Genomic DNA, 72,089 nt, shown 5'->3' on the forward strand with positions numbered 1-72,089 from the left:
GAAAGACTTAGGGAGCTGGGGATGTTTAGCCTGGAGAAGAGATGGTTAACAGGTGATATGATAAGTATTGGTTTAAGTATTTGAAAGGGTGTCACACTGAGGACAGAAGGAGCTTGTTTTCTGCTGCTCCAGAGAACAGGACATGGAGCAGTGGATGTGTAAGCAGGCGGGAGAGCTGAGATATCAGCTCCCACCATGACATGGACTATGGGTCGATCCTGAATCTCTGTGGAAAGATTGTCATCCTTGATCAAGGGGTTCCCTTCCCCTCCATAACAGAGCAGCCTGCCAGTCTGTACAGGAGCAAAGATAAAAGAACTTCATTGATAAGATTCCAACGTTTATAAGCTTGCAAGGTGACATTACAGGTGACTAAAATTTCATGTGTACATTACTGAGATTCCCATGACTACATTCAGTGTACATGTCTACTTAGTGTCAGGTTTTAACAATCAACAATAGAGCATCCCATTTGTTTTCCCTTAGTCAGCCCATGTAACCGTAAATGATACAACGAGCGAGGGAGCCATAGTTCTTCCTAGCAGCTTCCCGGCAGCTGCAACAACGGTATCTGTACCATGCCAGGCTGGCCATGGTCAGTTCCCGCTCTTACTATCCTGACCCCTTCCATCAATATGGGCGAACTCTAGTTTGCTAGGGACCATTGACTTTGGGCGTCGAAATGTGAAAATGTCTTAATTATAGAAAAACCACACTTTGAGAGCATCTGGTCTCTGGCCTCAACTAAAAGGAACTTGGGGATCTTGGTTTGAACTCTTAGATAAGTCACTGAATGACTGATAGGGCCTCAGGCCTCAGCTGACAGATGCCAGGAACAGGAAAGAGCCTCCTCCTCAACATGAGGAGGGAGTGTTGGCCAGTGGGATGTGCTGCTGCCCAGGAGAGTGGAGGAGCCTCCTAAGGCCTGGCTTCCAGAGCCTCGGCTTAAGCAGAGTCTGGGCCACCCTGGGGGCCATGCTTTGGCTGTGAGTCCCTGGCTGCAGCGTGGCAGAAGGAGGCCCCTTCTTCCATGGAGAGGCAGGAAAGGGAGGCCTTGGGAGAGAGAGGCTCCGCCTGCCTGCCTGCCTGCCTGAGGCCGCTCCCCCTCGGAAGAGGCCACAGAGGCAGCAGGCGCCACGTCGTCGTATTAGGGCCGCCTGGGCTTCTCGGGAGGCGGAGGCGGAGGAGAAGGAGGCGTTGGGCGGAGAGTCGGACGCAAAATGGCGGCCGGCATCCGGGAGAAACAGACCGGTGAGCGCCTTCTCTTTCCTGCCTTTCTCCGGCCTTCCCTCCTGGTTCCCTTGAGGGAGAGGGACGGGGAGGGAGGCCCTGGGCCTTGCCCTCCCAGGCCAGGCTGGCCACACACTCCCTCAGATGGAGGACGCTGGGGGCAGAGGTTGGGATGATGGAGGAGGCGCCCTGGAAAAGGAGGACCTGCCTCCCTCGTTCGTGAGGCTGCTCTCAAAGGAGGCGCCATCATAATGCTTTGGGTGTTTGCTTTGGTTCCTAGCGGCGTCCATCCTCCTTCAGCCTCAATCGTTGGGCATTTCTGCCTATCCTTCCTGTTTGTATTACTGTTTTTGTCAATGGGTGGGTTCCCAAAACGACCCAGGCGTTTTCTGCCTGCCAGCAGGGCTCAGTACTCTGGGATTCTGGGATTTGCAGCCACCAGAGCTCCCAAAACGACAGTTCCCAGGATCCCACAGCACTCAGCCATGCGTCGTGGAGGCAGCCCAGGCCTTTGCAGCCTGTTGAGGCTGGGCTCTTGTCTTCATACTGTGTGGCTTGGAAGGTTTCAAAGCAGTGAGTCCCAAACTTTGGTCCTTCAAATGTTTTTTGGGACCTCGTCTCCCAGAATTCCTGACAGTTGGCCAAGATCGCTGGGGCTTCTGGGAGTTGAAGTCCAAAAAAACCAATAACAAACAGCTACCTTGATCCCTATTATTGGGAGAAAGGTGGGATATAAATAACAACAACAAGTAGTAGTACTGTAATAGTAGTAGTATTACGACCACCCTCTGAAAAACAGATTGCTGTGTTGAGAGCTTCACCATTTCAGATCAGAAGGGACTCAGCGTATAGGTTTATTATGCCACGAAGAAAAGAGCAGTTAAATGTATGGTTACGTCATTACGGTTTAATTGTCAAAGCTGGCTGGCCTCATTCATCATCAATGGTACGTCAGGCTTTTCTTTTTGAGTTTTAAAATGCAAGAATAAATGCTTTGTAAGAAGTCTTTGGCTTGGGCCTTGTAAACTTCATCATCATCATCATCATCATTATAAATAGAAAGTGAAAGGCTTTTAAAAGCAGCATTCTCCATTCTGCGTACAAGGTTGGAACCAAATTTACACATACCTGGAGCAGACCCACTGAAATTAGTGGTTTGTTGTTTTCGTGTCACAACTTCCGGCGACACAAAGGCCTATCGTGGGGTTTTCTTTGGCGACTTTCTTCGGAGGGGGTTCGCCAGTGCCATCCTCCAAGGCTGAAGGAGTGTGACTTGCCCAAAAACACCCAATGGGTTTACATAGCCAAGCCGGAACTTGAACCCTGGTCCCTAGAGTCCTGATCCAGTGCTCAAATCACTGCACCAAGTGGGGCTTGAGATGGATCAGACAGTGGTGCCATCCCAAGGCATCAATTATTTGCCACTGAGGCTATTCTAGTTTCAATACTTTCCCCTAAAATTTTAAAGACTATGTTATAAACCCAGTCTTCTTGTTGAAGCATAATCTTTCATGGAAACTGTTGCCAAAAGATGTGCTCTTTTTGTGTACCGTATGTCCTAGGGATGCATACAAAATACATACAGTACCTGTACATACAAAACATGCATAGGAACAGGCAACTTCCAAAATGTTTTGCACCAAAAGTGTCTTCTAGCAAGAATTTAGTTAAGCAGACCGAACTGGCAATGTACATTGTAGCGCTCCATGCAGTCTTCTTGCACATCCATCATGAGAAATATGCTATCATTTAGGTAGCCCTTTCACACTACACTATTATAGTACTGTGATGCTATTTTGACTGCCATGGCAACATTGGGATTTGCAGTTTAGGGATAGGCACTGGGAATTCTCAGCCACAGAGCTCTAGTGTCTTACCAAACTGCAAACTCCAGGAGTCCATAGGAAGCAGCCCATGGCAATTGAAATGCTGCATGGTGCACTGCAAAAGGACCCATAATCTAGGAGTAGAATTCATCTGCTGAGTCCCTCACCTGTGCTTCCTGCATTTTGTGCCAATTATGTCCCACAGAAAAAGTGAAGTCACACTAATTGAAACCCATCGGTGTATATGTGAAGTTAATAGGAGCTACCCCAATTGAGGAGACCCTTTTGCACTTTTTTGTGGTCTGCTTCCATGATCCAAATAGTTTGGTATTGTCTGCAAAACTAGTTAACATCAACATCATTGATCATCCCTTATTGTACATTATTTATGCATAAGACTGAATATTGGTGCTCCCAATGTATCTGTGGGAAACCCTATTTCTTATTTCATTGCGTTGTAAAAGCTGTCAGTTTATTCACACCCTCTGCTTTCTTGTTCACTAGATACATTTTTAAAAATCAGTTAAACATCTCTAGCCAGACTTCTATTATCCTCTGACTGAAGTTTGTTTGTAAAACATTGGCAGATGTGACACTTAAGAGCAGTGATGGCGAACCTATGGCACACGTGCCAGAGGTGGCACTCAGAGCCCTCTCTGTGGGCACATGTGCCATCGTCCCAGCACAGAGTTTGCCAGAGTTTGTTACTAGAAAGCCAGAGGGACATAGCACTGTGCAATAAATAAGTGGGTTTCGGGTTGCAGTTTGGGCACTCGGCCTCGAAAAGGTTCACCATCACTGCTTAAGAGCATGTTATTCAACAAAATCCTCCTTGTTTTATGCAGGTGTTCTCCCTATGTGATTGTACTCATTATTGGAGAGAGTAGGGCCATTCTTCATCATGCCTTGTCCTCTATATACTAGTGTCTGCTATATAGACAGGCAGGATGTCCGCACTGAAGAAATAATCCAGTTTGAAACCAGTTTAACTGACGTGGCTCAGTGCTGTGCAGTTCTGGGAATTGTAGTTTTGTGGATGGGTATGCTTTGATTTAGATTTCCTGCATGGCAGGCGGTTGGACTGGATGGCTCTTGCAGTCTCTCGCAACTCTGTCATTCTGTGATTCTGTAGACATTTATCCTTCTCTATCTCTGGTGCCACAATAAATTACAATTCCCTATTTATCTGATGCCTGATAAATACCATAAATAAATAATAATAATAAATAAATCAAATTTGATTTCCCAAGAAATTTCCTAAGAATACTTAAAATGATGGCTGCTTTACAATATTGTATTGGAATGCAACAGATACAAAGGTCTTGGAGGGGAGCGGGGAACCTGTTTTTGTTTAGTTTTCCCTCAGGCCTATTTTGCATCTCTATGAAAACCTACAAAGACAAGAATACTATGTGGCTATGTTCATTTTGCACCGGTCTTTTCCATCAAGTTGTGTGATAAGTATAATGTTTCTGGGCAGCAGAAGAGCTAAATATTAGATATAGTGTGTGGATAACTGTTTTTTGCTGTGGAACTAGCAGGTTGTCTTATTAAACTTGTTTTTAGTGTCTTCCTCAGTTAATGCAGTATCAAAATACAGTACCAAATCTCTTTGCTTTCTGCTAGTTGAAATAAGACAGAAGCTAAGAAAATGTTGGCATCACTATATATTAAACTGGTTGATAGAAGTCCTTTCTTGGCGTTAAGAATACCATAACCTTGGATCCCATTTGGTGAGAAATGCAGGATATAAATGCAATAAATAAAAATAATCCATGCATGTAGAAAGGGGTCTTTGCCTGCCACATCTTTGCTTTGTTGGTTGTATCTGCTGACAGTGGAGTCAGCAAATCAGGAACAAATTTATACCAATATGCCAGGTATTTCTCAGCGTTCAGGGCCTTGCTCTTCTCATGATCAGGGGGTAGACAACTCATTCTTCCATTAATATGGTTATCCATACACTATAAGAAAGGATACTGCTTTTGAGACTACCTTATCTAGTGGTAAATAACATTTATGCAGACTACAGTATTTTGAGCACCTGTATCCTAGGAGATTTTAGATACTTAACCACTTGGTTTCAAAGTTATTCAAGATTTTGATCACTGTCATTGTGAAAGTAAAATAAAACTAGAATAACAATAAGAATATTTTTCTCTTACTTTTCAGTGGCTCTGAAGCGTATGTTGAATTTTAATGTGCCACCGATTAAAAACACTACAGGTGAACCAGTATGGAAAGTAAGTCAAACTATATATTTTACATCTATAGTAATTTGAACTTTCAGATGAACGTCCTTGCCATATGTTTGAAACTTATAATGCAAGATAAAAGTTTCAATATAGGGCCTTTTATAAGTCTTGTGCTCCCCCCACCTTGCATTGTTTTGTATGGACAATGCAAGCCATTATCCCCGAGCTGGGATCAGGCAATCTGGATGCAGATCTGGTGGATCTGACCTGATCTTGGCCCAAAGGGGCCTTACCCCAGTCTAAAAAGATAGGCTATTTCCCATGGGGTTTCTAGGAAACTGTGGCAACAGCCAGCAAACCAGACGGCCCAGCCTGCCCCATACCTGCCTCCACAATCACATCTGCTCAGAAGAGCCCCATCATGGCCCGTGACATCAAATATGGGCGCTCAGTCACGTGGGTCATGATGGGTCCTCTGAGCAAATGCAATGGTAAAGGCAGGTACAGGGCACATAGTGGTAGCAAGGCCATGGCGTGGTGGGGGTAAGTGTGTAAACATCCACCTGCCACTGCACAGACCCAAGGATTGGCCTGGGACAGGACCCGGGGCAGATCCTGCCCATCTACTTAGGACCATAGACCAGTTGCTGATGAAAAAGAAAAAGAAAAGAAAGTAAAATTCTTACAGAGAGACTCTTTGCATCTTAACGCACCAGCTCTTAGATAGGGGAGTAAGCATATTTTAGGTTTAAAAAATTGCTATGATTATCAAAGTATTGAAAGTATAATAAGATTGTAGTGTAGGATTTATTTACGCTGGGCTTTGGTTCCAAGATCCCACTTGGACAACAAAATCCGTGTATGCTCAAGTCCCGTTAAATATAATGACATAGCATTCCATTTCCCTTATAACATGGAAAATCAAGGTTTGATATTTGAAATTTATACTTTTTTGAACATTTTTTTTGAACCATGTATGTTTGAATTCGTGTATAAAAATACGTGTATAAGAAGGGCCAACTGTATTTGCAAAAATACTTTTAAGATAGAACTACTTTAATCACTATAGTGCATGCTCCTTTTTATTTCCTTTCCTTTACAAAGAAAACATCTTTTAATAATTATTAAAATGAACTAAAGTATTTAAAAACATCTGGGAATGTAACTCAAAATCCTTCAAATCTGATGTCAATTATCAGGGCAATCCTGAATATTATCTTACACAGCCCTGTTGTTGAAGTTGCAATGATTTCTAGCGCCATGCTGAGTTAATGCTGGCACAGCAATGTTTTTTTTTTTCTTTTCACGCTGTATTTTTTTAAATTATCTCATCCCCACCCATTGTAACCAGCTCCCAGACTGGTGTAGATCTCTCTCTAGTATCTAGACATGTCGGGCCCTCATTTGGAATGCCCTAATTATACGATGGTTGTTAAACATTTTACCCATGTAGATGTTGACCCTTCCTGCTGAACACGGTATATGAATAAAAATATTTTGCTTGTATAGTATATGTATTTTTCCTTGCACATTCATGTATATTCTTGGATATACTTGAATACACTCGTCCCTCCATATTTACAGCTTTGACTTTTGTGGATTTGATTATTCACAGATTTTATTAATACGTTTTTTCTAGGAATATCTAAGTCCTCCAGCACAACTCTGTGGTCAATTTTAACCAAAGATTGCACTGAAAGACCTGGAGATTCCCAGAAAGAACACTCCACTAAGCATTTGTAGCTCCTCCAGCACAATTCTGTGATCAGTATCTGGCAGATGTTGACCACAGAGTTCCACTGGAGAACCTAGAGATTCCTAGAGAGGTGTTCTCTCAGGTAAAAACATAGTGTTTTCGTTATTTGCGGTTTTTCCATGTTCATGGGGGTCCTGTTCCCCTAACCCCAGCGAATGTGGAGGGATGAGTGCATATTCATGCAGCAGCATCTCTTCCCAAAAACTGGGGCAATGATGGGATGGGTAGGAGAAGAAGCAGCAGTGGCTTGGGGTGGGCCCTGCCAGAGGCTATGATCCAGTGAACTTCCACATTCTCCTTTTCCTCTTCCTCCTTCAGCCAGAGGTGGCTCCTTAAGCGCTCTCTTCACTTTTCCCTTCCCCTCCATGACAAAAAACTTTTGAGAAGCGGGAGTATCAGGACCTTCAACTCTCATGCCCCCCCTCTTGAGCAACTCTCAGGACTGCCCCCCCTCCCAGCGAAGGGTCCTACCTCACAGTGGAGAACCACTACTCTAATACTTTCTCTCCTCTAACTTCAGAAACAAATAAGCCACTGAAGAAATTTCTGTAAGGGTTTAAAGAGGGATCTTAAGTCAGAGGTGTGTGTCTTTCTTCCTTTGTATCCCTAGCCAATCATCCACTTAATACCATATATACCATATTTTCCGGCATATAAGATGACTGGGCGTATATGACGACCACCAACTTTTCCAGTTAAAATATAGAGTTTGGGATATACACACCTTATAAGACTACCCCTCTTCCAATGCACACCAAATAAAAAAAATTTAAAAAATCAGATTTGATTTCAATATGGTAATTTTAATTCTAATGCTTATGACATGCAGGTACTTAGCAGGAAAACTTGTTGTATATAAAGAGTCTGCTTGGACTGGTCAGTTCTCCCTGCCTGTCCAGCCCTCCCTGTCTCCAAGACTATCAGAGCAGTAGCTGCTTTCATACGATCGCCACATATGGCAGGGATGTGCCCGTGGCCATTTTTGAGCTCCCCCCACCATATGCGGTGATCACAGATTCTCCAGTCTGCCCTATAAGATGACACCCAGCGTATAAGACGACCCCTGACTTTTGAGAAGATTTTCCTGGGTTAAAAAGTAGTCTTATACGCCAGAAAATACAGTATTCATCTATAAGTTGAAAAATTTGTATTGCAAAGATGACCCAGAAAATCTGGGTCGACTTATAAACGAGTCAATATGGTAGCAGGTGGAGGGAGCGTTTGCTCCCAAGCTTATTTTCCAGCGATGGAGGGAGGGAATCCTCAATTGGTTAGTTCCCTCCTCTCGCTCCAATAGGCAGGATCTAGGAAGTTGCAGGTGACGTCAAGGAGGGAACGCCCCTGACCTTCCAGTCTTGTTCCTGCCTCGCTCCAAATAGGTCGTTCTTCCTCTTTCTCTCCTTCTCCATCTTTACAAACAATAATAATAATCCTTTCCTTCTCCTTCCCTTCCTTCCTTCTGAGTGCAGGACTAGATAGGGAGTCAGGAGCTACAGCATGGAGGATGCGGAGGAGAGCCCCGGCATGTCCGGGGCTTCCTCGCAGATTGAGGGTGCCCTGCGGCGAGTCCGCACAGCGGCACAAGCAGGGACCCCCAGATTGGCGCGGCCGGAGGAGGGAGAACCCTCGTCTCCGAGCCCAGATGCGCCACAGCACTTACTCCCTTCCCGGGATCGGGAAGGAGTGGTGCAACCAGCGGAGCCCATCGGGCATGTAAGTAGCCCTTCTCTGCCTCTCCCAGCAGCCTCTCCCTTCACCCTCCCCCCCGAGATTTCCTCCCTTCTGGCCTCCCTAATCGCAGCGCAGGCTTCGGTCTTAGCAGGCCAGGTCGCCCCTTCCCCCTTACTCCATCCCCAGTCCTTGCCCAGTGAGATACCAGCCGCCCTTCCTCCTTCCCAAAACCCTCCCAGGGACTCTGTCAGGAGGCTCAACGATTCCCCTCACCGGGCTCACTCACCCTCTTCTTCATTGCCAGCCAGATCGTCATCAGAGGCCATTCCAGCCAATGAGAGGGGCAAATTCAAACCTAGGCTGCACAAACGCCTCGGAGCGGTTAAAAGTGGCGGTAAAAAGCCCGCCAAACCCACTCACTCTAAGGCCTCTCATAAGAGAAGGGCGACATCTAGTGGCCATCAGTCAAACTACAAGAAAGCTAAACTGCTACTTTCCAATCATTCCTCAGATGAATCTATGGATAACTCCCAGTCACAGTCAGTCTCTGAGGGGGGTGAAAATGATCTTTCTGAAGAAGAGGAGATGGATAACCCCCTTCCTCCTTCCTCTGCCAGACTATTTACTGCTGATGATTTTTCCATTCTCCTGAAGAAAGCCATTAAGGCTCTGGAATTGACTGACACACCCAAACCTACTCAGGTTCTGGACACTGATTTACCTCAGGGAAAGGGTGACTCCTTCCCACGTCCTTGTCCTCCTTGCACAGAGGTCCCATTCCCCGCTGACTTTATGAGAGTGGTCAGAGAAGAGTGGTCCAAACCTGCAACTCTAAGACCAAACCCTTCAATAGTCAAACAATTTTACACCTTACCATCCTCAGTGATGTCAAAATTTCAAGTCCCTTTGGTTGATGCACCCGTCTCACAACTCATTTCCTCAGCCATTTACGCCAAAGATGGCGACGACACTCTAAAAATTCCAGAAGACAAAAGAGCAGAGTCGGCCTTAAAAAGAAGTTTCGAGGCTTCTTCCACAGCCATCAGGGCTTCATCCTCTGTCTCTATCCTCTCAAGGGCTGCTTATGGCTGGGCCAAAGACCTTATCCAGCTTGTGCCCAAAGGTGACACCAAGCTTCGTCAGGGTATAAATAAGCTAGTGAAGGTTCTGGCATTCACTTCAGATGCTTCACTTGACATCATCCAATTTTGTGCCAGGGCCCAGGCTGCCTCTATTCCGGTGAGAAGGCAGATTTGGCTAAAAAACTGGCAAGTCGATATGCGATCCAAACAGAACCTCACTATGGCTCCCTTCGGGGGATCAAAACTCTTCGGTGATGTGCTAGACCCTATACTCATCGAGACTAAAGACAAAAAGAAGGCGCTTCCATCCTCATATAGACACGACGACAAAAAGTCCTCCCGCCAGGGTCAATCATCTGGTCGTTCCTTTCGTAACAACAGCAACTCCTCCTTCAAACAAAGAGACAACAGATATGGAAAACAACAACAATGGCCTGATCGAAGATTTTCACCTAAACATCAGTCACAGTCTAGAGCCTTCGGAAAAACTGCCTCCAACAACACTGGATCCTCCAACCCTGGCAAACAGGGAACCAATCAGCGATCCTGACTACCCGCCGGATCTGGTGGGAGGCAGGCTACATCATTTCCACCATGTTTGGCAAACAACCACATCAGACAGATGGGTCTTGTCGACTATTTCACAGGGCTACTTGATAGACTTTATTCACCCTCCCCGCGACCATTTCACAGTTTCACCAAGGTCGAAGCGTCCACGCAAACACCTCCTGATGCTGGAGGCCATCGATCACCTACTGAAGATAGGGGCAATCGAAATAGTACCACCTCCAGAGAGACACAAGGGCTGCTACTCCATCCTGTTTATAGTGCCCAAGAAAAACAAATCATGGAGGGCAGTCCTGGACTTAAAGAGGGTCAACAAGAGTGTCCGAAAACGTCATTTCAGAATGGAGACTCTAAAGACAATATTAGAGTCATTAAAACCACGAGTCTACATGGCAGCCCTAGATTTAAGGGAGGCTTATTTGCACATTCGGATACACCCATCTCACCGCAGATACCTCCGTTTTTGTTACAACAAACGTCACTTCCAATACAGGGCGCTTCCATTTGGCCTCTCATCAGCCCCAAGAGTTTTCAGCAAAATAATGATAGCCTTAGTCGCACACTGGAGACTACAGGGCCTATACGTCTTCCCATATTTAGACGACTTACTGATTGCCGCCCCAACCTTTCAACAGGCCTCCAGCGCTGTCACTGCGCTGTTACATTCGTTGTCTCTCCATGGTTTTCTGGTAAATCATGGGAAGAGCCACCTTATCCCTTCTCAGACGATTCTTCACTTAGGATCATTGATAGATACCCTCAAGGGAGTTGTATCACTGCCACCACAATGGATAAAGGACATTAAAAACTTAATAACTTCCATTCTTCCTTTACCCTCAATAGATCTACTTCTCCTTGCAAGGCTTCAGGGACTCATGATATCAGCCATGTCCTGTGTCCCCTGGGCTCGATTTCACTCAAGGGAACTGCAATGGCTGCTCCTACCCTTTTCAACAGATGATTACCCAAAAGAGACACAAACAGGTTCATGTGCCCCAAAACGTAAAAAGGTCACTGCAATGGTGGATGTCCAATCGAATACAACTGGGACGCTCGATATGGCTTCTTCACCAGATACAAATAACCACAGATGCAAGTCTCCACGGATGGGGTGCCACCCTCAGCACACACGTGGCTCAAGGCAGGTGGTCAGATCACGAAAGAGCCCACAGCATCAATTGGCTGGAACTCAGGGCGATCCGCCTGGCCCTTCTGGCCTTTGCCCAGCTCGTAAACCACACCCATGTTTTGGTCAGGACGGACAACATCACAGCAAAAGCTCATGTCAACAGAGAGGGCGGAACCAGATCACGAGCGCTGATGCAGGAGACCAAAAGTCTAATAAGTTGGTCGGAAATCAACCTCCTGTCTCTAAGGGCCGAACACATAAAAGGGACTCTAAACACCAAAGCAGACTGGCTAAGCAGGACGGACATAGACCAAGCAGAATGGCATCTCCATCGAGAGGTATTTCAAATGATATCCCGGTCTCTGGGGACTCCGATGTTAGATCTGTTCGCATCCCCAGTAAACAATCAGCTACCGAGATTCTTCTCCCGATTCCCGTCTCAGGGTTCAGAGGACACAGACGCCCTTCATGCTCCGTGGCCTCCGGGTCTGCTCTATGCCTTTCCCCCGATCCCAATGATATCCAGGTGCCTGCTAAAGCTAAGAAGCGAAAGAGCTACCCTGATTCTGGTTGCTCCACATTGGCCAAGAAGGGCCTGGTTTCCAGAAATCTTATCCCTATCACAGGACAAGTTCAGACTTCCTCTGCGCCCAGACCTGTTATCCCAGGGTCAGATATTTCATCCAGACCCACAATGGCTCAATCTTCACGCATGGAGACTGAACGCCTCATCCTGTTAAGAGATGGCCTAAATGCTCAGGTAGTTGATACCATCATCCAGTCTAGAAGACCCTCGACTAGGCGAATATATGAGTACACTTACCGCAACTTCACTTCTTGGTGTAACTCAAATAATATATCTACAGCCTCATTCTCAGTAGGCGACCTTCTCCTCTACCTTCAACAAGGACTTGATAAGGGACTCAAGCCCAACACTCTAAAAAGACAAATATCAGCAATCACTTCGGCTCTACCTGTCAAACTATCAAGTCAGATTTCTTCCCATCCTTATGTCAAGAAATTCTTGAGGGCAGCTACACTACTTGGTCCTCCCGTAGTTCACCGTTATCCAACTTGGGACCTCCATTTAGTTTTGGCAGCTCTCACTACAGCTCCTTTTGAACCACTACACCAAACGGACATCAAATTCCTTACTTGGAAGGTGTTATTTCTTATAGCCATTACTTCCGCCAGAAGAGTCTCTGAGCTAGCAGCCTTGTCAGTCAGATCAGAGCTTTGTTCTTTCAGAGAGGACTCAGTGGTGTTACGTCTAGACCCAACATTTATCCCCAAAGTCAACTCTACCTTCCACAGGTCCCAGGAGATCGTGTTACCGTCTTTCTGCCCTAAACCCAAAAGACAATTAGAAAAAACCTGGCACACGTTAGATGTTCGGCGGGCCCTTCGAATCTACATCAAGCGTACACGACGTTTTCGTACTTCTGATCGCCTGTTTGTCTCTTTTGCTGCTTCATCTAAGGGCAAAAGAGTGTCCTCCTCCACACTATCTAGGTGGTTAAGAGACTGCATATCCAAATGTTATACTTCTAATAGCTCATCTGCCCCTCGGGCTATCACCGCCCATTCTACACGCAGTGCTGCCACATCGGCTGCCCTCTCCACTAATGCCCCCCTGTTAGATATTTGTAGGGCTGCCACTTGGGCTTCCCCCTCCACTTTTGTCCGCCACTACCGTTTGGATGTTTTCCAATCCGCAGAGGCTTCATTTGGTAGACGAGTCCTCCAAGCGACTGTCTAGTTGCTATTGTCAGTTCTCCCTCCCACAGTAGATAGCTTTGGCATATCCCAATTGAGGATTCCCTCCCTCCATCGCTGGAAAAATGAACATTGGCTTACCTTGTGATATGTTTGTTTTCAGCAATGGAGGCGATGGAATCCTGCCCTCCCACAACTGAGGTCACGCTTCGGTTTTGGAGAGGATAAGCTAGATACAAGTTGTTTTGTACATAGTTTTGCTGTTCTTAACCTTCTATATGTTAGTGTTAAATAATCTTTAGCTTTGGCTGTTACAACGACTGGAAGGTCAGGGGCGTTCCCTCCTTGACGTCACCTGCAACTTCCTAGATCCTGCCTATTGGAGCGAGAGGAGGGAACTAACCAATTGAGGATTCCATCGCCTCCATCGCTGAAAACAAACATATCACAAGGTAAGCCAATGTTCATTTCTCAGCCCGATTGCCTCCGGAGGGGGCAGTCAGGCTGGTAAGAAGCAGGATGCAGGAGTGTTCGCTCCCGAAACCTCTTCCCAGCCCAATTACATGCCCTTCAGTATTACCCTAGATTTATTCGCAGATTCCGCGGGTCATATTAAAATCCAGATTTTTGGCCCCAACATGTACCCTCGACCCTCAACCTGTACACATGTATATACAGTGACTACAAAGCTCAAGGGTAGAAATCAGCTGCCCAACTTCTGTTCCAGTCAAATTGAAAATAATTTGAGACAATCAAATACTGATCTTGTAATGCTACTTTTTATGGGAAAACAGTGCATCCAAGGTTTCTAGGATGAATTCAGCCCTAATAAATATGCTATTAACTTCTTCCTTTTTTCTATTACAGGTTCTTATTTATGACAGATTTGGCCAAGATATAATATCTCCATTATTGTCAGTGAAAGAATTAAGAGACATGGGCATTACTCTCCATCTGTATGTATTTGATGTAGAGACACATTATGCTTTTCTTACTTTATATGTTGCATGAAAATTTGCCGTTTTCAGAATAATAAGATAGCACATTGAAACCTCCAGTTGCATACCTAATTGATCAGTATGAGGAGACAAGAACCTGAGTTCTTAGATCTACTTTCTCTCATATAGTGAACAGACCTGAAGGTCTGGAATGCACATCCATGCTCATAAAACAGTGCAAGTTTAGTTACTTGACACTGATTAAAGAAATTAAGAGAATACAAAGAAAACTTGTACTTCAAAAGCGTACTAAGAAAACTATCGGGGGGGGGGGGGGATATGCTTTGATCATCCTTGTCCTCAAGTGGCATATTTTTGAAGACATATTAAATGTCTTGGAACAACCTGAATAGCACCTTTTTGGTGGGGTGGTTGGTTCAGACTGCTTCTGCACTCTACAGTTGATGCTTTCTATCTGTGGGGGTCCCTCCCTCCCCCTGGATGTCAAATACTGTGGGATCCCAAGTCCTGTTATAGTCAATAGCGGCGTAATGTGCAAGCAACCACATTTGCATGGCTGCCTGCACGCGCTGTCATTGACAAGAACAGGGCAAGAACATCCGTATCAGCAGATTGGCAAGCCTGCTGGTACTGTATGGCGGGCTGACTGTATATTTTATGATTTTCTTTAAAGATGCCCTAGTTAAACTTAACTAGAATTAATGTAACAAACTACTATAGTTTCTATATTACTACAACCTACAATTAGGAGAGAACAGAGGGAATAGATGGGAACATCTGTGTTTGCAAATTACAGAGCATTGTATTCTGATTTTATCCAAAATTCCTTTAAAGTGTCTATGTTCAGTGAGGTTTAGCCCCAAGAAAGTGTGCATAGAATTGTATTCAGAAGTCTTTGTGGCTTTTCAGAGAGTAAACCTGTTCATAAATGAAGGTTGTTTTTTCTAATCATAGTCTTCTGCACTCGGATCGAGACCCTATTCCAGATGTTCCAGCAGTGTATTTTGTAATGCCAACTGAAGAAAATATTGACAGGCTGTGCCAGGTAGTTTAATCTGTATAAAATCTGCTATAAAAACAAAGAATTCAATGTGTAATCTAGAAGCACACACACACACACACACTCCAGCTCAAAAGCTGGACACAGTTTAGTTTCAGATGCAGATATTGCTTGACGTGCATGTTAAAGCTGTAGTTTCCCTATTGGCAGCCTGTGTTCCACATTAAGGCTAAATCTGTCCAATGCTGAACAAAAACATTACTTCTTTACATCTGATTAAAAAGGGCTTTTAGAATTGTTCCACGATGCTCTTTGGAACAAAGAGAGTTAAATGTCCTTGGCAGGACAGTGATCCCTCAAAGTCCACAGACTTGAGATCTGCAGACTTGAAAATTTGCAGAGAGGCGACTGCCATTAACACCAATGGGGCGCACTGGAAATGTACATGCCCCATTCAAGCCTATAGGGCTTGAATATGCATGAGTTTTGGAACTTGCACGGGGGTCTGCATCACGTCCTACCCAATGCTTTAGTTTGAGAAGAGATTGTGTCATGGGTGCTTCCCTTTGTTTCTTGTTACTTTATTCATACGTTAGCATATTAATTACATGTTTGATAGTATCTTGTGCTTAAAAAAGCATTTGACCAGACATAATGCTAGAACATCATGGATGTCAATGTTACCCCATGCATTTGAGGAAGTTGTCTTAAGTCTATGAAAGCTCAAGCTATCAACTTCTCTCTTTCAGTTACAGATTGTCCACACAGGCTAAAAGTCCCATGTTCCCCCTGGCCTCACATAATCCAGTTCAGATGACTCAGGCCAAAATCTCAGAGGCAGGATTGGGCCTGATCATGCCAGCCCAGACATGGATCCAGTGGATCTGGCATGATCCTGGGTTAAACAACCTTTACACCAGGGTAATTTGGTTCCTGGTTTGCCACAGAATTTCCTGGACACTGCAGCAAACCCTGGCTTTTCAGACCCCCCCCCCCCACCCGAACTCCTTGCCTTGCAAATTGATCTTACGTGGAAGCCCCATCACCGCATCTGATGAGGAAACAAGGTGCCTGGCTACATGGGTGCAGCTGTTTCCACATCAGACACTATGACAGGGGGCTTCTGAGTAAGAGCAACAGCGCAGCAAGGTAAAGTAAGGAGTGTGCACTGGTAGCATGTCTCAAGTCAATGGAGAGACAGATGTATAAACACTCACCCTTTCCCACATTCACCCAAATGAGCACCAGGGTTCAGCCCATGTTATTCTGGTCCATCAGCTGAGCCTCTTAACATCAAAGGTGCTACAAGATCCATTTATATATTAACATTATCTAAGTACATCTGTCTGTGGTTTGAGGTGTCTCACATCTTAGTTTAAGGTACACACTGTGAGTTCCCGTTTCCCTCTTATACATAGTGCCTTCCATTGGTATGAGGCAGCATGTTGAATGCTCTTTGTACCAAAGAAATGGTTGGGTCAATGTGAAGTCGAAGGCTTTCATGGCCGGCATCCATAGTTTTTTGTGGGTTTTTCAGGCTATGTGGCCATGTTATAGAGTTTCTTCCTGACGTTTCGCCAGCATCTGTGGTTGGCATCAAGATATCTATCTATCTAAAAATTTTGGTCAAAAAATTGACCCCAAAACCCCAAGTCGACTTATCTATGGGTCAATGTAATTTTACTGTATCTTAACTCATATTTAAAAGAAGGAACCATCCCCTGATGAAAAGCAGGAGTATAATCTGTCTTGGAAGCACTGGCCCCCTCTATTCTCTCATCCATCCAGCCTTAAGAGTAAGCACAAAGAGTTATATCTGCTGGAATGTTGTAAGTTTTTGACATTGTTTTGTTTTGCTTCATCCTTTAGATCCTTTGCTATATGTCCCTAGTTTTATCCTCAACTTATTCATGGGTCATAGCAAAATCCATAATTTTGACCCTAAATCTTGCCCTTGATTTATACATGAGGTTGACTTACAGTCGAGTATATATGGTATGTTGGGTCAATCTTAGGGAATCTCATAGAGGATGCTCCTGTAAGTACAGATACTTCATTTGGGATCTCTCAAAGCTTCATTTCTGGTGGTTTCCCTCAATTTCTTATTGCTTTAATTTCTTAGTACTGGAAGAGGCTGGCCACTTTGACAGTCTCTTGTGCCAAAACTGAGCATAAGGCTCAATGTAAAACAATCTTAAGATGCACCAGTATCATATGTGTGTTGCGTATTACTGGTGCAGAGGCAGCAGTCAAGATATTTAGTTTTAGGAAGATTACTTTGTATTCAGTGCTCTCATGTTACAGTTGTTTTGGAAGCTAAAAATTTCTCCCTTGTAACATTTTTTTCAGGACCTTAGAAATCAACTTTATGAATCTTACTATTTAAATTTTATTTCTGCCATTTCAAGAAGTAAACTGGAAGATATTGCAAATGCTGCTTTGGGTGCCAGTGCAGTAACACAAGTTGCAAAGGTACAACATGTTTATGCCAGTTCTGTTGTTACAAATATTTCTTTTATCCTTAATGAATTCATTAGATTAGTGAATGGCAAATATTGCATAACGCAAAAAAGACCTAATGTGTTCATGTTAAGATAATATGCACATTTGGCAAGACTTTGAAACTAGTCCAAAAATGTATTCCAAAATATCTTCACTTGCAAAGGTATGTACACATAATATCTAGGTTCTGAATTAACAACTCAAAAATTTTAATTTATTGTGAACCTCATAAACAGGCTTATTCATAATAATAATAATAATAATAGGTTTTATTTATATACCGCCCAATCACTGGGAATCCGAGCGGTTTACAATAGAGGGGATAACAGACAGTTCCCTGCCCACAGGCTTACAATCTAAAAGACACGACACAAAAGGAGAAGGGAATGGGGAGGGAGGGAGGGAATCAGGTCCAGCATTCTTCTCTCCCTCTGAGGCCTGGACCAAGGCAGATGGACCGGAGGGAGGGCTCTTCTTCTTCAGGCTAGCCCTGATGGTACTGGGCCAGCCTTCTATCTCCCTCAGAGGCCGAAAGATGACAGTTGGGGAGGGAGGAGCCTCTTTCTTCAGGCTAGCCCCTGATGGAACTGGGCCAGCCTTCTCTCTCCCTCATTCATTATTCATTCTGCCATAAATACCATTGTATCCATAGACTGTAATTTTAATGAAATCAATGCATGTTGTAGCCTATAATCGGAGAAAGATGCTAAGTGATCTGACCTCTGTTCCCAAGCAGGCTTCTGAACCATTGAATTGTTTTTAAATTATTCATTACAGCAATATCCTTCTGTCTTTCGAAATCCTTTCATTTATCCACTATGTTGTTCCTGGATTTACAGAATTACATTTGATTTGCCTTTTATATATGCTTCCATACTTTTTATAAGTGTGTATGTTGTATCTGTGAAGTATATAGCAAAATAAGTTATGGAAAGTTTACATAAAATGATTACAGTATAGAATAATTACAATTACCCATGTGGCTTTACTTACTGTAGCATCATGGTCAGGAGGTATTTTAATCCTCTTGTTTCTTATTTTTTTCTTCTTTATACCGCCCTTCTAAAAATCAGGGCGGTGTACAACAAGAAAATCCATACAATTAAATATATTAAAATACATTAAAACATTGCAATAAAAACAAGCAAACTCATGCCAGCTCAACCAGCTGACAACGGAGGGGTGAGAAAATATACCGGGGATAGAGTCAGGGGTAAGCCTGCTCGAAAAGATATGTTTTCAACCCCTTCTTAAATTGGGCCAGGGAGGTGGCCAACCGGAGCTCAACGGGCAGCGAGTTCCAGAGGTTGGGGGCCAGTGTGGTAAAGGCCCTCCTGGTGGTAGTAACTAGTCTAGCCTAACTCTTAATAATTGCTGCCCAGTTGATCTGAGTGTGCGGGGCGGATTGTACGGAGAGAGGCGGTCCTCCAGGTACCCTGGGCCCAAGCCATTTAGGGCTTTATAAGTAATAACCAACACCTTGTATTGCGCCCGGAAGCGAATAGGCAGCCAATGAAGGTCTTTAAGCACAGGTATATGACTGGCCCTGGAAGTACCAGTGACCAGTCGTGCTGCCATATTCTGCACTAGTTGCAGCTTCCAGGTATGGTACAAGGGTTGCCCCATGTAGAGCGCGTTACAGAAATCCAATCGGGAGGTTACCAGAGCGTGTACTACAGTTTCAAGGTCCCTCCGGTCCAGGTAGGGACGCAGCTGGCGTATCAGCCGAAGCTGATAGCAGGTGCTCTTGACCATCGCATCCACCTGAGAAGTAAGATGGAGCGACGAGTCAATAAGCACCCCCAGACTGCGTACTGAGTCCTTCACAGAAAGCGTGATCCCGTTCAGGACAGGTGGAACCACCACCATCCCCGGGCCGGGAGAACCTATCACGAGTACTTCCGTTTTCTCTGGATTCAGGCTGAGTCTGTTTTCCCTCATCCAGCCCATTATCGATTCCAGACAGGCTACGAGAGGAGAGATGCCATCCCTGGTCACTGCATCAGTTGGAGACATAGAGAAAATTATTTGGGTGTCATCAGCGTACTGATAACCCCGCGCCCCATGTTTAGTTTCATATGGGCATTTTTTTCTTTTGGATGTTTTTATAAATAAAGATATTCTGCTGCCAGTTAGGAAATTAATTGAAATACCTTTGCTTCATAATTAATTATCATGTTATAATAATGTCTAAATCAGTCAAGGTTCCATATACACACACATACACTATATATAAGCGTGTTGTATCCCATATTGGCTTTGCTTTACGAGAAAGTGCCAATACCAATGTGAGATCATTTACCCATTTTAGCCTATTTCTTTCCATTTACTTCTGGAGGGGGGCCCCAACCCTCACCAGCACTTTTTGTGATGGAGGGTTAAGTAACTTGCAGAGGATTAGGGAGAAAAAACAGGTGCTCCTACTGAAGTAAAAATGCTTTCTGTAAATGCTATTCCTTATCAATACTCAAAAAAGTTAAATCACAGTTGCCTTCTAAATCAGTCAAGGTTCCATGTGATTACTATTAATGATCCCTTTGTCTTGGTGTATAGGTTTTTGACCAGTATCTCAATTTCATCACTCTGGAAGATGATATGTTTGTATTGTGCAATCAAAATAAGGAACTTGTTTCATATCGTGGTAAGTGGGATTTAAAAACATTTATTAATACTTAGTATTTTAAGTCATTGTTTTGTTGTTGTTGTATGCCTTCAAATCGTTTCTTCCTCATGGCGACCCTATCATAGGGTTTTCTTGGCAAGGTTTGTTCAGAGGAGTTTTCCATTGCCTTCCCTTGAGACTTGAGAGTATTATCATTTGCCCAGGGTCACCCAGTGTATTTCATGGCTGACTAGGAATCGAACCCTGGTCTCCAGAGTTGTAGTCCAACACTCAAAACCACTAAACCAGTTTTTTAAACCCATCCTAATCTATCAGGACACTTACGATACAGAGATAGGCAACGACCCTTCAGATGTTGTGGATTGGCTTATAGCTGCTATTAGCTAATGGTTAGAGATTGTGGGATTTGCAATCTAAAAATTTCAAGAGAGCCACAGCTCCCCCATCCCAATATAATATATTGGCCTAACTCAAATTGCCTTGTTTTAGTCATGTAAACTGAATTGTTACTCCCAACTAGAACAGACCTATTGAATTAATTGAACTTGTATGAGTTTCCAATATCTTACAAAAATTCCTAGTAATTTAGTAGGTTTGCTCTAACCTAGATTTACAGTTGAATTTAGAATTATGAAACAACATAATGTTGTGTGTTATTTTGTACATACAAAATTGGGGATTGGGAAGGTTGGGCCGGATAACATTGCATACTCTACAAGTTATACATAGATTGTATAACCATAATAGTTGGGCATTAGTAACCGCTCAATAGGATTCCGGCCACTATGTCTATCTTCAAATCTCCCTCAACCACTCACTGATAGATTATTTATTATTGCTTTTTTTATTAGACAGTTTTTACTTCTGTCTAGCGAAAGTAAGTTCATAGAATCAGGATATTAAATATATCTTTAGCATCAGGACAAGAAAAGTATGTGGAATATTTCAAGTAGTTACTTTTGTCTATTTGTGCTGCCAACTGTTTATCTAGAATAGTTTACTTGCAGTTAATAGCGCTTGGGGTGAAACAGACAGTCCAATGGGGCAGATTGGAACCACTGCAATTAAGGCTGGATTGGGGCTGGGGCAAACAGTTGCTTGGCCCCAGTCTAGCCAGCTTCCACCTCAAACAGGAGCAGAAAAAATCAGTTCTTATTTGGGGCGGAGAAAAGCCTTTGCTTTTGCCTCTGGAGCCGGCTTTTTGCCGGCTCTGGAGCATATGGCATCTAAATGCCACAGCCTCAAGTCACCTGGAAGCCATGCGGTGTGTAATCACTGGTACGAATTCCGGGCAACTTGGGGGTGTGGTGTGCGTAAACGCCACGCCCCCAAGCCAGCTTGAAGACAACTGAAGCTGTCGGTCTGTTCCTTTATGGTAACATGAAAAATTTCTTCTTCCCTTTTAAAAATTATAGCCATTAACAGACCAGATATAACAGACACAGAAATGGAGACCATCATGGACACAATTGTTGACAGTCTTTTCTGTTTTTTTGTTACACTTGGTGAGTATGAAGACTTTTAAAAGTTTCATTTGGTAAGGAAATCAGCACATGTACTTCAGTATTAATTCGTGCATAACTTCAAAATGGGACAGTAGGATAAGTCAGACATCTTTTCCCTTACACAAGCCCAGTGTTGATATGACACTTCTTCGTCTGCCCTCCTTTGCCTGACTTTCACCATTCTCTGGATGGAGCAGAGTAGCAATCCATATGCCACCTTGTGCCAGTTTCAGAATCAGGACGTACAAGACTAACCTCCACAACCCCATTTAATTTGTTGTCTTCCTTTCTGCCCTCTCTCTGAGAACATCAAGTCAGTGGTAACCTTTTCCCAGAGTATGCAAACCAGCTTGAAGCCCTGGTATCAAACTTTAGTTAGATGTTCCTCGTGTAAGAATTAATACTGAGACTAGTATACCATTATAGCATGGATAACACTGAAAAAAAGAGGCATTAGAAAAGAAAAGAAGAGAAGATTGACAATAGAGTAATGGCTAAGAAATTGGAAAATATCGTACCTGTGCTGGATCATATTTATACCAAAAGGAGTTATTTCACTAAAATTGATAGAATTTTCCCATAAGTTCTGTCAGAACAGAAGAAAAAGTTTCATTATTGTCTGTTAAAACATTTAACAGTGTGCATGAATTACAAACGTTTATAGACATTAACTTTTTATTATTAAATTATTTCAACTGAACTTTTCATTCTTTTGCATCTATTTGAAGATGTAAAATAATTTGGAATGTTTGAAACATGCTTGTGCTGTCATGCACCTTTTAATATTTCTGGTCTACAATTCCAATCAGTACCAGTGGGAAAAAAATAATAATGGCTAGAATCCTGTTAAATCGTCCCAAGTAGAGTTGACCCATTCAATGAGTTGTTGAATAGTATGCCAACAAATAGGTAAATGCCATTGATTTAGTGGGTCTCCTTTACCTAGGACTAAAAATTAAAGAAAAGAAAAAAGGACTAGCGACAGTATTCAGGTTCATGAAAAGCATCAAGCCACAGTATCTGGTTCACCATTTCGCACTGATAATTTAAAATAATTCTGAACAAAAATTATTTAGTAGATAATTTCTAAATTAAGTCTGAGTATATATCATGGGTTTAATAAGATGTGCAAACTTTAACATTTAAGATATAGCTTTAAAAAATGTCTGTCCGTGACATATGTTTCCTGCAGATGTGTAGTAACCTAGTACTGTAACAGAAATTTCAGGAAACTTAAATTTCTAGGATTTGCAGAGCAATAGAATTGGCAAGAGGACCTAGTAATTGAAAATCCATAAGTTTATTTCCAATTGTCGACAAAGGAAAACAATGAACTCAGTGGAATTCAAGTTCCAAAAGCTGAGACCCCGAACAAGACAAAATGGCTCTTTTTATATTATTCAAGACAAAGAAGCTTCTTCTATACACCTGATTGGCTAATTACAATTTAAACATACAGAATTCTTACAATCAGAACAGAAATACATGCATACATTAAAACTGCATCATCACTCCTTACCCCCTCCTGTAGCCTTCCTCCTAACCTTGCTTCTGAATGTCAACTATGTGTCCTTATCTCAGTAGTTTATGTTATGTCTTTTTACTGGTGCCAGCTTCCATCCAGGTCAAGATGCACTCATTATTCCTTTGCTCTAGTTTTTCTAAACTCCAAGCCTTTATTTCAAAAACCATCTCTCTGGCTGACAAAGGTGACTCCATCTTTCTATAGTTTTTTATTTCAACAAGGAATATTTCCACCACATTCCCCCCTTTTGATGTTTCATCAATATTCATATTGCATGATACTATCAACTATTAACTATGTTTATATGACACTCTAAACTCAGAACAAAACAAACCTGTCTAGCAGTTACCAAAATATTAATATTCTTACCATCACCAGGCAATAACATCTTCCAGTCGGTCCAATTTCAGAAAGACAGTGTATAGAATTAGTTAAACACACATATTCTCATTGCTTTTAACCCTTTGACACTTTTGTTGGATCTGATTCTCTGGAGTTTACTCTTGCCACCAAGCTAATCTTCTAATAGTGATGTATTGTGTATTTGTTTCATGATTCAATAGGAAAACTCCACTATAAAGAATATTGTATCTGCTGTCAGAATCACATCTCATTGAGAAACTATAATTTTTAGCCTGGTTACAGACTCTTGCCAAGCAACTGTTACTATGCCTCTCTGGACTACTCTCATAACAGAATAGGAATGCCCAGGGTGCCACCATGTTTCAGATGTTCCTCCACTCCAGGGGCATCTTCCATCTCACGTTTCCTCAGGGAGATCACTATGGAATAGCTCTTGTTGTGTAATGCCATTTAATCAGAATAGATCTGGCCTTTACACTTTAAGACTATCTCCAGATGTATAAAAGTCTCCCTCCTTTCAAAGGCAAGGTCAAGATGCACTCATTATTCCTTTGCTCTAGTTTTTCTAAACTCCAAGCCTTTATTTCAAAAACCATCTCTCTGGCTGACAAAGGTGACTCCATCTTTCTATAGTTTTTTATTTCAACAAGGAATATTTCCACCACAGTACCAGTTTTAAATTATCCAAAAGAAAATTAAGTTATATATCAAGCTATTTGGGAGATGTCTAGGGATGCCTCTGTGATGCCACATTTGCGGTCTACCATCTTTAAATAAATTAAATTTCTGAAAATTTAAAAAAGATTTTATAAAACTTTGTTTAAATATAACTATGGTAACTCATATTTCTTTAATAAAATTTAAGAGGAATATAAACAGTATAAAATTCATTCACTTTAAAACAATGTGCACTAGATTATGCAACTACATTTTTAATTTTTTAAAAATAGGGGCTATTCCAATTATCAGATGTTCAAGAGGAACAGCAGCAGAAATGGTGGCTGTGGTGAGTTGTGGGATATCTAAGCTGAAATAATTATTGATGTACACAAAATATCAGTTTATTTAAACGTGTCAGAATTTTGCTCCCTGGTGGTTTATATTATGTTGCCTAAGGATGGGCATGGTTTTCTTCTCATTTTGTTTCTTTCAACAAACGAGCAGGAATCTAGAGTTTAAGTTTCCTTCTCTGTTTTCAGAAAAACAAATCAGAAGCATTTTAGTACTTCATACTGTAAGCACGCACCCAGGGCAGTTAAAGCGGTGTCAGACTGGATTATTTCTGCAGTGTAGATGCAGCCTTAGAAATAGAATGGATAGAGCCCTGAGAAAAATAAATTTGAGGGAGAATGAGATGAAAACAAAGCAGTGTTGTATTTGGAAAAGTAAAGAAAACAAACCACTGAAGGAGTACTGTTAAAATTTTGTGCCATTGACTGCTACCCAGCAAATTGTGGGATGTGAAAATAATACAAATAATCTCATTCAGACGACCACTTCCCAGTATGTCTGTGAAACAAACAGCAAAATGATACTGAGGATAATTTTCAAATTGTTGAGTGAGAGTAACTCAGAGGGGCACAGCATTGTGATGCATGGATGTCCGCACGCGCAAATGGCTCTAACCAGAAGAAGCTTAGTGGCCTTGTATCGCAGCGCTTGTGACGCCTCTAAAAAGAAGCCACATTAGGCGGCTCCTTTTTAGGGAGTGCGTCGGTGCCGCGCCATGCGACGAGAGGCAAAAATGATGGCATGGAGCCATCCATCTGTATCTCCCCTGAGTTACCATCTTAAGCAGATCCAGGAACTCAGGGCAATACAACAGTGGAAAATAATTATGTTTCTTTGGGCCACCATGTTGAAAATAATTCAAGATGGAGGACACCGCTGAAGTACATGGAAACTCAAATTAGCTGAGGGAGATTTCTGTCAAGCAGAAGCGAAAGGAGTTAACAGTTGTAACTGAAAGAATTTAGTCTTGTGCCTTGTCAATTGGCACATGAAACATCCCACAAGTACATGGATTGCTCTTCCAGCTATCCAAGAATGTATCTTCATAGTAAATAACAACCACTTGTTTTGCTCATTTTTCAAGTAACAGAAAATTGTGCTAAATCTTCCAGAAACTAGATAAGAAGCTTCGAGAGAACCTCAGAGATGCCAGAAACAGCCTTTTCACAGGCGACACACTTGGGGCTGGACAATTCAGGTATCAGTATTTAGTTATAGTCCTTCATAAAGAGTTTTTAAAGCCATATATGTATTTGGAGCTTTCTGTACTTGTGACATGTAATTGACTTTTCACCAGCACAATTTATTTTAATATTTTTTATAATCTAATAGAGTGCAATAATAATAAATGTTTATAGAAAAGTGAAGATTTAGTAATGTTTTGAAATGTGAGGATTTTAAACACTAACCAGATTGTTTTAGAAACAATATGCTTTTTTTGCTGTAAAAGTTGTAGTTTCAATGCAGAGAGAGATTACTATCCAGATGGCACAGAGAAGCAATCCACTTTACAGTTGGATTAAAATATTTCATATTTCATTACAACACTTCTACAACATTGGATACAGTCCAGACTAATGGAATCTCCCAAACATGCAGGTGTACCTGAAAGTATTAACCATTTATTTTTCTTTACAGTTTCCAGAGACCTCTTTTAGTACTTGTTGATAGAAACATAGATTTGGCAACTCCTCTGCATCACACCTGGACCTACCAAGCCTTAGTGCACGATGTACTGGTAAGCAACATGTTATTAATAACAATAAGTTCTGTATTTTTTTCTTCTTCTGCCGGCTTTTTAGAATCTAGAATCACGGAGTTAGAAGAGACCACAATCATCAGTTTAGTTCAGTACACTCTATTTCAACTGTTTTCACTACAGCCGTCCCTCCACATTCACTGGGGTTAGGGGTGCAAGATGCCCACAAATGTGGAAAAACCGCAAATAACTCCCCCCCTCCAGAAGCAAGTTAAAGGGATGGGTGGGCGAGGCAAGAGGAGCAAGACATGTGCCGTCCTTTTAACTGGCTTCTCACCTTTTTCCCAGGTGGAAAGCTGCCTGGTTCCCCAGACAGGTCTCCATCCTGGAAAGAGGTGGGGGATCGGCCCCCTGTGCCCCTTTCCAGGATGGAGAGCTAGGGTGGAGGATCGACCCCCCCCACACACACACACACCCTTTTCCAGGATAGAGAATTGCCTGGAAAGGGGAGGGGTTGTCACACACCTTTCCCGGCTGCTCCCTACCTCCTGCGTTTTTTTCTTCTGAAGGGGAAAAGCCCAGGGTAGAGGAGGAGAAGGCGTGCGCATGGCAGCCTTGACCTCACGAATGATCGAAACTGCAAGTGTCAAATCCGCAAATGTCGAGGGACTACTGTATATGCAGATAACTGGTTAAATAGGATGAAAACAGTTTTTTCCCAAACAGCAGAAAATGTAGCCTTACTTTCTGGGCACTTGGATCTTACTGACTGAAGACTAGGCTCAGAACCAAGAGGAGCACGTGCTGAACAGTGGTATGTTGCTGATATCTAAAAATTCTCCTTTTCCTGGTCCTTCACTGAGGAATTGCCCTGGTCCTACAACTGTTTAGGACTGGGGGGGGGGGGGGTGTTAACCTGAGTACTCCTGATTTGGACCTTGCTCCTAGAATCCACCATCATTAGTCATGCTGGCAAAAGCTGTTGGGAACTGAAATACAAAACATCTGAAAGATCAAAGGTTGAAAACCCAAGACCGAGGATGTGCTCTTGATTGTTGCTCTTTAAGCTTTTTCTACTTATTTTTATTAGTTCCTTTTGCTGCTTAGAGAATCTCAAAAACTGAAACTTTGCTCTAATGTAAGGCAATTTGGTGTCCTCCAAATAGTTTGGATTACAGATCTTGTCAGCCCTGGACAGCATGGCAAGTAGTATCAAAGTGTAGGAATTGTAATTAAAAAACATTATAGGCATTGCATTACTTATCCCTTCTATAATGTGATAAATCTATATGCATATAGACTGGCCTTTTCTTTCATAAGAACACATTTCATAATTTCTTCAAATATCTATTTATTTTTGTTAATTTCTGTGAACAATTAGCAGTCACAGTCTACAGAAATTTTTTTGTTTGCTATAGTTGTTTTCATAAAATATGCACATCATATTGTCATATAAATATTTTGTTCTGTTCTATAATTACTATTCAGTTTATAACTCATCTAAGATTAAAATATCGTTCATCACCACAAGATGGTGTAAATGTTACATATTAAGAAATATCAGAGGCAGAAAGGATTGTCTTGCAGTTGTAAAAACTGTTCCTTTAATGGAAAAGGAAAAAAATAAAATGTGACATTTTATGGATAGTTCTTACCAGAAACTGATTTAAGTTTTATTTTGAAGTTATGTTTTTAAATAAGTTACCATTTTAAGTATTTCAATTTATCATTTTCATGAATCATCAAAATATAACTGTGACACACTTTAATTTGTTGAGATTGTTGACTCTGTTTTCAAATTTCAGCTTGAGCAGGTGGATTCACAGTTCTCTAACCAGAACATGTTAGGGTCTCATCCCTGACCATGTTTTCACAATTCTTCATCACTGCTTTCACTGGTTCTCCCAGCATAATAAGGAAGTTTCTTTTCTGTGATATAAAGACCCTGTTCTTGCATCTTTGAATACAATAGTATGCATGTATTGGTCTCTTTTCTGTAATGCTTGATTTATGAGCACAAATAGGCGTTTATACAGAATTCTTGGCAGTTGTTTGTTATGCAGCTGAGGGAGAGTATCTCTTTTGGTTCAAAAGTTTGATAAAACAATTTGATGGAAACCTCTTTGTGTTCTCTCTGTGGCATAATGATACAATGGGAAACTATAGCATGGTGAGAGTATTTCCTGGAGTGGGGGCAACTGTGGCCCTCTAGATGTTTTTCACCTAAAATTCTCACTAGACCTAGCTAGCATAGCTAGTGATGAGGGATTTTGGGGATTGTAGTCCAGAAACATCAACTGGGTGACAGTTGTCTGCTTCATCCCAGAGCCTACTCTTCTTCTCTTATGTACTTCTTCTGTTATGGTACTGTGTTCATCAGATTGCACATACAAGCCATCCACTAAGGAGCTACCAAGGTCAGACAGTGGTCTTGCATGACTAGTAGTAGACCTTTATCTCTCTGACCTATGGCCCATCCTGTAGTTTCTCCTCCTGTCTGGCCCAGGTTTTTGGCTCTTTCTTGCTCTTTACCTACTTTCCTCCTCCGCTACATTAGTTATTTACCAAATATAATTGATTTCCTTCATCTACTTCTTTTTTCCCCCTAGTTTTGCTTCCACTTTCAGCTTTCTCATATTATGTTGTGGGGAGATACATTTTTTCTCTACTTAAACATTTTAATTTTTTTCTTCTCTCATCATGTTTTCCCTTTATTCCTTGTAGAGCTTTTCCCTCCTAATTTTCTTCTGTTATAGTTGATTGATTAACTGATTTTAAATTGTTTGATCATTTAAATGACTAGTTCACAAACTGTCAGATCTGCTGTATAGGATATACAGCTGTCTCAGCCACTCATATGGACAATTTTGGATTTTGGAGTATTTAGGATTTCAGAATATAGGGAAAGATTAATGTGGATTTGTGAAAGGAAGACAGATGTCTAATTTAGTAGGTAGAGGTTTGAGTAAAATACATGTAATGGGGTCAGCCAAATCAAAAGCAGGGATTTTGGCATTAGATACATTTAAAGCATTTGACTGTGTGGAATTGCCAACATTAAAAATAATTATGAAAACGTTCGGAATGGCAGAAAAATAAAGGGTTTAATAGATCAACTATATTGTAATAATTCAATTAAAGCAATAGTAAATGATAGAATAACAAATGAAATAAAAGTAACGAGAGGTACAAGACAAGGATGTCCGCTTTCACCAAAATTATTTGCAGTGGTGATAGAAATGCGAGCAAATGTTATAAGGAAGGATAAAAATCTGGAAAGAATAGGACTGGGGAAAAAACCATAAAATTGGTTTGTTTGCTGATGATACTTTATTAACTGTTAAAGATTTAAAAGAAAAAATGGGAAAAATAAAAGAACATTTGAATTTATTTAGTGAGATGACAGGACTTCAGATTAATTGGAATAAATCAGAAATGATGTTATTCAACTATACAAAAGAAGAAGAATTAGAGTTTGCGAAACAAAAAGATTTAGAGATAAGAATCAAAAGTAATATAAAATATTTAGGAATGAATATAATGAAAGATTTAAATGAAATGGAAGTGAAAAATTTGGTTGGATTACGGAAAGAAATTGAAAAAAAATTGGTAGAATATAAGGAAATCAAATTGTCATGGTTTGGGAGAAGAGCACTACTTAAAATGAAAATCTTACCAAAATTATTTTTTTTTATTTAGAATGATACCATTAAAAATATCAGAAACTGAACTAAATAAGTGGCAACAATTATTAAATGTATATTGTAATGGAGAAAAAAGAACTAAAGTAAATAAGCAATTTTGGTATAAATCCCAAGGAAAGGGAGGGTTAGGCCTCCCTAATATAAAGGGATATTATGAGGCCAATCAATTAAGATACGTAATAGAAGGTATGTTAGGTACATCAGATGTGGACTGGTTAGAAACAGGAAAAGAAGAAATACATATGAAACAGAATATTTTCTTAAAAGAATTTAGTAGGAAAGAAATTAAGGAAATTAAAAACCCACTTATGAAAAATATACTACATAGAATAAATATATAAAAAAGGATTATTGAATGAAAATTCATTAATAGTACTAATAATAATGGTAAAGTCATTCCCAAAGAATTTAAGAAATTTATTAGGTAAGGAATTAAAGGAAAGGAAGATAGATAAAATAGAAAATTGGATAGAATTGAAAATAGGAATATAAAAGAAATTTAAAGGAATGTCATGGTTTCATTATATGCAAATCGAACAATGGTTCAAAAATTGGAAGAAAAAGACTATAAAAAAGAAAAAATATACGCAGTTTGAACAAATAATTCAGAAAGAAAAAGAATTAGAGGAAAATGAAAGTATGGAAGGAATAACTAGCAAAATGTATAAAATACTAATGGAGACTAAAAGAAAAGAAATACACCAAAATATTTGGAAAGAAATATGGGAAGAAGAATTAGGATGTACATTTTGTGAAAATGAATGGAATAAAATTTGGGAACAAAGACATTTGAAAAAATCTATTGGTACGAGTTAAGAAAAATTATTATAAACTGATCTGGAAATGGTATTTGACATCAGTACGATTACATAAGATAGATAAGAATAATTCAAAATATTGTTGGAGAGGATGTAATGAAGTAGGAACATATATACATATGTGGTGACAATGCAAAAATGTAAAAAAAATTGGGAAACAGTAATAATAGAAATAGAAAATATTATGGATATAAGAATAGATAGAAAACCAAATATAGTATTGTTATCACTGTATAATGATGTAGAACGGAAAAAAGAAGAAAGAAATCTTGTAACAAATTTGCTTACAGCAGCGAGATTAATTATAGCAAGAAGTTGGAAAACAAAAATAAATGTGGAACTGGAGGATTGGTATTAAAAAGTCTAGCAAATAGAGAATAATAATAATAATAATAATAATGTTTATTTATATCTTCCCGCCTCCCCCAATTGGATCGAGGCGGGATCACAGCAGAGTTTTAAAAAATACAATTAAAATGTTACAATATTATTACCACAGTTTAAACCACAGTTAAAAACATAAAATCAACAATCATGGGGTCAGATGCTCTCGTTCCATACAGAAACAGTCTGTAATTCATAGAAGGTTAGGTGTGTATGCACGTCAAAAAAGCTCTGTCTTAACCGCCTTCCTGAAAGTTTCCAGGGATGTAACAAGGCGGGTCTCCTCTGGGAGTCCATTCCATAGTCTGGGGGCAGCTATACTAAATGCTTTTTGGGAAGTAGAAACATATTTAGATGCTGGTACCTCTAACAATTCCTTCCCATTTGTTCTGAGAGTGCAGGGCGGATTGTATAGGGAGATGCATTCCCATAAGTAACTCAGGCTCATGCCATGTAGGGCTTTAAAGGTAATAACCAACACCATGTATTGTGCCTGGAAGCTAATTGGAAGCCAGTGTAGATCTTTCAGAATAGGTGTTATGTGGTCAAATCTTGAGGATCCAGTGACCGACCTGGCTGCCACATTTTGCATTAATTGAAGCTTCTGAACTTGATACAAGGGTAGCCCCATGTAGAGCACATTGCAGAAATCAAGACGAGAGATTACTAGAGCATGCACTACAGCTTCAAGGTCCTTTCGGTCGAAGTAGGGTCGCAGTTGACGTATCAACCAAAGTTGATACCAAGCACTTCTGGCCATTGCATCTACTTGAGATGACAAACGTAGAGACGGATCTAGAAGTACTCCAAACTGCGAACTTCGTCCTTCAGGGGAAGTGTGACCCCGTCTAGGAGGGCTTGAGGAACCTATGGCAAGTACCTCACTTTTCTCTGGATTCAGCCTGATAAATTAACATGTAAATTGAAAGCAAAGAAAGGATTATGGAAAAGAAAGGATTTTGATGAGATATGGAAAAAAATTATTGAAAAAGTATTAAGAAAAGAAGATGGAAAGTTACCTTCACAAGATGAAATAAAATTTTGGTTGGAGTATATGGATGGGAATGGCTCCGGGGAAGGGGTGCACTGAGGATATATATAGTATAAAATAAGTAAAGTGTTAAAGCATATATTTGTATGAAGAAAGCATAATAATTTGTATTGTAAAATTTAAAAATATTAATAATAATACAGGATTTCGGAATTATGGATAACTGATACTCAACTTGTACAGAAAAATTGTTTGACAAAGGCCAAGCTCAAAACTTTTTATCAAACTTTTCCTCTTGCGAAAATAAATCACTTCTCATCTCTTCTGTCTCAAAAATCCTTATAGATCATCTTGCAACTTGTCATATTTGTCAAGTTTCAAAACATTTTCTAAGTATAAGAAATACAAATCCAAAGGCGGGGCAGGTGAGCCATAGGTGCTATAGCTATCTGACAACCAAATTAGTTTTATGTGCGCACAGCCCACTGACACAACAATGATCATATATGTACCAAAAACTATTGGAGGAAAATGTATATAGTTAAATTTTAAACAAACTAGGGTTCTGAAACCAGAATTTTAGAGTGTGGTTCATTTAAAACCTTTTGCTGAACAATTTTTAAAAGAGAGTTAATAGTACATCCCAGAAATGTTCAGTTATTTATTTATTTTTTAAAAAGTGAATAAGTTCAGTGAATTATGCTTAGCAAAATTATGGATGATATATCACCAAGTTAATGCACTGTCTTTGGGGGGCATTTTATTCCTTTTGCAGGAAAGTTAAATTGTAAATGGGAAAATAGTTAGAGCAGTGATTCCATAAATATTAATTTCACATAAATCAGTTTTTGTTTTCCTCTCAGCACCCCAGGGAAATTGTGCCATGCTGAACTGAACAGGATTTCAACCACAAATTTATAGCACTTTCCTCTGTTTAGGTAATAACATTACCATTGCTACCAGTAAAAAAGTTGATCTGCAGAGAACTGGATTTCTCTGATCACAGAAAGGCAGTGAATGTGGTTGAGAGCCTGTAAAAGTACAGAAAGTTGTATGGGGGAGGGGGGGGGCGAGGGCAGATTAGACATTCCCATGTTATTTGTTCACATCCACCTGCCTTCCATCTTCAAAATTAGTCTGGGTTACATAGCCATTCACAGATCAAAAGAGGATGGAGGCAAAATTTAGAAATACCGTATTGTTCCTCAGAAACAGACAAATAATATTTTGTAGTATTAGAATAATATTTTTGTGCTACTGTTGCCCTTAAGAATATTTGTTTTTAAGAATGTCATATATAACTGAAACCTTATCTCATTTCCCTTGCTTTACAGTTTGACATTCATTGTAATAATTATTTGTATTAGCTAATTTTGTATTAGCAATATTCTGTTTTCCAATATTTTACACAAAGTAAATATCTTCCTTTTTTCAGGATTTTCATTTAAACAGAGTTATTTTGGAAGAGTCTTCAGGAATGGAAAATTCTCCAGCAGGTGCTAGACCAAAGAAAAAAAATAAAAAGTCATATGATTTAACTGCAGCTGATAAATTTTGGCAGAAACACAAAGGAAGGTAAGTTGCATATTTAAATTAACCAAGTTACTTTGCTTTAGTTTATATTACTACTACTACTCAGTAACATGAAAATATGTAGAATACATTATGGAAAAACTACAAGTCATTTTGAAAAGTTGTGTTGAACAATACAGATTATTAATCATACAAATATAAACATTGGTATGCAATATGTTTCATCAGCCCTTTCCCAGAGGTAGCAGAGTCGGTTCAGCAAGAGCTAGAATCTTACAGAGCTCAAGAAGATGAGGTCAAGAGGCTTAAAAGCATAATGGTAAGTTTTGCTTACATCTAATTTAAAAATATTATTCTTGGAGCTTTTCATTGCTTTAAAAACTGATGATATTTTAAGAAATGTACTGGAAGTAAAATACTGGTAATTCTAGAATGAAACTGGATTTACATCCCCACCCTCCTTTCCTCTCACAACAGTGCCAGATGAAATATAATTTAAATTAATGAAGTGTAAAAAATACTCCTTACTGAATGTGTCCTCGTAAATATGCACAAGATCTTACAAAATATATAATGTACACAAAATACAGAGAGTGTTGCTATATAGAAACACTTGGCAATGATATTTAAATGGACTTACCAAACCTGCAAGTATCTTCACATCCAGTCTGTATCTGATTACTCTTGTGGCAATCAATCTGCAGTACTGATTGACTTTGCTTGACTTTGCTGAGGCTGACCTGATGTGATGACTTGGAATGATCCTTAATATTCCTGTTGCACAGGGAGCTAAACTTTCCAATTGTTTGCATTCCAGATTCTGTGAGAAAAGTAGAAGTTCTCAGTTTTACTGAAATGAAAACCTCACACAAACCAAACAACATGGGTAACCTTATAGACAATTGAAGGAGTTAAAAGAGCTCTTAGGAGCTAGGAAAACAGAGGCAGAATCCAGGGACAAAAGTGATTCAAACAAAGATGTAGAAAAATCAGTGGAATGAAAAATTGAATTGCCAGGTAGAAGAGATAGTGGCTCTGAAAAACTTCAAGAAGTTTTGTATGTAAAATGAATTTCTCATAGCACTTCTAAACTGTTTCTTTGTCTGCAAATGTACAGCTTCTAGTAATAATCAGTTGACATCAATGATTATACCTTCATCTCTTTCTTCAGACATTGTGTAAAATTGAATGAGGGGTTCTTTCTTTTGTAAGTTACGACATCCTATTTAGATTTTGAAATTATTTTTCCTTCCAGGGACTAGAAGGTGAAGATGAAGGAGCAATAAGTATGCTTTCTGATAACACAGCTAAACTAACATCAGCTGTTAGGTAAGTATATTAAAGAAGCTGTCTTAGGTGCTTGGTAAAGACTTACCATTTAATTATTTGGTTGTAAACACACTTAGTTCTCCAGAGAACGTGGTGTTGCTATTCACAGTGAATATTCATTTCTGGATGTGTAGAGGAGCAATCCCAGTCACATCAGTTGTATCTTCTGGCACCAATTCCAGAGGCAGGAGTCATATAAACATAGGTTTTTTGTGGGGGTTTTGGGCTATGTGGCCATGTTCTAGAATAGTTTCTTCCTGACGTTTCGCCAGCATCTGTGGCTGGCATCTTCAGAGAAACAACACTGTCATATCTAATAGCTTGAAGAAATGAAAGCCCCCCTCGAAGCCAAATTCTGAAGATGCCAGCCACAGATGCTGGCGAAACGTCAGGAAGAAACTCTGCTAGAACATGGCCACAAAGCCCGAAAAACCCACAAAAAACTATGATGCCGGCCATGAAAGCCTTCGACTTCACAGTCATATAAACGTTTTTTCATTATAACTGCTGACTCCTCTCTCCCCTCCTCAGTTTTATTACAAAGCCTTGCGGTCATTAGACTTGACAAACAGAAAAATATAGAAAATAAATAAAGATCAGAGCAAGAGTGAAGAAAGAAAGAAGCCTCACTTCGTCCATCTTCTCAGGGTGCAGCTACACTATAGAAATAATGCAGTTTGAAACCACTTTAAGTGCTGTAGCTCCATCCTGTGGAATTCTGTGATTTGTAATTTTACAAGGTCTTCAGCCTTCTCTTCCAAAGAGTGCTGGTGCCTCATAAAACTACAGATCCCAGGATTCTGTATGATGGGGTCATGGCAGTTAAAGTGGTGTCCAACTGCATTATTCGTACAGTGTAGATGCACCCTTAGTCAGTTTGCTATACTTTCTGGTTACAAAGGCAACCATGCCATTTTATCATACTATACTCCAGCCTTCACAAACTTTATTTAATAAACATGAACTGGTCAGAAAGGCCTGAAATACACAGGCTAAATAAAGTGGCTTTCAGCCACTTTGCGGGTGTGGCATTTAGATGACACATGCTCCCAAAGCAGCCAGAAGCCATGCCAAGGTCACGCTCAGGTCCAAAGGACTGGATTAAAAAGGAGTCGATTTGAATTGACTCCTGGCTGGCACGGCTTGGGTCTGCAGGTTGTGGTCCACTTTGGGAGCAGGACATGCTATTGCCATGGTCTTGGCTTAATCGCAGCTGGATTAGCCAGAGGCCACTCTTTAACGGCTGTCTACTTTACTTCGAAGTCTCCAACATAATTTCTGATTTGTTATGCTAAAAAGAGAAAGGGACAGAAAAGTATGTTTTTAAAAGAAAAAACAAACTGTAGATTTAACTTCAAAATAGAAGCATTAAGGTAACAAAGGTTCTGTAAATGGGAAGGCAGGATAAAAAAATTGCAGAAAGGTGAGAAAAGTCAACAGTCATAATAAAAGAAAGATGACATGACTCCTGTCTCTTAAACTGGCTCAAGAGGAATACAAGCCATGTGGTTGTAGAACTTCCTCTGTACCAACCATATAGTGCTCCCTACTAGAACCATAACACTAATATTTAACTGTCACATGACTCATTAATGTAATGTAACATAGATGCCAAACTGTAGTTGAGGGGAAATAGGAAATGTGATTATTGAAGTCAGATTAATATACCTTATTATGTTTTTCACAATTTGTTGAATTCTGCTGGAAGTTGACATGGTACAGTAGCTGGGCCAGTGGAGCATGAGAATTAAGAACTGTACATTGAGCATAATATTACAGCATCAGCATAATTGGGATGAAATGGCTAGATTACCAGAAAACTGGATCAGATGGAGTTTCGGACAACAGTCTTAATTATTAATGATCTGTCTGTCTGAAATCGCACAGTCTTATCCTTTTAAAGTGGGGCCTCTCTCAAGCCTCCACACCTTTCCCTTTATATCATTGCCAGAGATGCAAAGAGGTTTTGGAGTATAGGTAGAGACTTCTAATCAAAACCATTTTGTAAAGCCTTCAGTGGCTGTTGATTTGTGTTGCCATTTTCTTCCTTATCCCACACTTGAAAAGTCTGTTGCAGAGAGAATGAGTGAAGAGAAGGCAGGATGTAAATTGTCCCCTGGCCTTTCAGTGATAGCCAGTTCCCATATTCCAAATGCTGCTGCTACAAAAGTATGAAGATTGGTTTTTTGTGCTGTTGTATATCTTAGGTATTTTTAGCTGCTGACTGTAGGCTCCGGCAGATGGGACAGAAGGAGCAGCCAGAGGCCACTTCCATCCCAATTACTCCAGGACTGCAGCAACCAGACACCACAGTCCCGAGGGCACCTGCTGCTGCCGTCCTCAGTGGGCTGTAAAAAGCAACACTACGAAACCGCTCCTTTTGTGACCAGTTTTGGGCTGCGTACAGCAGCCTCAGTGCATCCTCTGCACAATCCGAGAGCGTGCGTCATGTGCACACCCTGCCCCTGCATTGGCCCGACAGCAGCCCTATTGGTCCATCTGTTTGAGGCCTGTGTTGCTTTTATCAGTGTTTGCATTTGTAGTACTGAATGCAGAGCTGAACTGGAATACACAGTATGGCCAGTTAGTTTGTATGTAATTTTTTTCAGCTCTCTTCCAGAACTTCTAGAAAAGAAGAGGCTCATAGATCTTCATACAAATGTAGCAACAGCTGTTCTGGAACATATAAAGGTATAAAAATTGACATTTTGAAACTTAGTAATTTTTTACTTAATGAGCTGTTCAGACATAAAATATTTCAGTAAAAAAATTATTATTTAATCATGAGGCATCCATTCTGTCAAGGGATGCAGTAGACTGCAAGAACAGTCCCTTAAGGAGTCGACAATTGTTTGAACTATATTAATCTTCAATGCATTTGGTGGTCTCCATTGGTTGTCCAATGGCTGATTAAAAGCTCTTTGAACCCCTGGAGTCCTCTGTCAGCAGAACTAGCACACAGGTGATCTTAATGATTCTCTCTTCCCTGCAGCCCTGTTATCAACTTAGTAAGTTTGGGGAGACCATTCAGAATAGCAAGGTGGATGTGGCACAGGGACTCCACAGGAACTGAGAGTCATCTGAAACACCTTGTTTTCCATGGATGAAAGCTTCTGCTGGATTAGAGAGCCTTACTTTAGCAAATTGATACCATTTGAATGCAGCATTTTGAGAATGATTTCAAGAAGCATGTAATTCTGCTTTTAATTTCTTTTCATTACATGGACTTTGTAGGTAGAATAGTAAAGAAACAATTATGGGGGTGGGGAATCATAAAGAAGAGATATTGCTATATGGAGCTACAACAATGTGCCAAGTAAAGCAGCCACACTTCCTGACCTTTGAGACTCTAGCCTGCTCACTATGGATTTCTGAGCAGATTATCTTTCAAGATTTCCAAGAGCTACTTGGGAGTAAAGATTGTGAACTACTTCAGATCTCTTCTCAGCCATAAACCCATTTTGCAACCTAATACAAGCATACCTGTTTTTTTTTAAATTTCAACCAAGAACTAAAACTATGAGCATTTTAGATTCACATGATTATTGAGTGATGCAGTGATTGCATGTCAGAGTCCAGATTCCATAATTGTACTTTTTTAAAAAAGTTTTTAATTGTACTATTTTTTTAATGCTGTGAAGCCGCTCTGAGTCCCAGTCCTGGGAAAAGAGCGGGATACAAATACAAATAAATAAATAATTCAAATTGCAGTCAACAGCCATGCAGAATTTTATATTCCTGCTGTTCACCTGTTATAAATAGTACAGCTACAGAACTGAAACAGCCACCACAGTTTACATTTGATCTAATAGGATGAGGAAATTTGCTGTTGTCTTTTTTAAAGCTGGTCAACTTTCAGCTGCTGTGATTTGGACAGCAATAACCCCTCCCCTTTCCCCCCAAAAATGGTTGGCCAGCAGAATGGGTCCATATATCATGATGTTGCTAAGAGAGCAGTTAGTTTTGGAAGATGGCAAGATAATAAATCAAGTAAATAAATTTTACAAATATGAGAGCAGTCATAAATAATCCAATGTCTTCTTTCAATTCTGAAAAGAGCCTACTGAATTTTATGAATAACCTCACTGAGGGTAATTGTATATGAGCTGAAATTTGAAAACAGCAAAAACTCAGTTTATGTAACCAAAAATTATAAATTTATCTTCTATAATCTGCATAGCTAGCATAGTATATGTATTTAAAATTGTAACATACTATTGGCACTTGTTTTTTTCTGGAAGTGACTACCATATTGCTTTTCCAGCCATTTTTGAAAAGGAACATTTTGTTACGATTTTATTAGATAACTGAATAACAGTGCAGCATTTCCATGGGAACTACTGCTGTAGTTAAAGTTGACCCTGTATTTATTTATTTTTCAATCACCTCCTTTTCTGGGAAGGTGGTGGCAGGGCAGCTACAGCCGCATTTCATATTGGCCTTCGGTCAAACTCCAAGACAGGATGTGGTTTGGAAATACTTACATAGTTGACTGTCTTCCCCGTCCAAGACACAAAGTCAGATGTCCTTACAGAATCAGATGCTTTTGACACTGCTGAGGTAGAATAAATGATAAGTATGCACTCGATTTTAAAATGAAAGATTCTTAAAAGAAAAAGAAATCTCTTTTATGTTTCATCAACTGGACACCAAAAAAAGGAAAATAAAAAGTACAGCAGGGCCCGCCAAGTGGGACCTATGACCAGGATCTACTTGTTGACAATTCAGTGCTTGGGACAGGGATATGTAGTCAGTTTTATAAGCGTCTGACATAACTCTTAACCTATCAAGAACTTAATTTCTTGTTGCTGGTCTGCTGATTTCTTATTTATTTTTGTTTGGCCAAACAAGCCACAGTGCCTGCTACTACTGGGGTCCTCAGAAATGGCCTATGGACCTGGAATGGCCCACAGACTATCCTTTTCCCACTCGGAAGCATGTGGATTTTGAATTATACTATGTCTTCTCTTAAATCTGCTTCAACAGTGCAATACTGCTTCAGGAACGCGTATGTGGATTGAGACATATGTGCACAATATAAACACAATATGGGTAGTATCCAGTTGTGACCCTGTGCTCACAACTCATTGATTTAGCAGTGGCTTCCATTACTAGAAAGGGCGGGGGGGGGGTATTTTCGTAAATTTCTCTTTCTTCTTCCTCTCCATGTGTCACCTTCCACATTTTTATATAAAGGTTACATCCCTTGCCATTTCTGATCACTGAAAGCACCAGTGAATCAAAGACCCTTTCATCTGCAGCCAGGACAGGAATGAATTTAACCTATGTACCTTTTGATTTCAATAGAACTTTGAAGACTGGACTCAGAGACTTACTAGTTTAAATGTTTCTTACATTGTATACTGTTAACATAGCCTGGTGTGCAAATTTTTGCTTTGTAGAAATTAATTTGTAAATCATTCCCTAAAATAGTCAAATTTTAAGTCCAGTTTACAGCTGCTTTCCACATTGCCTTAGATCATTTTTGAAGGCACAGCAAGAGGAACTCTGAGATTAATCACAACTCAGGGGTCCTGGCAGTTGTTTGGCATATTTCAGTGTTGAGTAAAGCGCTGGAAGGAGAACACCAATATTTCCCAAGATGGATTAGGAAATATTTATTAGTAAAGCTCAGAAAAAATGAAGCCTTGTTTTAGGTTAATTGTTTAAGCTATTAAGAGTTTGGCAGCTCAGAAATGTAGCCAGAATTTGATAGATTCAAGGGAAAAAATATGGCCATGCTTTCATTGGAAACAATCTAGAACTGCTGTTCTGGGCACACTTATGCATTTTTCTTTCCCACTGGTTTCAGTGTGACTTAAACATAAGCAATAAGCACATGATCATAGTTTCAGAGTATAGTATTTCCTTATTTTAATCAGTGTGATTCTGATTTCTGTTTAATTTTTTTCATGGATTTAAAATGACTTCCAAAAGCAATAATGCAGGTTCATGTCTTTATTTAATTTTCTCCCACATTTATTTTAAGGAAGAGAACAAATAATTTGATAGGCTTCTGAAGATTAGAGAAAGACTGCTCTAACATAGGATGTCAGTATAGTAACAGAAATTTGCCACTTCTCTCTCATTCATGTTGGAACATAGAAAAGGATAGATTAGATTTTGCACTGATTGCAGAAAAACTAGTATCTTCCAAATGAGGTGTCTCTCCTTGCTTTGGATAAGACCCTTGGGCTTTTGTTAGAAGCAATTTTATATATCTTTGCAGCCAGGCTCTGGGTTGCAATTTAGTTTTTGTGGATACTTGATATTTGAAGATTTGTTGTCTTGGATCTTTAACCAGTCAGGGACCCAATTTCCACTTAACATTATAGTGGTTATAGTTAGATACAGTGGATCCTTGTTATACGCTGGGGTTTGGTTCCAAGATCTCCCGTGTATAACAAAATCCGTGTATGCTCAAGTCCCATTAAGTATAATGACGTAGCAAAATGGTGTCCCTAATAAAAAATGGAACATCAAGGTAAATTTATACTTTTTTGGAACATTTTCAAACCGTGTATGCTTAAATCCGTGTATAAAAAATCCGTGTATAAGAAGGGCCGACTGTATCTTCCAAGTGAATTTTGTTTAAGGCTTGTGCCACATGCAGTCCCTCTCATGGTCACATACCCTTCTGATGGTCCATTTTGGCTTAATTAAATTGGTGTAGTTGTATTGTCTTCTGACTGTAGAAAAGACTGAGGAAGTAGCTTTCAATTCACTTTTTGAAATAGTCTCTGAACAGGTGCTTCTAGGTATAATATTGAATAGTTTAGCTGTGTTTTGAGTGCTCTTCCTGAATGTTAAGTGGGATTCATCCTGTCCTTATGTTAAATTGCTTTTCACCATATACTTTGACTAATCCCCAATCAACCAAATTATGCATTAAGCAACTTATTTTGTGTATACAGTATGCATGTGTACATAATAATATTGTATAACATTAAAAACCATTGGTTGTTCATGTTTCAGGATCTGGTCTGAAACCATTTGATATAGTAGTCACATTACAGATAGGCAGATCTGACTGTAATGAGTAGTCAGATGGTTATCTGGAAACCTTATGTATTTTGTATAGGAAAAACAAAATATAAATGGTACAAATTAGTGTAAAGTCGAAGGCTTTCATGGCCGGCATCCATAGTTTTTTGGGGGGTTTTCGGGCTATGTGTCCATGTTCTAGCAGAGTTTCTTTCTGACGTTTCGCCAGCATTTGTGGCTGGCATCTTCAGAGATGCCAGCCACAGATGTTGGCGAAATGTCAGAAAGAAACTCTGCTAGAACATGGACACATAGCCCAAAAAACTCACAAAAAACTATAGTACAAATTAGTGATTTATGGTCTCTCTGCATGTTACTTTGCCATTGTTGATTGTTCGAAAAAGTGAATGATGCGGCTACAATAGTCCATGTTTATTGACCTGGGTCAGTCACTATTCTTAGTAGACAAACGGGAGTAATATCGGAGTTAATCCTCAGTCCTTCTTATAGTACCCTAAGTGGTGGTTGTATTAATAATTTACAATGTATTTATATGTATTGATATATAGTATCAATTAACTGCCCCAAAAAGCAAATTTCATCAACAACAGCTAATCGCATATTATTTTTGAATCTACTTATATTTATATTATCCTAACAAAACAAAATTCTCTTTACAAGGCAAGAAAACTAGACGTATATTTTGAATATGAAGAAAAAATCATGAGCAAATCCACTTTGGATAAATCACTTTTGGACATGATTTCTGATCCTGATGGTAGGTGTAAATACTGGATTTCTACCAAAGTTCTTTTCTGTTCATAAACAGTTCTGGTGATTAGTGTTATTAAGCTCTCAGGGTCAAGTTTGATAGTATATCTTCTTGATCTACACTGTTATTATATATATTTGTTTAGAAGTCTAGAAATTTTAGTAAAAAAATGACCCAGCAAACCTGGTCCAACTTATTCCTGGGTCAATATAAGTACTGTATCTTAACTTTCATCAGAAAAGGAACCTTCCCCTTCTCTGAGCAGAGTGGCAAACGGCAAGAGTTTACTCCATCCTTTGAGAACATAAAAGAAACATGAACCCCATTCTGCTTCCTCATCACTTCTTTGAGGGGAAGTGCCAAAAGCTGCTACTGCTGACATTTTCTAGCCCAGGCTTTCAAAAAAGCCAGAAGCAGTGCCACAGCAGAGAAAGTAGAGGGAGTCACTGATTTTTTTTAGGTTCTCCCAGGATGCATTAAGTTGTCACCTTTCAACACTCCATTCAAAGAAGGGGATAGTTTTTTTGTTTTGATAATAGTTAATACTGTTTGTTAACTTTTATTTAAAAAAGGAACCATCCCCTTTGAGTAGAGTGGGTGGGAAATGGCATCCCCTAAGTTTTATCCTTGATTTATCCACGGGTCATATCAAAATCCATAATTTGGGCTCCAAAACCTGGCCTTGACGTATACAGGAGATCAACTTATACACAAGTATATACAGTAAGAGTTTCTAGTATTGGTGAATTCATTGATAGTATAGTGTTGGGTTGTTCTGCTATAGTGTTCACTGAAATTGGATGGTGGTTACTCCATCTGACTAGGAATAATTTGAACCAAAAAAGGAATTTAATTTCCAGAAATGCTGCTTGTTGAGCATCTGGGAGATGTACACTAAGAAGTATAAGCATTTATTTCCCCTTATGCTGGACTAATATCATAGTGCTGTTTAAGAAGCATTATTCAGATAGACATTAACACCTGCTGCTCTGATGTAGTAATGATCTGCATGTGCCCTTTTGTAGAAATAACATTTCTTCATTTTAATACATTGGAATTAAATATGAGAAGCTTAGCTTGTTTAGTTTCTTCTAATGATTTTTAATGTTTTTTTTTAGTTTAATAGAATAATATTGTTATATCTGATTTTAAACCAAAATGAAACATTGAATTTTAGTGCTTCCATGTGCTTCAATAAAATGATGAAGAACTTTTTCACTTTTCTGGAATTCCTTGAAATTTTAGGTTGTGTTTCCTAACATACTCTTGAAATCTTAGAATTCTTTCATCAGTTTAAGTTTAATTTAATATTGACATCCTTTACTACCTAAATCTACCTTTTTCTGTAACTTGGGGGGCAGGGGGCTGCTGCTGTGTTTTCTTTTTGTCTTAAATATAAATCGTAAAATGGATCATGATTGCAGTCAAGAGTAAATTAAAAATCCATACCTGCCATAATTGCTACCCATATACAACAGTTCTTTCAGCCAATAATAGATGTTCTATGAAATACAAACACACACACACCAGATTTCATAGATCTAAAGACAAATAATGCCACAAGGTATCTTTATATAAGGAAACAGTATGTATTTATAATGGGGGGAATTCTTAAAGTCAGTGTACAACATTTACTGGCCATGTCTTCAGAATAGTAGATTCCCTTATTACATACTTAGCTATCCATATGTTTCGTATGTATTATTAGTATTATTATTATTAGTAGTAGTAGTAAGCTTTATTTATATAGTGCTGTAAATTTACACAGCGCTGTACATACAATCTTTTTAATTAGACAGTTCCCTTCCCTCAGGCTTACAATCTAAAAAGACACGACACAAAAGGAGAAGGGAAAGGTAGTGGGGAAGGGGATCAGGTCCAGCATTTCTTCTCTCCTGGACAGGCAAATGGACTGGAGGGAGGGCTCATCTTCTTAGTCCATGCTAGGCACGATGGAGCTGGGCCTGCATCTCTCCCTCCATGGCCGGATGGCACCAGATGGACTCTTTTGAGAGCTTTTTGTTTATTAATTGAGAGTGTTTTGCTTATTAATGCATAAATATTTTTTCTGCACTACCTCTTTGTGAACTTTTTACATGTGATGTAATTGTACCGATTTGCATTAGTACACAGAAGTAAGAAAATAGATTTAAAAATTTCTCTCTACAGCTGGAACAGCAGAAGACAAGATGCGCCTATTTCTTATCTATTACATAAGTTCTGTACAGCTGCCTTCTGAGGTATGTAATTCTTTTAGTGAAAAGTTTGCTGCCTTGAGTCCCTGTTCTGAAAGCAGATTAAATAAATACATAAACAATTTTCTCTAAAATTGCAGGCATTGCAACATGATGATATACAAGATAATATTTTGGTTCATTTGTTTTGTTTTTTTCTTAGTAATGATTTAACTATTTCTGAAGGGTCAGCTTTGTTAGTCTGTTACAGCAATATTATCAAAAAATCATACAAATTATATTACATCATATTATATTCCATTCTGTTACACCATATTATATTCACATATATTACGCATACTATTGCAGTAATATGTTTTGTTTTTTAATGAAATGTTATATATTAACATGAACACAGTTATTTTCGTATTTTAGAAGTTGATGCACATTTGCTTATATTCTTTGCCCTGGAGTCAGGATATTAGATTTACAATAAATTAATTAAAATAGTAGTTCACCGCTTCATTTAGAAAACTTGTTACAAATTTAAAATCTCTGGTTTGATTCCAGGCAGATTTGGAACAGTACAAAAAAGCACTGACAGATGCAGGGTGTAATCTTAACCCTTTAAACTACATTAAACAATGGAAGTAAGTTAATTTTGTTCTTATAAAGCAATGAAATGGTGTATTGCAAAAAACCTAAGTCTGATCCCCCCCCCCCCCCAGTTTGGTTCAGACCCCACTTTATCACAAAGCTTGAGAGAGAAATTTACTGCCAACTTTTGTGTAACATTGGCTGCACTTAAATACATAGTCATTTTTGAGGTGCAATGGATCAAAGCTCTGCACACTTACAGGAAAGAATTATTTCAGCCTCGCGTATAGCCTCTTAAGCCATTTTTCATGCCCAGGTCTGTGGCACATGTGGTTGAACATGGAGGAAGAAATTAACAGCAGTGTAGATTGCAAAAACAAAAGTGATTCTGCTTCCCAGACACTTGAATTCCAGCTATTTCATGTCCCTCAGCAATGTTCTATGGATTACTTTTCATTCTAGAAAGTAGTATTTCACTTATTGTCAAATTTATGATTTAGTGATCCCAAAATTAAAACCAACACTGGTCTATCCATTAAAAGCAATAATAATTTCTCCATTGCTTCCTTTCCAGGAAGTAGCATTTTGTGATACGTTAAACAAACACTTTATGATCCACAGAGCCTCCCACTCCGAAGTGTACCAAATCTTTCCGTATCGTTGGAGGAAGGGCTTAATTCTATTCTATTTTTATTTTTATTCCTAGCTTTCTCAGTACAGTACTGAAGCTGCTTCCCACATCCTATTATACATGGTCTTATCCTCCTTATCTAATCTGTCATCTTACTTGGCTAAATCTAAAGTGACTAAAATTTTGTGCAGTAATAGCCTGCAGTCTTCTGAAATAATATAGTCCTCCCTCTGTTCTTGTGGTCTTCAGACTTGCGTCCCTCACTTATGTGAAAGGGACAAACAGAGGGAGAATGAATGGGGGGCGCCACCCCCCATATGCCTGTAGCTATATTAAAGCCAATGGGGCTTGAATATAAGTGAAACTCTATTTTCGCAAAGGGGGCCAAAACAGAGTCCCCACAAAAAAGGAGGGGCAACTGTATTTGAGAGTAGTTCTCATTCTCTGGATGACTGAAGGAGCAATCCACAACATATGGGTAACACCTTTTCCTCTTTAGAGTCTTGAATGTTCCAGGGCCTGAAATTCACCTCTTGCCTGACCAGTTTCTAACATTCTTTTATTTGATACTACCACATCTTATGGATGCCTCTCTTTTGCTTTGCATTTCCTCATATTCTTTTGTGAAATAACATTGACACCAGCAGAATGAACATTGCTTAAATTTTCATAAGCCTCATTTTGAACCACATCAATAGCAATGTCTTCGTTACCATTGTGTTGTTGTAAGACATTCATAGAAGAAGAATCCTCCCATCCTCCAAGGCAGTCTGTTCCACTGTCGAACAGCTCATAAGTCATCTTCTTGCCTTTCTTAAACTTCACTGCCTTTAAGTCATTCACCTCGAGTACAACTTGTGGTTTTGTCTATGTCTGTGGAGACCACACCACCAGCTCCACTCTCATTCTTGCTTGTGGAGAAGAATTTTTTTGCAGAGGTACATCTTTCAGAGGTGTGCAAACAAGCGCCCATCTGAATGATAGGCAGCATTTTCATCAACTCTGTCTCAAGCACCCCCATGTAAAACTCTTTCCAGTCTACCCTGTTGTTTCTGGTCTTGCAAGAGGTGAGCCTCTGTTGGATACCTGCTTGTTTTTTCCTGGGAAAAACTGCAGGTTAGAATTCACAAATGAGTCCATTTATTTTCATCTTGCTTAGATCTGTCACTGCCAGGGCCATTTGGTGTAGAATAAATGGTAAAGTGGAAGAGAGAGAATTCCCTCCCCCCTTTGGAAGAGGATAAGATTAAAAGTAAGGGAAAAGGCAAGTAGAGAGAGAATTACTAGATTTAGACAACTAGTGTGATTTGAAGGTGCTAAGGGTTTCCAGAGAGCAAGATGAGGGAGTTGATGGTTAACAGAATGAAAGGGAAGCAACCATTGTGATGTGGATTGCTGCTCTGCACCATTCAGAAAGGAATCTTACATGTGTCATAGCTTTTCTGTAGAATTTAATGTATCATCTATTAACTAGTTAGGGTACACTGTCTTAGAGTAATAGAGAACCTGCAACCTGTGGACAGTTTATACAGTGCATTATACCCATCCCCAGAGATTTGGTTCACCCCCCTCCACCCCAGATGTCAGAAAACGCAGATGGTCATACCACATATTCTAAAATAATTGTGGTGGTGCGTCCACGTTTGTGCTACCATTGAATAATATGGGACATGGCAATCTATTGGCAGCCAAATCTGTGGATCACCAGCCCACCGATATGGAGATTTGACTGTACATTCTAGTATTTCATGCACAGCTTGTCTGTGTTAATAGTTAATAGACAGCAGTCTCATCTTTGGCTAGACTGTGCATATAAAACAGACTAACAACAGGATGTAAAAGTTCTAATGTATATGTTTGTTGGATGACAAAGTGCTTGTGGGCTAATCCTTATCATTTAGCACAGTTCAAGCTCCTAATGCTTTCAGCTCATGTAGCTAAAGCATTGAAATTATTATTGTCATTAACTTAGTGTTGTGCATGCTGCTAAACAAATTAAAAACAAAAATTATTTCTGCCAGTTATGTACATTCTAACCAAATAAGACACATGAGACTTCAAGGGAAAGAGAAAGAGTGACCAGTAATGTGAATTAAAAGTGCCATAAATGTAAAATACACAGAATCTTATGAATGCATAGCAATTCCATAATATCTGTCCAGGTTCCCAGGGATCCAGGAAAGCTAACATTTCTGGAATAATGAAAGATAAGAGAGTATAGTTGTTAGATTTAATTTTTATGATTTGTTTGTTCAGCTACAAAATGGGTCTCTCAAGTGTAGGAACAAGGAGAAGTTAGGGTTGAGTTTTTGTTTTTTTGTTTTTGATCTGCTGGTTTCCTTCTACTCCCGCTACTTGATTTCAGAAGCTTGTGCACAATCCCATCCCTTCTATTCAGGATCTACGTCCATTTCTGCTGATTTCAGAAAATGATTATCCTCCTAGTACTTCTGTTCTTTTCAATAAAGGATAAAGAGAATGTTTAGCCAGCATCTAATCTTTTTTAAAATTCATTTAAAAAGGGGTGGGGGTGGGGTGGGGGAGGATACCTGTGCATCTGAACAATTTTTTATTCCAAAAAAACTAGAAACTAACTCTCTGTAAGTCAGTGGTTTGAAGTGTAGCTGTAAGGTTTAGTCTTTGAGCTCATACACTCTGCTCAGTGGCCTCATCACATTTCTACAAACAGCCAAGTTTGGTAATTTCACATTGATAGTAGACATATCTTTTGAATATAAAATTTCTGAACCAAACTAGTCATGTTATGGAGCTTTTGAAAAGTTAAGGTGAATTGTCATTGGTTTCTCTTACCTTGTTCATCTTACATTACCTGGGGAAACAGATGGGTTGGAAGGGGCGACATGAAGGCGCCCCTTCCGAAGACAGATGGGGCAAACACACTCCGCAGCCCCAATCCACGTTGAACCTGGCTGAAAAAGGAGCCAGGGAAAAACCAGTGGCCCTGCCACAACTCCATGGCAGCTTCATGATGCTCTGGCTGCATACGGCATGTAAACATTGCACCGCCAGAGCGTCATTAAGCCAACCACATATGGGCAGCTGGGTGGCTTGAAGCTGGCTTCTTGGCGTCATTGGGACATGTGGCGTCTAAACACCACAGACCGGTGACACCCAGAAGTGGGCTTTTGGGGGCCGTGTGTTCCAGCCTAAAGATCAGAGATCATTCTATCAATTATCTTAATGGTCTTTCTGAGAACTTTTTATTTATTTCCAAAATATTTTTTTTCTTGGTCCTGACCATCTTGATTTACATGTGTTGTAATTTTTCATTCTTTGCACAGTCTCCAGAAATTTAACTATAATATATTTGGAACAGATTACTTTGGTAGATTGCAATACTGAAGCATTTTTTTCCAGAAAAGGGAGAGGCAGTTTGCAATGTTTGTATGTGCGTGCATCTGTTTGTTAATTACTGGCAAAATTGCCCTTTGGATGTGAAATCAGAGCCTCAGATGTGAAACAGTCCTCAGATGACTGTTTTAAAACTGGATGTTTCATGCATAGGAACAGAAAATTTGTTAGTGCAGTGATGATAATAAGTTAAGCTTGTTGATGTTAACTTGTATATTTTGCAGAGCCTTTGCCAAAATGGCTTCAGCTCCAGCTACCTATGGAAACAGTGCAGCCAAGTCATTGGGGTGAGTTTCAAAATACAACTTGTTACTACTACTTATACTTTATAGCCTGCCCTCTGCTTTCAGTCCCACAACGGGACAAGTAAAAAACTATAGAAGAATATAACAAGCAGTATATAAAAGTAAAAGCATCTTTCTAAATAAAAAAACCCTCTAATATTGGAATAAATTCTGCACCCTTTAAAATTAAAAGCTGTTTAGCTTTTAAAGTTCATTTTATCATAATTACTTGTTCAGTACATGAAAGCAAATTAAATCAAGCATGATGTCTACTTTGTTCCAGCCTCTTCTCACGTGTCATGAATACAGGATCCCAGTTTGTGATGGAAGGTGTCAAGAATTTAGTACTAAAGCAACAGGTATATTTAACATTAAGTATATTCATTTTTTAGTTTTTAAAACCAATGATATTTCATAGTATAACAGATATGCATTTATTCTTGAGGTTAGAGATTTCTAAAATTTGTTACAAGAGGATGTCAGGGATTAATAAACTGGTTCAATTGTGGGGTAACACTTGAGCAGTTCATGTACCTCCTAGCAAATTTAAGAAAGAGAATTGCAATAGAACCAAAGGACAAAGCCAGTACTGTGCCAGACACTCTGTGAAGCATTGTGTGTGCCATCTCTGCTCTGCAGCCTAGGCATGCTTTCTGTGCCCCTGTTGTCAGAATGATTGTTAGTGGCAATGGAATCTGTTATGTTTATTACATTTATAGCATACATTCCTACTAAAAATGACACTCAAGGCATCTAGCAATAACAAAATGCAGTCAAAAATAGCATCTGTATTAACAGCGAAAATAAAATATTTTCAAAATACAATTAGAAACAGCACCCAACCAATTAAAACACTCTTCAGAACAGACTAGCTTACATACCAAATATCTCCCTGAATAAAAACGTCTGCCTGTTATTGAAGGACAAGAAAAAGGAGGCCAACCCTGGAAGTGGTCACTCTATCTTATCTGGATCTGTCATTTTTCCAATTGTGGCGGAGCTCAGAGTAGGACCTCTCCCAATATTTTTAAAACCCAGACAGAACACCTTTATGTATATGCGGAGCTTCTTAGGAAGGCAGATGGTGGCTCTTGAGATTTCAGACATTGATTTTAGCATTGCCCTAACAGGTGCAATGTGTTTTCTTAAGGTAATGTAATTTCTTTAAATTGTACTATTTAAATAGCTTTAAATTCTTAATTACCTTTTGTCCTAGGAGCAACCATTAGTAAATGACACTTGAATTGTATTGTATGTATATAGCAAGAGACAGATGTAGTAGGTTATTGAGATTAATTAACAAATAAGACTAGACTTCAGTGATATGTGCTTTGGTAGTCTGTACCTATTTCTGTTCTAAACCACATTTGATAAACAGTTTCTACAGTTGTCATAAAACACTCTTTTCTGCAGAATCTTCCAGTCACACGTATTTTAGACAACCTTATGGAGATGAAGTCAAATCCTGTAAGTACAACTTAAACACGGTAGATTGAATTGTTTTTAAAACTGTGACATAGAAATATTTGGTGACATTTCAATTACAGTGTGCCCTCCCCTTACACAGGGATCTGTTCCGGATCCCTTCGCTTAAGGGGAAATCAGCATATGCTGAAACCCCATAGAAAGTAATGGAGCTCACGCCCATGGCATGTGTTCTTCCTGGGCGAACAATGGGCTCTTCCAGCGCAGCTTTCAGCATATGCTGAAAGCTGCATATGGCGCACCCGCATAAAACATACAGTATCAAGTAACACATTGGAGATTAATTTTCATTTCATTTCTTACTAGAGACAAGAATTAGAATTAGAATGAATGTGTGTATGCATTCTTATACACTTGTCCCTCCATATTCGCTAGGGTTAGGGGCACAAGAGCCCCGTGAATATGGAAAAACCGCAAATAAGAAAGATGTCATGTTTTTACCTGTGAGAACACTCTCTAGGAATCTCTAGATCTTCCAGTGCAACTCTGTGGTCAACATCTGACAGATACTAACCGTAGAACTGCACTGGAGGAGCTACAAATGCCTAGTAGAGTATTCCTTTTATTTAAAGTTGACCATAGAGTTGCACTAGAGGACCTAGATATTCCTAGAGAGAACACTGGATTCCCAGTGATTGGGCAGCATATAAATAAATCCTATTATTATTATTATTATTATTATTATTATATTCATCACATCCATGAATAATCAAAGCTGCAAATATGGAGGGATGAGTGTATATTTGAATGCATAACTTTTACAGTCAGAATGATGGAGCTGACCAGTCAACAGTGGTACAAGTCATCTTGTAATCTTCACTTATCTGAAGTAAATTCGGTGCCTTTTTTTGTGAGTGTATAGCTACAGACAAAAATACAGAGCAGAAAGGTGCCAATATAGTACCTTTAAAAACCCTATCTGTAATAGCTGTCTCTTTCACTTCACCCCTTCTCCTATTGGGAGTGCATAAAAAGAAGCAGCATCTATTTACTGCCCATATTGTCTCTAATAGATTCATCTTTGATCTCACATCTTGCATCTACAGACCACCAAACTGCATGGGCTTTCGGCTGTGAATGAAAGCTGCTTGTTTTTATGCACTCCCAACAGGATAGAGGCTGAAGGCTAATTAGGCGACCAGACTGAACATATTGTATATTGGTGTGTACAGCAGTACTAATGCCCTTTTATAAAACAAAAAAACTGATGTTTAGAATTAAATCATACTTTTTTTATTTCTAGAACCCCAGGTGCAATATGAATTTTAAAAATCTAGTTGAGAAAATATAACCAAGTAAAATAACTTCTTCTTTTCTTCCTGTTCTGACTTGCTTCCTTGATTAAAGTAACTACAGGATGATATTTGCCAATGAAAATATTGAGTGTCTTTAAGGAAGGAGGAATATTTTATATAATAATGTCAACAGTTTAAAAAATTGAGTCGTAATTCTTCACGTTTTGTAAATAAACTTTATTTTGCTTGAATGTACTCATAAATTATGGAATGAAATAAGTAGAGTCTGTGTTTAATTCTGGATAAAGATGTTAATTGTTGTATCAATTTAGCATTCATTGCCATTACGTTCTTGAAAAGAAAATAGAGTTTCTTGATGACGCCTAGAAAAATGTACCCTGTGGGAGGGAGATGAGAGAACCAGTATGTGTTTTTAAAATTAGTGACAGCACTGGGTTTGTTTGTTTGTGTTTCATATTGCCTTGCAGTTAGAACGTATTATGCAAGTAATGTATTTTGGAAAATGTGGTGGATGTTTCAAATGAGCTATCTCACCTCTAGGGGCAGCAAGCTTAGATATTCTAATGCTGTAACTGAATGAATGCTTTGAAAAGAATACTTTCCATTCTAAACATTTTGGACTAATGTGATGATGAATGTTAATTACTTAAAGTTTCTAGCCTACATTGTGGACAACAGGTTCATAGAAGCTACTTGTGGACTTTAAGAAAGTTAAAAATTACAAAATTTATCTTTTTAAATAGGAGACAGATGACTACAGATATTTTGACCCTAAGATGTTGCGAGGCAGTGACAGGTGAGTTGGCTATCAAGTTATCTATAGTTTGAAATCTATTTAATGTGCAGAGAGTATAGTATAGTCCTAGTATGTGCATAAATGACTTTAATTAGATTAAAATATTGGTATTTTGAATATTTGTTTCCCTGCTGACTAGCCTCATTGAACTTAATTACTAATTATACAAATATAACCATTTCAAAAATCTGTATGGAGAACTTAACTTACTAGCTTATTTAAATATTTTTCCTATATTGATTCAAAAATACAAGAACATTAAAAAGAAATAAATCAGTGTCTCTGTTTACACGCCTCAGTTGATGTGCTAGTATGCATACTAGATCACCTAGTCAAAGGATTTACAGCAGATCTGTCTTGGGTTCTGGATCCACAGGTTTAACCAACTGCAGACTGCAAATAAATTAATCAATAATATCTGAGATCTTTTCCAATCAGGGTGAAAAGCAGTCTAGGGCAGCAATGAAGGTGGTGGCAGGAGCATGCAGTCCTTGGGCCTAGGTAAGCAGCTGGCAGGCTCCCCGGGGTTTGAGGACAGAGAGATAGATGGGATAAGGCTGTACAGTAGTAATATAGGACTTTTATAGGTCCACTGAAACTCTCCCGTGAAGTGCTTGATGTTTGCACACTTGCCAGAGATGTGAGAGAGAGATGCCATGTGAGGCTATATGCACACAACAACCTGAGGCTCCACTGGGGGGGGGGGGGCGCAAATGGCAGCAGCAAGAAGGCCTGGGGGCAGTGGAGAGAGATGCTAACACAATGCTGCACAGAAATGCAAGGATTACTCTTCCCTATCTCTGGAGAGCACATGAGAATGCACACAACAGCCTCAAGCTTGAACAGCCACACTCTTTGGGGGCTGGGTAGCACTGTGCCATTGCTGCCCTACACCATATTACAGTACTACAGTGGAGCTTGTAATTTGCGGGCTTGCCATCCACGGATTTAATCATCCATGGACAACAAGCCCTATTGTCCCCAGTGGTGGCATGTGCACGTGGCTGCACTAGTGGATGCACGCACGTTGCACTACCATTAGGGACAGTAGGATTTGAGGTCCAACGTTTTGGGGTATCTGTGGGGTCTCTGTCCCGTGGATACCAAGGTCAGACTGTACTGTACTTCCTTGCACCTACCTGCATCTCCTCAACCCTGGGGAACTTGCTATCTGCCCATCTTGCAGGCCTGGTAAGTGAGGCTTGCCACCACCTCCCCTGCTATCCTGGGACTGCTCAGCCAAGCAAGTGGGTGAGTCCTTATATTCATCTTTTCAGGGATATCTTTTCTTTTCCTTTCACTCTGCAGTCCTCACATCCATCCATATCTTCTCTAGTTAACCTTCCAGAACAGACTTTGAAGGTGCATAGTATATTCAGTCCTTCTCCATTCTACTGAGTTCTGCAGCAAGGCAGGTTAACTGGATACAACCTCCAGACAGATAAAACCAATAGAAAGGAAATATACCAGTAAAAGCAGTGAACAATGGCAGTTCCTGCCTTCTGAATTACCAAATACATGGCAGAATTAATAAGACTATCTGCTTTTCCAATAGAGATTTCTACCATATGATAGTCAAGTAAGCCTCTTAGGACAGCATATTCCTTAATGGGATTGTCATCACAGACATGCCCAGGGAACATGCCAGGACCTGAGTCTTACAGTGTTGACCAGCACTATTCTGTTGGTGGGGATTAGGAGTAATTGGATACAACTCACTCACACCAAGTATTTTTTCATAAATCACCCAGTATCAATATGTTACAAGAGGGGGAAGGTCTGGGAGAGTACCATGGACCAAATTGGGAAGCTTTGTGGGCTGCATTGGGTCCATTGTCCACAGATTCTCTATCCCTATCTCTAACATAATGGATTTTGCTAATGGTGAATATAGTTCCTAGATTGTGTGATTCTGTCCATTTAGAAATTGTGCATTCTGTTACGTTCGTGTTTCCATGGAGCTGTGTTTTGAGGGTTTGCTTTTTTTTTTTTTTACAGTTCAGTTCCAAGAAACAAAAATCCTTTTCAAGAGGTAAGAAGTGCTTATACTTTCCAAATCACTGATGTTAACCTTTTACTTCTTAATATAATAGATGTTTTGTAGTTACTATTTAGAAACAAATTCTGATCTCATTATTTGAGATCATAAATTTGACTACAGTGTTATTAAAAGATAAACAGTGTAAACTTCTTTCATCTTCAAAGAGTCAAATCAGCATAACCTAATCCCTTTCATCAGTTTTGAAAATTTCATGACAAAGCTGGGAAAAGAAGATTCATTCTTAAAATTTTAAGAAGATCTTAAAATTCATTTATGTAACACCCACACATTCTTTTGAAACTTAATCTAAGTAAGCACGTTTAGGCTTTTAATCTGTAATTAATTTAAATGTGAAACAATATTTCTAGTGAATCATATATAAATTATAACATTTAAAGTCTGTAGCCTTTTTGATTTCTCTTTCATTTCAACTGTACCATAGCATAACAGTTTGTGCAGGCAGCAACTTGCCCAGGGAGATATGGAAAGCTTATTTTCATATGGCAGCTTTTGGGAAATCCATGTTCAGTAAGCATAGACTTGGATCACCTGGTCTCAACATTCACTTCTGTTTGTTGGAGGAATGGAGAAAGCTCAGAATCTACTCCCAATATTTCTTAATATTTGCTGAAAATTGGTATCTTGACTAAAGAATAGTTGTGATTTTCCTCTACAGAGGCGTAGGCATGAAAAATATTACAATGGAATGCAAAAGCAAGGTCTTTATGCATGGAAAATATATACATAGCATACTAGATTCCACTGAATGTGATTACAAAGTCCCTTAGAAATCTTCATTTGCAACATACAATGCAGTAAGTACACTTCAGGTGTTGAGGGACATTTGGAGTCAGTATTTACATGCAGGCCCAACTCCACACCACTCATTTAGGCCTATGTATCTCTTGCTAAATGCCAGAATGAAGCTACAGTTAAAAGATTAAAAATTGTTTACCTGTCACTACGATCTCCAAATGAGTACTGCTTTCATCTTTAATCTCCTGAAATTTATCCAATGTGCAGAACTTCATTCTATTTGTTTAAAATAAACCACATTTGTATGTTGCTTCTGTAGTAGTCTTAGCATGCAGTAACAGCTACATCACATTTGTTGTTTCTACATTGTAGGCAATTGTCTTTGTAGTTGGAGGCGGCAATTATATTGAATATCAAAATCTTATCGATTACATAAAGGTATGCTTCTGCATTGTGATTTTCTTTAATTAGATGCTCACTATTATATATATTACATCTGCTTTTTTATTCTTTGAATAATTGTCTGAGATAAATGGGCTTTCCTGGTCATTCAATCAAGAATATGGCAGAGCTTCCCTTCCCCTCCATTGAATTAAAGGGAAAGTCAACACGTGCCCATTTGAGCATACAATGGGAACAGATGGCTTAGGGTATTTATAAAATGTTTCCAGTGATTAGTTTCTTTAACATTTCCACCAAAATAGCTAAATTGTATTTCTGGTGCATCTGCTTGAATACGCCAAATATGTTTTTACTGTATTAGAATGTTGATCAATAAATTAACTCTATACATTTAGATATGATTTTTAATCTAATTTTGTTTCTCCAGCAGACATGGGTAAATAAATGAAGTTACATAAATATTTTCTTCATTAATTTCATTTATGTAAATTTATTGACAGTGATTCTTTTACCTTAAGCCTTTTTTAATAGCTTCTTCCCATGCATATGAAATCTTTGCTCTAATAAGTCTTCCTCTGAGCTCTTTTATCTAAGATGAAACAAGAGTAAAAATCTTATACTTTTGGAGTATCTGTTCTCATAATTCAGTTCCTTTTCCTGTCACCTATTCCATTATGTTCATACATTTCTGCACCATGAATAATCAAACTGCACACAGTATTTGAAGTGTAGCATCAGCAGTGGCTGGTAGAAGGATATGAAAGATTTGTTATAGAAATTTCATTTAATAATAATCAGACTTTTTGTTTAGTTTCTTTGCGCCCAAATCATACTGGTGACTAAAACCTGTTCTACAATATAATTCTCACTGTATATATTATGATATATGGTTATTACTACCATACTTATATTGTGAGAGCTAGCTTGGTGTAGTGATCTGAGCATTGGACCAAGACTCTGGAAACCCGGGTTCAAATCCTTGGTTCGCCACTGGGTGACCTTTGGCAAGGCACACTCTCTCAGACTCAGAAAGGCAAAGGCAATCCCTCCTCCAAACAAGACTTGCTAAGAAAACCTCATAAGAGGGTCACCGTAAGTTAGAAACAACTTGAAGGCACACAACAATTGTTTCTATTATATATGTACAAAAATATATTACATTGTGTAACATCAGTTTTAGCTGCTAATTCCAGCAAACAATACAGAGAGGAGTTCTCAAAATGCACATAATTGAGCACTTTGCCATATTATATGAAATCCTGCACCCTTTTTCTCAGATTCATGATCTTGCCCTGTCTCCAGTGTCTCCCTAGGGATACCTCACCATTTTATCCACAAATTCTGATGTCCTATCCATAGTCACTAATTAAAATACTAAACCATGCATACTCCAAAGATACTAGTTATCTCTCTCCAGAATGAAAGTTCACTTCTGCCAACAGTTCTCACTTCCTTCCTTAAAAGAAATGTTGAGCACATTGTAATATTTCTGTATAGCTACAATTTTTTCTGTTTCTGATGTAATCGCCTCTTACGTGTATATTGAGCCCCCCCCCCCCCCATGGACAATTTGATTGGAATTATTTCTCTTGTGCATATTCATATTCTCTCTCTTGTGTGCAGGCCTTCACAGTTTCGTTGTGGGTTGTATTTGAAACAAAACTGAGTGTTGCAATTTAAGTATTATAGGCAAAATAGGCTGTTTCTTCTATACTGCAGTTCTTAAGTAAACCCTATTTTCTGAAGTTGTTGACTTGCTGTAATGTGTTATTTCCTTTAGTAATAAAATGAACAACATTTTGATGATTTATGTCTCACATAGGGCAAACAAGGTAAACATGTCTTATATGGCTGCAGTGAACTGTTTAATGCTCCACAGTTTTTAAAACAGGTAAGGATTTAAGTATTCTGTAAGTATTTTGAAGCAATATATAAACTTGCCGAATGTTTTATTCAAGGAGCATTTTCAGATTTAACAAGTGCATAGAACATTGCAATGTTTATCTTTAACATAGAAAAGCTCTTTCAAGTGAGCCAGTGCTCTGGGTAAGATCTGTTGGGTTTGGAAAAATGCTCACAGACATAGAAATGCAATCAAAGAGTCTAGGAGGAAGCAACAATCTTGCCAGGATGCCTCCAAGGAAATGCATTCTTCAAAGTACTCTAGGGCATATTCTTATTTCAGATGGGTTGGTTTCCAAGCTAGTTTAGAAACAGCATAGAAGTTTCTCAGATGCTGCTTTCGACCTGGCCAGAACCAACACAGAGTTTACTTCCCTCTGCAATCTGGCAGGTAAATTGGCCTGAATCAGGCACCATAGACGTTTGCCAGGAGCCACAAAATCCTCTAAGGCTCGCCCATCGAGCGCAATGGCAAGAGGATCTTGCCAAAGGAGAGCACATTAGTATAGAGGGCAGTGAATTATGCTGATGACCCCATTAAGTCATCTTAACTACATTTTACTATCAATAATTTGTAGTGGTAGAACATTTTCTTTTTCCTGCTCTCCAGAAGGCTTAACTGCTCAGCCCATGCAACATAACTGAATCTACTTGGTCTGCAGCTGTTTTACAAATATAGTCGTCCCTCTGTTTGCGCGGACTTTGAATCTGTGCCCCTTGCTTATTCGCAAGGGACAAACAGAAGGACTTAAAATGGAGGACGCACCTCTATTCAGGCAATAGGGCTTGAATATCTGCGTATTTCCATTTTCGCGGAAGGGGCGGAACGGATCCTCGCAAAAATAGAGGGGCGACTGTAGCAGATACTAGTTCAAGGGGTGGTTTCTTAATTGTGTATGTAAATCTAAATAATTACTTCTGCGAAGACACAGCTGTATGGTGTGGTAAGTTGTGGCAGGTGGAGGGGAGTTTACAGTGCCTACATGTAGAAGGGTCCCTGTAGAACATCACCATCTTCCTTCTACCCCAGGTTCTTCTCAGGGATCTTTGTCAAGTAGGGGAATATGGATATTGGTTGGAGGGGGATATGGGACTTATGCGTAGATTTCCAGTACTGTATTACAGACAGTTGTGCTGCCTGTACTCACACTGAGAGAAAGGGGGCAGTAGTGCTGTGTCAGGGTGACTTCCCTTCATGCTTCTGAAAATGTTTTTTGATTTCATTTCAAGTTCCTAATATATTAATACCCTATTGGTAGACAGGAAGATAATCAGCAGTGTATTTTTTCTGTTTATGTTTAGCTTTCCCAACTTGGACAGAAATAGGAGAGGAGAGGATCATTTTCTGGCATTCTGGAAGTGTGAAGAAAAGATCATGGCAACAGTTAACATCTTAACCTGTGCTTAATATTTAAAATGGAACTGATTCATCAAACTGGTGATTTTATGAAAGAATGTTCTGTACTTATACATATATATATATATAATGCATACCATGTGGAATAATACTCTTCAAATAAATCACAACGCTTCGATTAACTGCCTGCATTGATATTTCTATGATTTTCAATATTTGATCGTTAGATTTAAGTGATAAGTCATTGATGAGCAATTACATCCAGGATGTAATTTTTCCTAATGTTTCTCATTTGACTTGTTAAAAGAAGTAAGCCAGACCCTCCTAAGAAATAATTCTGTTTCAGCTCAGCTGAGTTAACTAGCTGAAGGTATTCAATCATTTGTTGATGCTTTATTATTAGTCATTAACTTTAATTTTTAATGTAAAAGGTGTAATTTTTAATGTATAAGTCATATATATATATATATATATATATATATATATATAAATGTACAAGATGGCTTTTCATTCGCCATGAGATTGGAGGTACAGTCTGCACATATTGGTTAACACATATCACTGTGTTCTTGTGGATTCCTGACTCCTTCAGTTTTTTTCACCTTGCCTCACCCAGGGAAAGATTCTATCTTTACTCCTCACTTTCTCTTTGCTATTTTTCCCTTTACTCTTCTTTTTTTCCCTCTCGGCCCCAGACCTACATCCCACCCACCCCAAAAGGACTGTATCTGTTTGGTAATGTTAGGTTTTGTTTACTTCCTTTGCACCCCTTTCTCTCCCCCCCCCCATGTCTTTTCCCTCTCTTTTGAGTGTTCATTTCTGGGAAAGGTGAAAACAAAATAGCCACAATTCTGCTTCCCTTCCCCAAGCCACCCTGAAGCACATCTGGATCATCCAAACTCTGCATGAGCTACCAACTGCCTCCCTTGGGAACCATAGGGATGAACATCATTGTTCCCATGGCTGCCTCTTTTGGAGCCCCTAAGCTGACAAGATGGATTTAACACATGTGGATCGTGCCCCCCTAGAGGGAAATCTGCCTCTTAATGTGGAAGCTGAAGACCCCGAGATCCCTTCAGCCTTCCATCACATGGACTTGAAAGGAGACACCTCTGAGTCAGCCAGTGCAGATGATCAGTCCAAGAGGGCAATTGAGGAAGCAAAGGAGGCCAATTCAGGCACAGTGGCTGCCTCTGCCTTTTACAGTTTGGTGCCAAGCAATTCAGCTACAGGGGCCTCCCCAGAAACCACCCAAACAAAATTTACACCACTTCCAAGTGTGCACAAACCCCCGTCAGCCATTTGAAACATAGTAATATAGTACCCACCATATTGGGAATGAAGATTAGCCCCTTTCTTCTTTTTCAATACCATTCCCCTTCCCCTGTGCCCATGCCCTGTCCAAGCCATTCATGGCTACTGCATTTTTCCACCTTGAAGAACACATCCCTCGCCTGGGCATTGACAGGAATTAACCCATAGTTGTATAGTTACTTCTTGGATAGAATTTTACTTCACTGAAAATCCTCCAGTGTGCCATTTTAGCAGTCAGGGAGCAGGAGCAAGGGGTACAGCTGGCATAACAGACAAAGCTGATAGAAAGCATAAAAAAGAAATATACGCTACAATGCATCGGCTACACATTCCCCTAATGTTCACTGTCATTACTTTTGGCTTGGATTTGGGTTTTGGAAAATGCCCAGACTCTTCTAAACCCCACAAAGAGCTATTAGTTTTTGGTGTGTCCCTCTGTTAACCTAATTGGCTAATTCCCTTGGTCAGTACCATGACTCTCCTGTCCAAATAACAACTAGACTTAAGGTGCTGTCCTTTTTCTATAGCAAGATAGCAGTGTAGGAAGAAGTCCTGCTTTCTGCATTGCCAGCTCACTTTGGATATATTGCTGTGCCCTGAGAAAGGGAAGCCTTGCTGTTACCACATACCACACAAATGTGGCATGCTGATGATGTAGAAAGAAAGCAGACTTCCTGCATTATCAGGTTATCTTCTGCCACCACTGCAAAAGAAGAGGCAGGGGGACAGAAATGAGATACCAAGAAAGACAGAAAGAAAGGGCAGAGGAAGGGAGGATGAAATATGAGGAGAATAATGGGGTGCTGGGGGAGATAAACATAGTTAAGGTAAAGGTGGAGAGGGAGAGGGAGGAGATAAGTTTGCTTTGGTCCTGCCCTCCACTAGCACTCAAAGGCTCCTAGAAGAGTCTTCCCAAACTTGGAAGGTTACTTCTAAACAAATGTGGCTTGCAGGCTAAATTGAGCCTCCCCACTCCTGCTGTAACCTGACAGACAGAATGCAGCATACAATTTGATCAATAACCTGATCTGATTTTTAAAAACCTGACTATTTCTCTTAATAATCTTGTTCACCCTTATTATACATACTTCACTGCCAGGTAGTTGAGATGATGATTTCTGGAGAGACACATGAAGAGGCATCAGCTGAGGTCTGGAAGGACATGCAAGGAGGGTGGCATGAACACATGTGGGCAACAGGTTCTTCAGAAGTGGCTGCTCCTCCCCTCCTCCCAACAGTTATCTCAGTGGTGAACAAGCTAGGACTTTAATCTTAGGGTTTTCTGATCTTTTCTTTATTTTTGTGATGAACACTACCAAGCCTTCATGCTGGCTTGCAGAGCCAAGTATTCCAGTGTAAATATACATTCATGAAATTCAGTTTTCAAAACATTCTAACATTTGTGTATACATACAGTTAGTGGTAACTTGACAATGTACCACCATTATCATAAATCTGATCAAATGTACGTCTCTTGCACTCAAAAGTGCAAAAGATCAATATGTAAAGCACACTGTGCCATATCCTTCAAATCTTGTATTGCCCTCCTCAAACTCCCTTTGATAAGGGAGATTCAGCCTGTATCAGATTTATCCTTGGTGATGTGTGGCCTAAGTCACCTGTTCTCTTGTTTGGGATGAAGCCTGATTGCAGGTAACTTAAGCCATTAATCACCAAGGATTCATTTGATGCATGTTGAATCTCCTTTATCCAAAATGTTTGTGACCAAAAGTGTTTTGGATTTTTTTTTAAATTGCACGCGCGCGCGCGCACACACACATATATAGTGTGATATCTTGGACACTGAGAGACTAGAATTCGAATCCCTTCTTAGCCATGGAAACCCACTGTGTGACCTTGGGCAAGTCACACTCTCTTAGCCTCAGATGATGGCAATGGCAAGCTCCCTCTAAAGAAACCTGCCAGGAAAATCTTATGATAGGTCCCTCTTAGAGCTGTTGTAAGTCGGAAATGACTTGAAGGCATACCACAATGAAAAACTATTTTATGCATAATATTTTTAATACTTTTGTGCATGAAACAAAGTTTGTGTACACAGAACAATAAGAAAGCAAATATATCATTATCTTAGCCAGCCATGAACAAAATTTTGAATTTAGGAATATTTCTGAATTCCAGATAAGGGAGACTTAACCTGTATCACACTTCACCTACTAAATATTTAAAGTTGGGTGTCGAACCGCCTGGTGCCAAAGAACTGTGAAAAATAATACATCTGATGTACATGGATAGAGCTTGCTTTATGATAAGTAATTAGCTAATATTCCTGTAGCTATCTATCAAAACACTATTTGGAGATTTTTAATTTTGCTAGAGGGGTATTCCATATTACTTTGTGAAGGCACACAACACTTGGGAGTTATATGATTGGTTCTACAAGCCTATTTGTTGCATTTTCAAGGCACCTCCAACACGGGGAACCTTGTTCATGTTCACCACTAGTGGCACATAATCAAATGGAAAACGGGGGCTGATTTGTGGAGAACTTAATGTATATCAGGGATGAGGGGAAATAAATACAAGTTAGAAGGGTAGGTTGCTATCTGTCATAGAATCATAGAATAAAAGAGTTGAAAGAGACCACAAGGGCCATCCAGTCCAACCCCCTGCCATGCAGGAAATCACAATCAAAGCATCACCGACAGATGGCCATCCAGCCTCTGTTTGAAGACCTTGTCCCTTCCAGTCCTAAAACTGTGTGAATCTTCAGTCGAATTGTGACTTTGCAATGGCTGCTTCATTTTTACCTAATTACCTTGTTCTACTTTGCTTGCAAGACACATCTGGGTCACAGACCCAGAGTGTAAGATCTAGAGCATTCTAATACCTGCAGCATTTATGATGCTACTAATTACCCTGATTGATGTAGATAGATGCTGAGAGCCCACAGCAGGCTCCATCTCATCATTCATGCCTTGGGCAGCTATAGTGTTCTTTTAGGTTCTATAGTGTTCTTTTAGGTTATATTTGTATTGTGGTGGAGGCTTCATTTGTCTACTTGCAGGTGTGTTACTACACAGTTTTGAGTTTAAGGACTGGAGAAAGTGAATAGTGCTGATGGACAGCTCCAGTCTGTTGCAGAGTAATGGGTCTGGTTTTGGAGTTTCTGAAGACTGGAAAACTATAATCGGGATATACTTGACCACTTTAGGTAAGTAGATGACTAGTCCTGCCTGTTTTCAAATATTCAGGAATGGCAAGCTTGATTTTGCTAAGACGGTTTCTAAAAAAAACAACGACCGAAACACATTATTTCAAGTAATGAGCGCAAACATTTTACCTTGACGTTCTTGTTGCTGTAAAGGATAAAAGGAATCAATATTTATACCTTCCATTTGTTATTCAAACTAGTCTGCTTATGGGAAAATATTTAGAAATAAGAGTCATGTCTTGAAAATATTTAATAATAATTTTGATGATGCAACATTTCAATAAGTAGGAAAGCTTTTCAAGATCGGCAAACTTGACTGGGCTTTGATTTATTTCTAGTAAATATATAGAAGGGAGAGGCATAGGATCAGAAGAGCTAAGCTGATGAGGATTGGGTGGTACATGAATAAGGATATTCTGTTGGAAGTTATGGGAAGGTATCTGATCCACTGCTTTTATATGTTCTCCTGTCTAAATTTTATTAAGAACTTCCAGGAGCCTTATTTAATATGAATATAAGTGATAAGACTAGTTGTCCATCTAACCCAGTATTGCTGACTTTGGCAGTGCCTGTCAACAGTCTCAAGCAGAAACATTCCAAATGACAGTTTTTTGTGGGTTTTTCGGGCTATGTGGCCATGTTCTAGAAGAGTTTATTCCTGACATTTCGCCAGCATCTGTGGCTGGCAACTTCAGAGAATGCTAACCTGGAAGAGAGCGGGTATACTGTGTGACTCTGGATGAGAGAAGCATTGCCCCTCCAAAAGAATTCTGTTATCCCTATGATATTTTCCTTCAGTCTCTGAATTTCTAATATTGCAGAGGATGAGATACTGAAAATAGTTCATACCAGGAATTTTTATATTTGTTGTGTTCACACATTTCCTTAGTAATTTTCCTGTCCCTTTTCTTTGGATTGTTGCTGTTGTGTGCCTTCAAGTCATTTTCTACTTAAGGAGACACTAAGGCAACCTGATCATGGCGTTTTCTTGGCAATTGTTCAGAAGGAGGTTGCCTTTGCCTTCCTCTGAGAATGCAAGTACGTGTTTGCCTTACAACAGATGTTTACTGCAATGCTAAAAATTTGGAGACTGAAGGAAGATTTCATTTGGGGGGAGCAGAATTATTATTGATATGCAATGTTCTCATTACCTCCTCCTCATAACCATACCCCCTTGCTACACAGTCCTGGTAAGACAACTGATGAGCCATGAATGACTTCTCTGTAGACAAGTGCTTACTCACATTCACTCTCTGAGTCCTATGTTTGATACAAATTTCAACAAGTGGATAATAAACTTGTTCTGAGAGAGGATGCAAGGCAGCAGCCAAGACTGTCTACATCAGTGGTTCCCAACCTTCCTAATGCTGCAACCCTTTAATACAGTTCCTCATGTTGTGGTGACCCCCAACCATGAAATTATTTCCGTTGCTACTTTATAACTGTAATTAAATAGGTGTTTTCTGATGGTCTTAGGCGACCCCTGTGAAAGGGTCATTCGACCCCCAAAGGGGTCCCGACCCACAGGTTGGGAACCACTGGTCTACATCCTTTGGCCTATCTTAGATGCATAGACACTGAAAAACTAAATCAGCTAAATTTCAATATTCTGTGGCAGTGTTTGTGACACTATGAAGCTGAGAGGCCTATGGCTGGTATTACTAGCATGCCTCTACTGCTTGAGGTTTTCCTCCCATTAACTTGTGCTCTCAAATATTATACGAGGATAATATTGTTACTATTAGCGCTAACTCCATGGAATTGCCTTCATTAGATATATACCATGTGTTGCTTTTTCCTTTTAAACAATAACAATTTTTATCATTTGCACGAATCCAAAAACATAATCAAACAAGGGCAAGTCAATACTTATCCTTTTTTTAAGCACAATTCCTTGTTTCCAACCAATTCCACCTTTTAACTGTTCCTTTCTTTGAACTGTCTGGCTGTTTATAGGATCGCACTTCCAATCTCATCTCAGGAAATAAGCTGGCTCACAGTTCCCTAATTGCCATACATACACACAAAAACTTTAGTAAAAGGCAACAAACTTCCATTTTGCAAAAGTGTTGCCTCCCTAGCCTTCACTATCATATAGGAACATAGTACTGAATGAACTCCCTACAGAGGTTCTGGCCTTTCTTTAAATTGCTTATAAAAGCTACCTAGCAACATTTCATATATTGTGGCAGCCTGAGCATGTAAGTAAGAAGCTGAAAAGACGTGTCCTGCCATCTCAGAGCTGAACCCTCTCCATTATTTATATAGAGTATCAGCCAGGTGGGAACTCTGAAGGATGGAAAGTGCCAGTTGCCATGAAGGAAGTAAACATTGTGAACCTTGTCATTAAAAAAAAAAAACTCCTTAGACCAAGAAGTTTGTAAAAAAAAAAATTACATTATCACTAATCATCACTTCCAAGTCTATGTCACTTGAGGGCTGTGGAATAAATACAATGGCCATTTACTACTGCCACAATTTTTTTTTAAATGTAACAACTAGGACTGACTTCAATCTGACCACTATTAAGCAGAATACATAGAACTGTAATACAACAGAATCTTCTCAGAAGGGGTGAGAAGCCTCGAAAAGTTATTTCTCCAAAGAAAGTGTCCAGCGATCCTACAGAAGAAGGCATAAAAGCTGCAAAGAGTTGCCAACTATACTGAAAGCTACAAAGAAGTCAAGAAAGACTAGGGTTGAATGGAGACATGACAGCAAGCCACTGTACGATTTTTTTAAACGCAAGTTCGTATGGAAAGGCTGATTGTATGCAGTATTGTAGCCATCTTATCAAGAGATACTGGAACTGGGGAAGGAAAGAACTAGAGAAGATGGAAAAGAAATAGGGAGATCAGAGACATAGAGATTATAGTGGATGATTTAATTTTGTTATTGAAGAGGAAAGTGAGATCCTGGCAAGAAAGTGATGGAGTCCATATCAGCTTTGAATTGTTTTTCAAATGTTTACCAATATGTATATTTTCAACTGTGTATAGGTTGGCTTTCTTGGTTTGGCAATGGAGCAGTCATCTTCATCATGTACAAGAGATATTCCTTGGATCCTCATGAGTTTCTTACCTTCAATATTGCCATCTCAGATGCAAGCATTTCAATTTTTGGTTATTTAAGGGGTATTCTGGAGATATTTAATGCTTTTAGAGATGATGGGTTTCTTGTAACCTTCATTTGGACATGTCAGGTAATCTTATTTTTCCAGCTTTTCAATGTGCTTTATTGTGATAAAATATCAGGATACAAGAGAATGTATTAATAGAATGCACCTAAATTTCACATGCAAACAGTATCCTCCTATGAAGAATTCAGAGTTAATAAACAGAGACAACACTACTTCAGATCTAGTGGTGTATATGCAGAACAAAATTTCAGATCTTTTGTTGTTATCAGCCTTCAATGTAAGTACAATCATAGGGGGCATGTCCAGCAGGCATTTAGCACTTCTAATGAGTAAAAGCTTACGATCACCATTAACTCTCTGTAATTGAAACCAGATTTGAAAGTAGGGGGGTGGAGGTGACTAGCATGAAAGGGTTAATATATTAATTGTTAATATGCCAGAAAGTCTAATTCAAGTATGTTTATGTTGAAAGTGAAACATTTTTAACCATTATGTTAATTTCAAATTGTTGTGTGAAAGTATATTATATTACTTCACTAAACTCTCACAAGAAAGAAACAAAACAAAAAAAAATTCCCCACACCTGTTCTGAGTTGTGCTAAGAAGGATGTAATTGCATGACTGTTTGAAAACCACATTTTTCACCCATCCCACCAACAATCTTTCTCTTACTTTCTCTTTCTTCCTGCCTTATATTATCATATCCTTGCTCTCCTGCTTTCTTTACTTAACTGATTCCCACATGGACCCCATCAAACATCCCAGGATTAAGAGTTTCAAAATACAATTTCCTAGGACACATGAAGAATCTTTATTTCAGAATTCTGGTGCAGAATGCAGGAGGACTATTTGGATCATGAACTAAAATAAAAATTCTTATATCAATTTGTATTTGTTATATCTGATAATGAAATCAATAACTTGGCATACATGAATGTTTGATTACTAAAGTGGATCTATAATATTTTTAAAACCCATTTGGATGGAGTGGGTTATGTTTGCAACTATTACTGCTTTGAAATCATCCTTTTGTTATTTTGTCGGCTAGTGAATTAAAGTATGTATTTAATTAGGTTATTATCATCACTACTGCTGCTGCTGCTGCTACTACTACTACTACTACTACTACTACTACAACCAAGTAAGGTACAGCAAGTTTGGAAGATCATAACTGGCCCAAGGGCACACAGGGAGTTTTGCAGCTCTCTGGGGACTCAACTGCATCTACCAAGTCCCACGCCAGTTCTCTAACTACGTTTTTTATTTTCCATCAAATACATTTCAAAATCATATCTGTAACACTTTTCAGTAAATAAGCATCTGTTTTACAGTTTAAGAAATCAGATCTCTGATGATTTCTCAATTTTCATTGCAATTTTGCAGGCTAACTAAAATTAAAGAGATATATGTTTATACAATATAGCTCAGTAATAATTTACGTTAACTTTGGTAAGACATAAAACTTTCATGTATTTGTAAAACTGAATTTTAGTGAAACAGGGTGTTTGGACAGATGTGTCTTTGAGAAAAAACATATTGTGTAAAGCGAAGGAGAAAACTGACTGAAATTATGTTCTTGGTTTTTGGTTCCCCCTTCCCAACCCTATCACTATTTTCTGTTTATTTTAACCTGATATGTGTGAGCATTTTTTTTCTTAATGTGCAAGGGATTAGTAACATGTTTGTGCAGATAACCTATAACTATTATTTATACTTTTTCTCCTGGAAACTTGCCATGTTGCAGCAAACAATGGCTTGTGGACCAGCACTTCTCCACAGGCCACCACTTTGTACTGCTCTAAATTTTCAACCAGTTTCAGTAATATAGGCGGTTTACAGACCGCCCTTTTGGGGCGGCCTATTCCCGCCCCTTTCCCCACCGGATCGGGGCCACAGCTGCCAGAGCAGCAGCCTCTGAGGCCCCGATCCACCACTTTCCAGGCCGCGGGGAAGTGGCAAAAGGCCGCTTCCCTGCGGCCTGGAAAGGGGTGTCCTTGGGACTTCATGCCCCAAGGACACCCGACGGCGGTGGGGACAAAGAGAAAGGGGCCGCTTGGCCCCTTTCTGCTTTGTGTTGCTGGTGCAGCCGTGTAAAGGCTGTGCCCAGTGACACAAAGCTGGAAGGAGCTCCATTTCGGAGATCCTTCTAACGCCACGGAAAGGGCGCCCCAGGCACCCTCGCACGGCCCAGCATGTCACTTCTGTGCAGCTCCGTTTGGAGGCAGCGTGGTCGTGACGTCCCAACGGTGGCACCCATGTAGAATGGGCACCACCATTTTGTACGTACTAGGTATGTACTAGGGTTAGGGCGTCCAGAAAGGACGCCCTTTCCTAACCCTAGTACGTACTTAGTACATACTTTTTGCGCATCTGGAACGCACCAGGGATAACTTATTTTTAGTAGCTTTAGAAATGGAGTGAGAATGGAAAAAGATCATGTACTGAGACTGCTAGTTTAAGAAAACATTTAACCTATTTAAAACACAGCTTTTTTTCATATTATCTGTAGTTAGTTAGATCCTATCACTTTTTGAAAGCAGTACCCATATGTCTGAATAATGCCTGATGTTGCTGACACTGGCCCAGTATTGCATAAGAATGTTAAACAACCTACCCAAAGTCCTTATTTATTGCAGCAAGTGGCTAAACTTTCAGCTGTACCAGGGAGTTAGAATAACACAAAAATCTTAATGCACCTCAGTGAACAATTCATTTAACTTAACTTTTAATGGTAATTGAGCCTCACAGAAGTATACTTGAATCAGCCATGTGTGCGGAAATTAGTCTTTCGATAGTTTCAATAGAAATGCATATTCCAGCACAGATAACATTGAGAGAATCAGAACTTAGAAAAGTAACTTTTTATTACAAATGTTACTTTTTGTTCATGCTAACCAGGGGATTCTGTGAGTTCTAGTCTGGAAAGTAACTTTTGCAGGCTCAGATGCACCAGTGTTCTAACACACACATACAAAATACTTTGTCTTCTGAGCACAATCATAGTTGATAGTTTCAACAGACAGGATTAACAGCTTGGGTAAAGCTCCTTCTGATCCTTTGAAATATGTATAATCATGAGTGCCTCGTTGACCTTTTTTCAGTTTGTCTGCTCTGAACATAACACAGAAACAGATTTTCATGGTGTCTATCCTACTGATTTGTGACCACTCATTTGTGCAACCCCTTTTCTTAACACAACCAAACTCTTAGCCTTGCTATCCTCTAAATTTACACGTTGGTCTTAAGCATACAAATGAGAAAGACAAAAGAACAAATATGGGCCTACTTTATATAGTGATATATTATCTGATGTTTATTGGACATGTTTATATATATCAGAGTGGAGAGTCTTGTGGCCCTCCAGCTGATGTTGGATTCCAACTCCATCATCCCAGACCACCAGCTATGCTGACCTGGGAACGATGGGAATTGGAGTTCAACATGTAGAGGGTTACTGGTATCCTATCCCAGATATATAGCATATAGAAGCTTTCCCAAGCCATAAAGACAGCTAAAAATGTACAGTAAATAGCTAGATATATTTCTTTGTATTTGATATTTATATTTCTTCTCTCTCTTCTGGTGGAAGGGCACGGCCCAAAAAAGGAGAGAAAAACAGTGGAGGTGAACAACTGGTTCCATAGATAGTGCCGCCAGGAATAATCTAGCTTCCTGGATCATGGTTTGTAGTTTCATGGAGGTGGACCTCTGGCAAGGGATGTGTTGCTCCTCACAGCAGCTGGTTATTGTTAAAAATCTGAAAAATCTGATCAGGAGGGTTTTAAACTGAGTTATGTGTGTGTGGGGGGGGGGGGAGAGACAGTAGTCTTGAGGGCAGAAGTCCATCAAGTGCTGGAGATCTCTTGATGACAAGAGAAATATCCATGTGCAAATGTGTATGAAGTGTTATTCTCCACAACTTGATGCTCTTGGGTTTTATATTGTTCTGAAGCCTTAAGATCAAAGCTGACTAAAATTGTATTGTCATTTGTTTTTCTTTAGCTCATAAAGTTGACAAGAAAAACATTGCACTGATGTATGCTCATGATATGGGTAGCAGCAATTTTTTGGTCCATTGCACCACTCTTAGGGTGGGGTAGTTACACAGGTGAGTTTTTATTATCTGCCAAATGAACTATAACAAGAGAACCTTCTTCATTCATTTCTGTGAAATTCTTTCACTTATCGTCATACTTAGCTCTATGGGTACAATTGCATGGTGATGTGAAATGCTGACCAATCCCTAATCATGAAGCTAGACAACTCGCAATGAAATCAATATACAGCCGATACATTTTTTTTAGAAACCCACAATAAAACTCTATTTCTACAAACTTATGATTGCCCCAAAATTCTGCCACTTGGGACAAAATTATTACACATAGCCATGATGTCATTACTATGCTCCTTTTCCCAATCTTACCCCCAAAACTGGCTTTAAAATCTAGTAGCACTACCGAGGGATGGAGTTTGTGGTGAGTGGGGTACTGAAGGATGATAATCCAGTCCCCTCCTCCTGGCAAGCAGTGAGGTGACT

General features: G+C 39.5%; 1 protein-coding gene and 1 pseudogene across 2 annotated transcripts; both read left to right on the top strand.

Moving 5' to 3' along the window:
• The first annotated feature begins 1,077 nt into the window (after window positions 1–1,077).
• SCFD1 (sec1 family domain containing 1) lies at window positions 1,078–60,105 on the top strand. Of its 2 annotated transcripts, XM_089522053.1 has the most exons (25): window positions 1,083–1,251; window positions 5,229–5,299; window positions 14,040–14,128; window positions 15,086–15,176; window positions 17,481–17,603; window positions 20,187–20,274; window positions 21,672–21,761; window positions 24,600–24,655; window positions 25,773–25,858; window positions 26,299–26,398; window positions 33,692–33,831; window positions 34,018–34,108; window positions 35,045–35,118; window positions 37,728–37,809; window positions 42,784–42,880; window positions 45,044–45,114; window positions 45,619–45,698; window positions 49,873–49,935; window positions 50,216–50,291; window positions 51,346–51,399; window positions 53,417–53,469; window positions 55,468–55,501; window positions 56,639–56,704; window positions 58,491–58,559; window positions 59,873–60,105. In XM_089522053.1, exons 1-25 carry the CDS (start codon window positions 1,221–1,223, stop codon window positions 59,894–59,896), a joined length of 1,899 nt encoding a protein of 632 aa, XP_089378179.1. In that variant the 5' UTR covers window positions 1,083–1,220; the 3' UTR covers window positions 59,897–60,105. The 2 variants fall into 2 exon arrangements, 1 of the variants encoding a protein (XP_089378179.1); XR_016280984.1 differs by lacking the exons at window positions 45,619–45,698; window positions 56,639–56,704; window positions 58,491–58,559; window positions 59,873–60,105 and having other exon boundaries at window positions 1,078–1,251; window positions 55,468–55,505.
• An 11,485-nt stretch (window positions 60,106–71,590) lies between these two features.
• The window catches only part of LOC149314885 (opsin-5-like), a 2,883-nt pseudogene continuing 2,384 nt past the window's right edge, over window positions 71,591–72,089 (top strand).

Source organism: Sceloporus occidentalis, unplaced genomic scaffold (assembly GCF_023333645.1).
Source record: "Sceloporus occidentalis isolate IW3139 unplaced genomic scaffold, rSceOcc1.0.p SCAF_4, whole genome shotgun sequence".
In the NCBI taxonomy this organism is placed as follows: Eukaryota; Metazoa; Chordata; class Lepidosauria; order Squamata; family Phrynosomatidae; genus Sceloporus; species Sceloporus occidentalis.

Coding starts and splice junctions, on each gene's coding strand:
- SCFD1 (XM_089522053.1), top strand. CDS start 1,221: ATGGCGGCCGGCATCCGGGAGAAACAGACCG. Junction 26,399..33,691: donor CCTTAGTGCACGATGTACTG/GTAAGCAACATG, acceptor TCCTTTTTTCAG/GATTTTCATTTAAACAGAGT. Junction 33,832..34,017: donor TGGCAGAAACACAAAGGAAG/GTAAGTTGCATA, acceptor ATGTTTCATCAG/CCCTTTCCCAGAGGTAGCAG.